Source organism: Hemibagrus wyckioides, linkage group LG09, assembly GCF_019097595.1.
Source record: "Hemibagrus wyckioides isolate EC202008001 linkage group LG09, SWU_Hwy_1.0, whole genome shotgun sequence".
Classification (NCBI taxonomy): domain Eukaryota; kingdom Metazoa; phylum Chordata; class Actinopteri; order Siluriformes; family Bagridae; genus Hemibagrus; species Hemibagrus wyckioides.
The window spans coordinates 8,589,555-8,650,656 of NC_080718.1; the positions used below are offsets into that span (position 1 = coordinate 8,589,555).

The following is a 61,102-nucleotide window of genomic DNA, read 5'->3' on the forward strand; positions in this document are numbered from 1 at the left end:
TTTGTCTATAATGTACTGTCCTTTGTTGTGGGGAAAAAAAAAGGAAGTCCATAATCCAACTATATATGGATGTGCAGATACCCAGGACACTGTGCTTAGTGATCAGTTTACTAGGGACGACTGTATTAAATGCAGAGCTGAAGTCAATGAACAACATCCTGAACAACATCCTGTATTTTTATTATCCAGGTGGGTGAGAGCTAGATGAAGAGCAGTGGAAATGGCATCCTCTGTTTGGACGGTAGGCAAACTGGTGAGGGTCGAGTGTAGGTGGGAGACTCGCTATGAGGTGACTTAGAACCAACTTCTCAAAGCACTTCATAACAATAGGGGTGAGTGCAACAGAGCAGAAATCGTTCAGACACTCTGCAGGTGAATGCTTGGACACTGGTATAATAGTTTAGTTATAGAGTAGTATTTAGTAGAGTAGAGGACAGCTAAAATCTATGACCTTAAAGCAAGAGTAAAAGAGAATTGGTTAGCCAGATTGCACGGAGCATGGAGTTCATATGGTTGCAAAATTCCGGGAATTTTCATGACCGGAAACTTTCCATAGGAATTAACAGGAATATATGGGAATTAATGGGAATTAACGGGAATATATGGGAATAAACTGGGAATTTGCAAAATTGCAGGTTAGCCTATTACAGGGAACGTAAATGTAGTTGAAAAAAAAATATCTTGCAGCATAATCTTGGTTAAAGCAACCAGATAAAACAACCCTGTATATTCCTCAATCCACATGTACTGTGCATACCTCCATAATATACACTGATCATTTCTTAAATCCTGCACACAAATCATTTAAAAAATGTCCATCTTGGTGAGTAGTCATGTAATTTACAAAAAAAATGTAAATATGGTCTAAAAAAGACCATCCTACAAACACACACACACACAATCCCCCTCAGTCACTTAAGGGGGAAATTCCTCCCTATTCTCCAGGCTCTATCACAAGAATATCAAAGCCACAGTTCTGCATTTGAACCCGAAGGTTACAGTTTTTAATGGGACTTTTTTGGAAGGGGAAGGGTGGGGTGTCCTTTCGTTTTATAGCAAACAGAAGGAAATATGTTTTTTTGTTTTTTTTACATTGTTGTTCATGAAAAAATTAAAGTTTTACTTACAATTAAATCAAAGGCAAAAGTTTTATTTATGCATTAGTTTGCTTGCATGTCAGCTTATGACCAAACTAAATGTTTATATTTATGTTTCTATATACAGTTTATATAAATTTCCCCAAATCTCTAAATAATTTCAATAAATTCCCATTAATTACCATAAATTCCCGTAAATTCTCGAAAATTACCATAAATTCCTGTTAAGTTTCCAACTTGGAATATTTCCAAAATTCCCGAGATGAAGTTTCCGTGGAAATTTTCTGCCCCTTTGCAACCCTAATTGTGAGCATAGAGTAGGTCATTACGATTGAACTAGGTTTGATCAACTAACAATTTGAACTGTCCTTTTTTATCAAATTTCGAATTTAGCTCCTGGCACAATTATTTTATCTGATAGTAAATTTGAAGTGGAATTACTTCATATTTCCACAGTAAAATTGATTGAACCTTATTAAAATTGAGGGAGAATAGAGTAGTCAGAGGTCAATTTGAACTGATCCAAGTTAGTTTGATAAGCTAAAAAGTTGAGAGGTCCATTTTGAATGAATTTTGAGTGCATCAAAATCAGATCCTGGCTCATTTATTTTCACAGAATTTGACATTGAGGAGGAATTACATCTAAAAAATTCCACACTAAGATCGATTGCTCTTATTGCTTGAACATATAGTAGGTTATTATGAATTGATCCATTTTAGAATGGCTCCTGGCTCTATTATATTAACAGATTTAGTGATTTTGAAGAGCAATTATTGCTCTACTGCCCCCTGACATAATTATACTGTCACACATAAAATGGCTTTGAAGTATACTTTGTGTGTATTTTACAATTCTACAAGTAAAAAGAATTTTTATTATAATCTTTATTATAATTTGGCTTAATACATAATAATGTAGTGTCTTTAAACCCTACCCCCCCCCCTTTTTTTTTTTTACAAATGTAAGGATAATAAAAACATTTTTAATATATTAATATTAATATTTTTAATATATTTAATATTAATAAAAACTGAATTGTTGTGTGGTAGTTTTGTTACGCAATTTATTTGTTTGATCTGAAGCTAGGATATAAAGCATTTATTGTTAATGAAAATATTACTGATCAATTCCACTGATTATTTACAAACCCCCAGGTCTGAATTCCTCTGTGAATTTGCAGATTTTGTTTTAAACCTAGTTGTTTCTTTAGACAAAGCATTGATTTTTGGAGATTTTAATATTCATTTTGATCATTCAGAAAGTCCTTTACAAACAGCATGCGTGTCTATCCAAGATTCAGTAGGTAAATTCAGTAGATTCATTTTGGTGGTCACACTCTTTATCTCATTCTAACATTCAGATAAAATATAGAAAATACAGTCACATTACCACGAGTGGTGGTAAAAACGATTCTTTTTAAAGACTCGGGTTTCGTTGAGTCACTCACAGAAATGAATCGAGTCAGTGACTCCTTTTGAGTCAGTGATTCTTTAATAGCCCTCGTTTCCTGTACAAACTCTAATCACGCTGGGAAATAGTGGTTGATTTCTTTTCACCCTATTCTGCCCTCCCTGAATGTGGGTGTCCAGTTTGGCAGATAGCTAAACAAATTCCCAATCAGAGACAAACGTAGCTGGTTCAAGCTGTTTATTTGCCTCCAAAAGAAAACACTGTAAAACTGAAACATACAGAAGAAAAGGATACATGAATCAAACATATCATTCACTGAGGTAACAAAGTACTTCTTTAGCACAGCCGACCTCTGACCGAAAACTACAGCAAGTCCAACAGAACAAAACTCAAAATCAGCACATTGTCTATACAGCCACATTATGTGGTATTACTGCGCCATTTAGTGGGCAGCACTATAGTAATTGGATGGTGGGATTAATGCAGGTGATTATACGCTAGAATAATTTAATGAGTATAGTTATGTACTATTATGTTATGGCGTGTATGTAATAGTAATTACAAGTTTTTAGAAAATGGTTGACTATTGCATGATAAGTAACCAAACGAACGTTCATGTTTGCCCCAGGACGCAATGCGCGCTTGTTCCGCCACTGACAGGGACGATAAACATGTCCCTGTGTAAATTAAAAAGAATCAAGACTTACGATACCAGTGCAACAAAAATGTACTTTAAAGTGCCACACAAACATACACACACAAACTTTAACACAAATATAAAAATGAAAAATGTGCAAATCAGTTATTTTAACCAAAAATTAAATATGTTAAATGTAAAAGTATCCAAATGGAATAAAAATAAATATCTTAAATAAGGAATAAAACAAGCAAACTGAACAAAATGAAAATGTGCAAAAAAGTACAGTAATACCTTGACTTACGAGTTTAATTCGTTCTGTGACCGTATATCAAATTCAATTTCTCCATTAAAATGAATTGAAATGCTATTAATCCGTTCCAGCCCCAAAACCACACTCATTTTTTTTGTTTTTAAATAAGAAAAATGTACTAAATATAAATGTTGTATAAATAACAAATAATGTATAAAAAATTATACATAATAAAAAAGAATGTAAAGAAATAAACTGGTTTTATTAAGTGTATTTACCTTGAAGATCAGACGAAGATGCTGGCGGAGGTGGGAGGAGACTGGTGGAGGAGATTGGTGGAGGAGATTGGTGGAGTTTTTCATTTCGTGCTCTATCGCTTAACTTAACTTCCTCGCTACACACTTAATGCTACAATTAATTGCTAAATTTAACTTGCACACTATGCTACACTTTATCGCTAAACGTAATTGCTACTTTTTATTTTTTTTATATATTTTTTTTTCACTTCACTTAATCTTCTTCTTCACTGACTTTTGCCTTTTTCGCCACACTTTCCTCGCTTTCACTTGCAGGGCGTTTCAATTAAAACCTGTCCAGGGAGGTTTGTTTCTTCCTCCCTTTCAAAATGTTTGGAAAATGATTGAGGAAGTGTCGTTACACAGCGCCAACGCACGACCTGGAGAGATAACCACGTGAACTGACCACTCGCTGGGCGACCGAGTGGCGGGTGGCGTAAGCTCGCTCGCTCGTAACTCAGATCTCGGCTCGTATCTTAAAGCAAAAAAATCGACCGAGCAACGGCTCGTATCTCGAAAAACTCGTAAGTCAAGGTTTCACTGTATAACTATATACATAGGACAATATATACTATATACAGGACAAATAAGAATCGGGTTAATTTAGACCTCGGACTCATGAAACATGAGTTAATATGCGGAATCGGATCATTTAACTGAGTCAGTTGAATCGGTGAGTCAGTCAGGGCCAGTACTAATTACCACAGTCTGAAGCCTTCCCAGACCATTATTTCATCTATTTAATAATATGTCTTAGACATGATATATATGTACTTTGTCACGTTACTGTGTTAAACATATTTAGGGGCAGTGGTGGCTCAAGTGGTTAAAGAGCTGGGTTGTTGATCAAAAAGTTGGGGTTTAAACGTCAGCACCACCAAGCTGCTGCTATTAGGTCCCTGACCCAAACCATCTCTGCCCCAGCGGTGCTGAATCATAGCTGGCCCTGCACCCTGACCCCAACCTTCAAAACTGGAATATATTAAGATAAGAATTCCACTGTGCTGTAATGTATGTATGTGCAGTAATAAAAGCTTCTAATTCTACTTAATTTGTCTGCTACTGCTGAAAGGTTTATCAATAGTCTCCCAGAATATTTCAATTAGCATGGAAGAAATGCCTCCTGAGCTACAAAAACTTTTAGTACTGCTAGATCAGCATATCTTTCAACCCTAATTGAATCTAACAAAAATAACCTAAATTTTTTATTTAATACTATAGCAAAATTAACTACGAACATACCAGAATCACTTAGATCCTTACATTACTCGCACTTTCACTTGCTGTCTAATACAGTGGCAAGAAAAAGTATGTAAACTTGGATGAAGATCAAACCAGCATTATATGAATATATATATACATAAATAAAGTAAGGAACAAAAAATAGTTTTAATAATAGTAATGAACAAAAAATAGTTTTAAAGATTAATCCACAAATTGGTAAAATTCTTCTGGTACATACTGAATATATCATTTAAATATTCATAGTATATACGTTGGAAACCTTAGGCCTTATCAAAAGCTAATCAGGAGTTGGAAATGAGCAAACCTGGCATCCAATTAATGAAACAAGATTGGAGGTATGGGTTAGAGCTACTAAAGCAATAAAATATTTTGAGTTTGCATTCACAAGAAGCATCTTCTAATGTGGACAATGCCTTGCAGGAAAAGAGCTCTCAGAAGTTCTCAAAGAGCTGTCTTTAAGAAAAGCTAAAGACTTTAAGAAATCATAGGAACTGGTTAAAATCTCTGTAAGACATTAAACAGGCATTGGTATCCATGGCTGTGGAATGCCTGAAGATTGCCAGAGACCACCTTAACACTCCAGAACACTACTGGGGAAAAGGTTTTGTGAATTGATAAAACATACTCTTATTTGTAAGCAACCTGGCCCAGTCTTTCAATTATTTTATAATAATTTTATGGCCATGAAAATAAGGACCTTTCATTTTTATTATTAGACGGTCAATTACAGCAAAATAGAAATAGAGACACCCACACTCTTAACAGCAGATAATACACGTATGCATCTGTAAGAAAACAAATTTTGAGGTCACTCAAGAATGTACTGTAACATACATTTCTCTTTGAATAACCATTTATATATCCTAGCTCTCACCACCAAGTGAAATGCAAAGCCAATGGTTATCAGGAACTGTGAACCAGCTCACAGTTGGGGGTCGACTCTGAGGATTTCAATGTTTTGTTTAAGAGTATTACCTCAAGGCGTTTGTATTGTCACACCTTCAAGGCCTGCCCCCTAAAGGCCTTTAAAACTGTAACATATGTTCCTTTTTACTGGACTCAATGACTACAGTACCACCACAGTGTGTTCTGATCTCCAATAAAAAAATAAAACCTGCTGAACCCTGCTTCCGAGTCCCCTGGTCTGCTTCGGTAAATTCACAACACATCCAAGTGGTTTGCATGTAAATTTTACTGTATGCTTTGTGGCAAAAAACAATTTGCAATTATGTTAATTATAGTGGTTTATAGTGCTATAATGAATGCTAACATGTCCATCCAACCAGTCAATGCAATATTTACCAATCTAGTCACAAGCAAATACACTATCAGACATTACATTTATTTTACATTCTATATAAAACAACCTTACATAAATCAGCACATGGTTCAGTATCAAAGTCCTTGCAATTTGCTGCATAAGAAAAACAAATACGAAGAAAACTATTAAGCATTGTGTTCCAAAGAATGAAATAATTGTAATAATTAAAAGTATTATTAAAGAATAATGAAAGTTTGATACCTGTCCTCCACTGTTCTGTTTGATGGATAGTACACCTTGAAAGAGAATTCACTTCTTAGAAAAGAACCCTGCAAAGGTGGAGGATGGTAAATATTTATTGATTTACTGATTTTATTAATCATGATTAAAAAACATCACACCTTTGATTTTTCCAGTGATGCAACAATATTTGCTATTACATCACATTATTATTTTTTAAATTTTTAATCTTAATAAATTTAAACACAATACCGGGTTGATGCAGAGGCAGTCTGAGTTGGAGATACTGAAGGGGTCATATTTATCAGCAATGATAACAACATCAGGAACAGGATAGACACGTAAGGCATAATCATATGCCCAGTAAACTGGACTGACATACAGGGGAAGTGGAGTCAGATGGCCCTGAGATAAGATAGTCTTCACAAACTGCAGGAAAATGGGGCAATAAGATGACAGAAAGCATATGAACAAAAAAGCACATGTACTATACTGATTCATTCTGTTTTGTTCTTTTAAAAATGAAATGTTATAAACATTCAGCTCAAATACAGCGATTAATTAATATGTGTAATTTCACTTAACATAAACAGAAAGAATTAAGTTAGTTGTCAGTGGATTAGTCATTAGGTATGTTAATTTATGTTTGTAAACTATGCTAGCTAACAAAACCTAAGGTTAACTCTAAGAGCCAATTTTAACAACTCTGCAGACATCTTGGTTTGGTATGATAGAGTCTCTTTATAGCTTTTAAGTCTAAAATATGCTTCCTTCTAAAGAAGGAAGTGAATTATGACTTATGCCTCCTCACTGGCAAAATGTAAATGAACAACCACAATTTTTTTTTACATGTTTTTGCCTAAATGTCATTTTGTCATTTAAAGTTTGTTGATATAGATTCTAAGATACTTAGCAGAACAGACTTACATGGTTTGGGATGTCGAGGTTAGAGCTGGGGAGTCTCAAGCAGTTCCTACACATCTTGTTGACCAGGTCTTCTCGGATGACCACTATCTCCTGACTGCAGTACTGTATCCTGGCATAAGAAAGAACCTCTATTTAGCATTGCTGGAAATCAAAATAAACATTCTATCCAACATGTAAAAGACCTGCATGGGCTTGATACCTGCATGGGTTTGTGGTGAAGACAGAAAAAGGGACTCGCTGTCTAAATTCTTCAGTGATGTGTTCAGCCAAGGGAGGCCTTAAAATGAAAATAACAGATACATTTTAGCTAGTTCATTCATTTTCTTTGGAGCAACACTTAAGGTTGCCAGCTAAATTTCTAGTAACAGCATGTTAAAAGTAAAACCCCTTGCCTGGGCAAGATGGCGCTGGGTCCAGGGTCCTCAGGACCAGGAACAAACACAAAGCGACTGCTGTTGTGGCAGAAACAAAATTTCATCACATGAATATCCATGGTATCCATCAGTGGCTGTCGGTCAATAGGGGGAGCTGGGGTGGCACCCCCTTAAAGTTGGCCAGAGAAGAATGCTACTTTAACACATTAAAAATAATTATATATTTTAATAACGAATTAAAATCATTTAGTTCTACTATTCCACTGTTAGTCATATTATCATTTATTTAAAATAAAATGAAAAAAATCAAAACCGTATTTCATTCATGTTTGTGTGGGGCGCTGGACAAACGAGTGTGTACGTAGGTCCGTAAACCTTTGAAAAGCATGTGATTTAAGGCTGATTTCAAATTGTCCTTGGGGCACAGCACGGTCCCCCACTTTTGTTGTTAGCGAATTAATATATTTTTTTTTATATATTTGGCCTCATGTGATTGGACCATTCTTAACGAGTCTCATTACTGCTCAGTAGATTGTCAGTTAATGGAGTGGTACTGATTAATGTGGAAGCAAGTGAAATATCTCAAGATGAACGAAAATTCAGTTATATCTTTACAAAAATACCCTTTCACAGGAGAATTAAGACTTTCCTGAGAAATAGCAAGACACAGGAGAGGCTGAATGCATTAGTCATGCTGTCAATGGAAAAGAGTCTGGTGACTGAGATAAGCGATTTTAAACAGAAGGTCATTGAGAAATTTGCAAGCCAGAAAGAAAGGAGACCAAAACGTCCCTCCCCTTCCTTCCTTCCTTGCTTCAAGCCATGCCAGCTTCTATGGCTATATTCATGGCGAGAGTCAGTTTTTGTTATTCAATATTTAAACTATACAAGATGTTTAATATTAAGTTTTTTAGGAACTTTAAAACCGAAGATGGGTTTACTTGTTTAAAAACTTTTTCAAAAGTGTCAACAGAATAAAACAGTTTCCCATATCTTACAATTTTTTGTTTTGAATGTGCCTTCGCTGGTCAATTGTTGTTGCTGTATTTTAGATAGTAATGCACTTTGACACTTTGTATTCATTTTTTCCAGCATTCATTTTCATGAGGATAGAAAATCTGGTACTTAAATATGTAGGATGAAATACATGGAACACGTCGCTCTTAAATGTATAAATGCATTTGGAATAAATGCAAATTAGCCTGTGGGTGTTTTCTCTTGTTGGATACAGGTAAAAATCTTACTTCCACGATTGACAAAAGACACACAAAGAGAGAAAGTAACCAGCCACACTTTCCTGCTCTGAGCCATTTCCACTTGTTAAACTATACATATAAAACTCTCAAAGGAAATACACAAATAATATAACAAACAGAAATAACAGACAAATGACCCTTGGGTCATTTGTATGTTATTTCTGTTTGTTATATTATTTGAAAATCTGTGGCAAAAAAAGATAGTGAGTGACCAAAGAGCATCTTACCTGTGGTGGATGCTGGGATGCTCACAAATTAAATCAGCCAGCGCTTTCAAAGACTCTGAAACAAAACGTCTATATCAATGGCATCAAGTAAGAATAAATAAATAATTAAAGCGAATGAATGGAGTGAGAAAAGGCGAGTTCCTATGCCTCGGAGCTTCGCACCTTTAAGTGACTTGATCTGACTTTTGCCATATGGGGCAGAGGAGAAGTTCCCACAGAAAATAAAGCAGGTGGGAGGCATTGTTGAATAGCCTGTAACAAACACAAAAGATCTTTAGATTAATATTGAACAAAAATTAATCTAATTTAAAAATTATTGTACAATCAGAAACATTAGAAAAATGATTAAACCTGAAAACATGGTCTGGATCTTCTCCAGGACCTCCACACTGTCTAGCCACAAGTCGGAAATAATAACAAACATAGCATCCACATTCTCCTCTTCAAGCTGCTTCAGCTTGGTGGAGGCTTTCACAGCAATGGTAGATGGACCCCCAAAGAAATTCATATTACCAAAATATGCCCTGAAATAGAAATGTTTAAATGTTTCTATTAAGTGAGAAGTAAGGTATTTGTAAAAAGTGGATCAGAGAAGCATCAGAGAAGAAAAAAAACCAAATATTTAATTAATTGAAAAATAAATAATGTGAACACAAACATTTAACATTCTAACAATATCTGCTCATTCTAATTAATTTATTAACTAGGGCTAATCTAATGAATATTTCCTGTTGCAAAAACAATAAGGTATTTACACTGCAAGTAAGGAACCTAATCAGGAATTTGTTTTATATAAAAGAACTTGCCTGAAATTTATAGACTTACAGATCCACCCCTGTATCTAAGCCCACAAATCATAACGTTCTCCCTCCCCCATAAATCTCAAACTGTTTCATCAAAAACATATCAAGCCCCTTAAATAAAACTTATATAAAATAACTATATAAAAGTTATAAAGTCAAAGGTTTAGTTTGCCACTCACCAAGTAGGAGATTTTGGATGCTTTAAAATTTTTATGAAAGGTTTCTCCACTTTTCGTTTCATTATACCATGAAAATTCTTTATCAGCATGTATAATAACTATCAACGCTTAAGTTATACTTTTTAAAAAAAATACTTTCATTCAAATCTGCGCACTTACATTATTGCACATCATCTGTTGTTGAAAATAAAAACAGATTTCACAAATGACATTTTTGATTTTTCTAACCAATCACTGCAGTCCTAGTTTGCATGTACAGGACAATATGCCCATGGTTATTTGTTCACCTGGTAGTGGAGGAGGGCTCAATTGGTGGAAACCCAAAGGCACTGACATGGAAGACTGAGTCTTCATACCACCCTGTAGGAACCATAAAATAACATGAAAAGTAAATGGATCCAGTTGTCAAACATTCCCTTATTGGTTAGGTATATGTACGATAAGAACTTAAAACTAAATACTTAGTTTAGGACCCTAGAACTAGCTAAACATGTGTGTGTTGACAAGTCAGTGGTCACCTTCAGCCAAGACAAAGCAAGACTCTGTGTACAGCCCACTGTGGAACTGGTGATGAACAGAGTTAAGAAATTAAGTAGAGGTTTTTAATAGAGTTAATGAAAAAACTGGTCAACTGCTTGTAGTATTTGCAAGGCACCTTAGGTTTTAGTGTAAACCTGAAGTTTTTCCACTCATGCAATGTGTTTCATCAGATCATTTAATTAGTGCAAAGCCTGTCTCTTTTCAACTCTACAATCTAAGTAATGCTGGTCTCAAGTGAATAAAGAATGTCATCAAACTGAAAGTAACAATGCCATTGGAGGAACGATATGCATTAAACTGTGACTCTTGCAAACAAGGCTGATGACAAAGGGTTAATCTAAAAATAAAATCTAGCTGACAGGTTTTGCAGAGTAGTCCTTGTACATGGCCTACGGTATATTGGGTGTTACAGGTGAGATGAGGAGAAAAGCAGTCAGGATCACAGCTAAGGCAGCTAAGACAACTTCAAGATGGGTTTTGATGATGAGAGCTTGTCTGTGGACATTGGTGTAATAATGCCATTTTAACACTAGTGCTGGTCAACTAGCTAGTCACCTAGGCAAGGAAATAGCTAGCTCTGAAATATCCAATCAATTCATTAACGATTATCACAAAATGTGCAGTAATGATGGTCTTTGCAGATTATAGGTAAAACCTATACACAGATATTTTCATGGAATTGGTCAGTCCATTCACTATGACTACTTCTACACCAATTAACTTTAATGACCTAAATCAGTAATAGCAGCAAAAGGATATTGCCATGGAAAGGTTCAACTGCACAGAGCCCGTCAAGTCTTCAAGAAAAAACTTCCCCTGAAAGGAAGAACAGAATTAACACATTGGCTCCAAAACAGAGATGACCTGTTGAATTTCTCATAATTCTCTGTTGTATACGACATGATTATTCTATACCTTAGTAAGTATTTTAGATCTAAAGATTTGAAATCAGGCTGTTTTTTTTGTTTCTAGAGACACCATCACTGGAGAACACATACCTCTTTAAGCTGTGTGATCATGCCAAGAACAATAACTTCACCCAGTTTTGTAGTGCTTCCTAAAAGAGCCTCCACAGTCTTTAACTACACATGAAACCATTTACATTGTAAGAAAAAAAAAAAAGAAGTGAATAATATGGATATAAAACATCTTCTAGTGCAGTTTAATCAGTTTTTATCTATTTCAGTCATTGATGTTACTTTACCTGGAATTTATTTCTCCCTTCATCTGCAGCCAAACCAATCACTGGTGGAGTAAAAAGTTCATGTCTATGTATCCGCTAGACATTAGAAACAAATAAAGAGGACTTGGCCATAAATTTAAAAAAGGAATTATATTCAGAAAATGATTTAGTTAAAACCATAGTGAAAAAGGAGCTTGATTAAATGTACCAACTAGGCTTGTGCAATATTGATTTTTCCTTGATCACTATTTTGAAAAAAAAGAAAGGAAAAAAGTAACATCAAAAAATTAACAATTGAATTTTCCAGAACAATTAGCCTAAAAAAGACAGGAAAACAAGCATCTCCACCATGTCAGGTTTAAGGAGAGTACAAGACGGCATAATTATATTATCTGCTCTGCAGTCACAAACTGGGATAATCATGAAAACTCAGCTTGAATCTGCATTTTGAAGCAATCCTGCAGTAATGCAAAGTTCATCTTGATATAATCATTTTAAAATCAGTTTAATAACCTGCACATGGGCAACATTTTCGCTATTGCAATGTTTGCACTGCAATGCCACTATAATTCCACTCTAGTCTGCTTCTCATATCTACAATTATTAAGCCCCACTTCACTACCACACATTTATAACAGCAAAAAAAGAACATGCCAAAAAAAAAAAAAACACATGCAGAAAAAGGGGAGGCCAGGAGACATAAATTCTTAAATAAGCTTGAGTGTTCCCCAAATGTCTTTGAGTGAAACTGGAATGAAATATATAAATGCAACTTTCTCCCTTTTCACGTTCACATAAACAGAAATTAATATGAAAACTTCAATTGTAATTGAGATATTTGTAAATAAGACACTAATTTCAGTTGCAGTTGCTCTCACACTGAAAAAAAGTAACTTACCTGATGTAGGATGATATAGCGTTCCCTAAAGAGCTCAGCCTTGTCTCTAGCTTGGCCACACACACTAGGGACTGAATGGCTGGTCATATTAATACTGTGAGAGAGAAAAAAAATCAGTCAGTATGATACTTTACCATAATTAACATCTTGTTGTGGAAAAAAACAGAATCTATTAACAATAAATTGATGCCTTAATGTAATTACTGAACAATAACAAAATAATAAGTAGTTTAAAAGAAAAATAGGTATGAAAGAAAATAATTTGTGTAGTTGCTTACGGGACAAATTTCTTCCTTTCTGTGCTGTATATAAATTTAGGCACATCAAAAGCTCCAATGATGTTAAAAACGTTGTCTCTAGAAACAAAAGACCAATGTTTGGGTTGATGTACTCAGTGCTGGAGGTAAAAATGCAACAGATGACATCAGAAATCTTACATAGTTTCATCACATGACTGACTGCAATCCTGCACAGCAGTCTCAGCTACGGAGAGCTCAACCATGCTAGAGGACACTGTCAAATGAATAAGCAGTGGTAGGTATTATTAGTTTGTTCACTGATATGTACAGTTAGCTGTGAATTTTATGAGCTGGTTATTACAGGGTTGTTTTTCCACTGCATCCAGGATCCGCTCAATGACATCCTCCAGTTCCACTTCTTCACTAATAGCCTCCAACACCTCCACCAGATATTTGCTTGCTTCACTGCGAACAACATGGGATTTGCCATTCAATGGCTAGTGTACACTATTTTACGTACTTATTTGGTAAAGTTGAAATGCTAAACTGGGTTATTTAGCAGAGAGCCTCCAATGATGTGTGCAGATCATACATTGTGATGTAATTAACGTAACAAATAACAAATGCGGTAGATCGCTAGAAAACAATTCTACATACACCTTACATCAGCTTAATATATCCTAAAATACAAGTGGGTAGTGGATAAACTACATAGATAAAAAGTCGTCCTAACTAAACTCAGATATTATACAATCAGCTTGCTATGTTCTTAGCATTGCACACTGTTTTATAGTAATTTTGCTTCATGTCGAACGCGATAAATTAGCTTTGATTAACTGCGTGACCTTACAAATATAATAGCAGTATACCAGTTAAAATTAAAACATACGGTCGCAACATTAAGCCTCGCATCTTGAAGGCGGCTGTTACTTTTGTTTTTAGTCTCCGTGCATCCATTTTTCATCGGTTGGCGCTAAATTTCAACTTCCGCATCTGTGTTGGCCAACTTCCTGTAATAAAAAAAATCCGTCATAATATGCTTCAAAATAAAATGCCAGTTAACGGTACAAGAGAACCGAGTTTGTTTTATTGAAAATATTGCCGTTATAAAATGCTATTCATATTAATTAAATTTATTTTATTTTATTTACATCCATTTATTTATAACCATAAAGAACAAGACTAAAATAACTCTTATCATTGCTATCTTGTTCTTTCTACCCCTTTCTGCTGGTGTCATCAGTTGCAGTGTAAACATTACCAGTTTCGCAGATTAAAGACAGGGTTTATTTATTTACTTATTTGTTTGTTTAAAAAAAAATCTCCGAAAACAATGGCAGCGTCAAATGTCGAATTTCTGGCGCGAGAAAGAAGCGGACACACGGCCGTGGTTTCAGAAAACACTTTATTTGTGTGGGGAGGTTATGTGGTAAGACAGCTGCCTGTACACAAGCCTAATGCGAATAAATACCCAAATTACGAATACTAATGTTCGCAATTAATAAGTCTTGTTGCTGCCTCTCATTTCATTGAGGGAAGACACTGCAGGTGGAAACGACATTTTTAAATAAATCCCCAAGTTGTGGAAACAAATCAAACCACGTTTTAATCAATACGAAACATCTCTAGTTTATCTGCATTCAAGAAATGTACATGATCATTCTTGCCCCTGACTGAAAGGATATAGCACAAAATGTTGATTTATTTTAACTGCCGTACTGAAAAAAGGCATAAAAAATCTTTATAAGGGTGAATTAACTTGCAAAGACTGCTTCCCAAACAAATACCCCATTACTGTATACTGCACTCCTGTGTTTCGTTAAGACAAAGGCCTCTTCAAAATTCACTTTCAAACTATATCATCTCTCTAGCCTATGTGCAGTCTGCCTGTAATACTTCCACTTCGATGGTATTAACAATTTTATTAGTCGAAAATGTCTTTTTCCCATGGTGTGGATCAATGTTGAATGAGGAAATCGGTAACATACATTTGTTCCAATTTGTCTGTATTTTTAAGTCAGTAGCTGATCTTGAAGTCTTCCTCCCAAACAATGAGATCTGGTTGTATGACCTGGACATCGGGTTATGGTATTATTTATAATATTGTTTATAATATCAAGTTATGATATTATACTTTGAAGCTTTAATATGCCCATAATGTAATGAGTATAATACTTTTAAAATAATTGTTAGGATTAAAATACATACACAGAACAACTGATTATAGACATTTATAGAGTAAACATGGCTTAATGTAAATATATTTTAATGCATTTATTTGTCTACAGGAAAAAGTGTGACATGAGTGGGGATGTTCCTCCATCCATGTCAGGTACCTGTGGTTGCAATCTAAAAGGAATCATGTATATATTTGGTGGTTGCAGTGATGATGGTCAGACCAATGAGGTAATCCTAGTGTCAGTCATCTCTTAGGATTAAACTATAAACACTATGTGGACATCTTACAATCACACCCTTATGTTGGCCTTCCCCAAAATGTTGCACGCAAAAGGCATGCAATTGTCATACAATTTGATATCCCTTCACTGATATTAAGAGATCTAGCTCAACCTGTTCCAGCATAACAAATCTAGCTGTTATTGCTGCAAAAAGGGGGCCATTTTAATGGCCTTGGATTTGGAATGGGATGTTCAAAAAGCACATGTGGGTGTGATACGCAGGTGTCCACAAACTTTTGGCCAAACACTATACCTGTATAGCTCTGAATGATGTGTGATTTGTTCTAGCACTATTCTGTCAATCTCCACAATGGGAAATATGCATGGAAGAAGTTAAGATATTGTGCAGGGTTACAGCCCTCACCCCGTGACAAGCTTTCCTGTTGGGTTCACAAAGGAAGGTAGGAGCACATACTTAATAGGTCTACGTGATATGGCAAAACATGCACTCACAGAGCACTTTATTATGACCACTATACTAACACTGGGTAGAACCTCGCTTTGCTCTCAAAATAGCTTCAGTTGTTCGTGACATGGATTCCATAAGATTTTGGAAACATTCCTTTAAGATTCTGATCCATGTTGCATCACACAGTTTATGCAGATTTTTTCAGTTGCACTTTCTTGCTGCAAATCTTCCATTCCACCGCATCCCAAAGGTGTTGCATTGAATTTTAGTTCCAGTGATTGGGAAGGCCACTAAAGAACATTAAACTCATTGTCATGTTCAACTTCTGTTTTTTGACATGGTGTGTTATCATGCAGGAAGGAAATATTAGAAGATGAGCAAACTGTGACCATGAAGGGAGGCACATGCTCACAATACTCAAATAGGCTTATACATTCAAGTGAAAATTGGTAGTAACAGGCTTGTCAGTGTGTCAGTTAAACACTCCCCACACCAATACACCACCTCCACCAGCCTAAGCCATTGACACAGTGGAGGTTAAGTCCATGGATTCTTGCTGTTGGTGCCAATTTCTGACCATACTATCTGTGTGCTTCATTAGAAATCAAGATTCATCAGACAAGGTTTTTTCAGTCTTTAGCTTTCCAGTTTTGGTTAGCCTGCTGACACAGGTGGAGGTGTGTCAGAACTGTGGAGTGCCCACCAGCTCTTAGCCTGTTCCTGCACTAAAGCTTTGAAGGCCCATTGCTGCTCATGGCACAGGTTAGGAAGTACATGGTGTTGGGTTTGGTGGAGAATGGTGAGGGACTTGACAAACTTGCTGAGTGGGGAGGCTTCTGTTGTGGTGTTTGAGTCTTCCCAGTACCGGTTTTCAGTAGCACTGAAGAACTGCAGTGTGGGCTCATGTTTAGTCAGTCTTGGCTTTTCAACACCATTAGAAAAACTAAAGCACAAATCAGCAGAAGAGGACCGGTCATGGACTTTCATGTCATGGACATTTTGCTCCAGCAAGTCCAGTTCAAGTTCACATTCCATGCCCAAAACACATAGAACAAAGACACAGTACACTGGCAGTTATAAGTCACAGATGAGAATCATCATGCGGTGTATATCAACACACTTCGTCTACATCCACAGCAAATGTTCGACAATGCCTTTACTGCCAAAATCTCATGTTACCACTACATGTGAGAGTACACCTAATATCCACAGAAAACTTAATTTTTTCATGAAAATCATGATAGCATGCCTATCATGCCTACCTAGGTATTCCACATAAGCCCTAACTGTTTCCCAGTGTATCAGTGTCATCTCCATTTGTTGTGTCTTTGACAGGATTATTTACTTTGGTGGATATGGTCATAAGCTTCGCAGTGAAATCCGTAACCATGGCACTTTTGTTGTGGATGAAGCTTCTTGGGTAATTTATCAGCACATTTAATTTATACAAATTAATATTTTGTTGTTAGCACTTCATTTCCTTTGTTCAAGGCTGAAGACATCTTATGGGGTTGGAACAGTGAAGTTCATGTGTTTGACCCAGGATCAAAATGTTGGACAGAACCACAAACATTTGTAAGATATTTATATACTTCTAAATGCTAATAACATTTATATGTATACATTTATTTCATTTTATATATTTCATTCATTTGTTTACAGTGCCCAAGCAATATATTGTAATAGGAGTAATCAATGCTTTCTTAATCTTAGCTATACATCGGCAGTCAATTTAAACCTGACTAATGATTCTTACTTGATGTAGGGGCATGCTCCTGCCCCGAGGGCTGCCCATGCCAGTGCCACCATAGGTAATAAAGGGTATGTCTGTGGCGGACGTATAATGGTATGTCCCCTTACAGTTACAGTTTCATATTAAACAATTTTTTTTTTCTCCTTGAATACCTATATATCGACCTATATATGCTATATATATATATATATATATATATACACACACAGTAATACCTTGACTTACGAGTTTAATTCGTTCTGTGACCGAGCTCGTAACTCAATTTGCTCGTATATCAAATCAAATTTCTCCATTAAAATGCTATTAATCCGTTCCAGCCCCCCAAAACCACTTTTTTTTGTTACGTGTTTTTTTAAATAAGAAAAATGTACTTTATAAATAACAAGTAATGTATAAAACAATAATAATACATAATAAAAGAGAATGTAAAGAAATAAACTGGTTTTATTAAGTGTATTTACCTTGAAGATCAGACGAAGATGCTGGCGGAGGTGGGAGGAGACTGGTGGAGGAGACTGGTGGAGGAGGTTGGCGGAGTTTTTCATTTCGTGCTCTATCGCTTAACTTAACTTCCTCGCTACACACTTAATGCTACAATTAATTGCTAAATTTAACTTGCACACTATGCTACACTTTATCGCTAAACGTAATTGCTACTTTTTATTTTTTTATATATTTTTTTTCACTTAATCTTCTTCTTCACTGACTTTTGCCTTTTTCGCCACACTTTCCTCGCTTTCACTTGCAGGGCGTTTCAATTAAAACCTGTCCAGGGAGGTTTGTTTCTTCCTCCCTTTCAAAATGTTTGGAAAATGATTGAGGAAGTGTCGTTACACAGCGCCAACGCACGACCTGGAGAGATAACCACGTGAACTGACCACTCGCTGGGCGACCGAGTGGCGGGTGGCGTAAGCTCGCTCGCTCGTAACTCAGATCTCGGCTCGTATCTTAAAGCAAAAAAATCGACCGAGCAACGGCTCGTATCTCGGAAAACTCGTAAGTCAAGGTTTCACTGTATAACTATATAACTATATATATATATATTATATATATATATATATATATATATATATATATATATATATATATATATATATATATATATATATATATATATATATATATATATATATATATATTTCTCTCTAGTTCTTCTAAATTTTATTTAATTTATTTACTACTTTATGAGGACTCAAAAAAAATAAGGAAAGATGCTAAACTTATGTTTTTTTACAGAATGTTATGAATTTTCATTTTGACAGGAGACAAGAAAATGTGACCTTCATTGTCTGGATTTAAATACATGGATGTGGTCTGAAATGTAAGAAATCATACAACCTTCATGTAGGAATGTAAGAAATTGTTATTTGAAATCTTCACAGACTTCTATAGCTGTGATTTCTATAACTATGATTCCTTGCTATGTCCTGTTGTCTGTATTATGACCATCTGTTATAATGATATGCACTATATGGCCAAAAGTATGTGGAAACCAGACCATCACACCCATATGTGCTTGCTGAGTGTCCCATTCCAAAACCATAGGCACTAATAATTGGTTCCCCTTTTCTGCTATAACAGCCTTCACTCTTCTGGGATAACTATAAACAAGATTTTGGAAGTTGTCTGTGGACATTTGCTCATTCAGCCACAACTGAGCTCAGCTGACATCAGATAAGAAGTCCTGGCATGCAGTCAGTGTTGCAATTCTTCTCCAAGGTTTTTAGTGGAGTCAAGGTCAGGGCTTTGTGCTGGCCACTTGTACATCCACTCCAACCTTGCTTTGTGCACTATGCTTTAGCATACAAATACATCTTGGGAAGGGTCCACATACAGGTGTGATGTTCCATGTAGTTTTGGCCATATATTGTACTTTCTTTTGTTTTTCCCATTGTTTTAGTGTTCCAACCAGCACACTTCCTTTGGGCCGTTCATGGCATACTCTAAATGCAGTTTCAGACACAACACTCTTTCTCTTTGGTGGACTTAGCGTGGATTGCAGACCCATGAGTGAGTTGGCCCTCTAATATGTCATCACTAGTTCAGTTCTATCCTACTTCACTGTTGTTACCAGTATGCACACTTCAACCAAATTTATGTCAGAGCACATAATTGATTAATAGGAGCAAACAATTAACAATAATCAGCTGAAATGATCAGATAGTTAATGCAATGTTAGTAATGCAACCTTCAACTATTGTATGTATACTAGATAATATAATACAGTAAAATAATAATTTAATCAATTAAATCATTTTAATCATTATTAATAATTTAATTTATAGTAAAGTATCTTGACTATATTAAAATACATAAAAATGTACTTATTCAGTAGATGAGTTGTGAATATCCTTGTATATGGCTATCCTAGTAGTTCCAGAATCTATCTGCCATATATTGTCATGTCACCCGTTTTAGAATTTATATCCATATATTCTGGTCAGGAAATGTAAGTGTAACTGTTTATTGTTTTGATCTAGGCACCAAAATTAAGTTTGTTTAAATATTCAGTTTTCAAGGGTTTGAGGTTGTTTATACTCTTTTTGGATCTAGATGAACATTTTTATTCTTTTACCACTGATCATAGAAGGACATGATATCAGACAATATCAAGCATTTATAATTAATACAATTAAAGCAATTTATGTCTTCTACCAGTTGTCTTCTACAAATTTAGATATAGATAGAAAGAGGGTTAAAAAGGCAAAATAAAAACAAATAAATAAATCTCAACAAAATAAAAGTGTGTGATGGTGGGGAGGGGGCAATAAGGGAGAAAACACTGCAGAGAGAGAAATGGCATTAATCTACTGTATATTTTTCACAATTTCCTCTAATGGAGTATCTTTTTTTTTTTTTTAATTGACAGTGTCTTTAAGCAATACATTTGGTGGTCTGTAGGATTTCTAAAAGACACAACAGTTGTGCATTTAAGATCTAAAGGCCAGATTATTCAATTGCTTTGTGCTGATGTACCGAGCTAAATCCAGTGGCATAGAAAACACGTGGCTTACATATTGGGCACATATTAAGCTTTTCCTTTCTGTTGCACCCATCACCACAATTTTACCATTGCAATACCATTTACATAATTCTTATAATTCTTATAAGCAAGTATTTATCTACAGGGAGATGCTAATTATAAATGTTAGGTACTAAAGATTTAAAAGTAACATGTCCTTCCTTAGCTTCTTTTCTGTTAAAAGTAGAAACCATGGAAACAGACAAGGTACTTATTTGAAAATATCAAAATACTGTATAGTATTTTCATATATTCAAGTACCTTGTCTATATATTATTAGAAGATTAATAAAATCTACAAATTCACAAAAAGTTTCATTTTTATAGAGATCTTGGCAGGCCTTAACACTTTATCCTGCCATTGTATAGAAGTAGGCTAGTAGAAGTAGAAAGTAAGTACTTTATCCTGCCAGTGCACAGGAATAGTATAGTTGAAGTAGGAAGTAAGATGTGGAAATAAACGGTTATTAACTATTGGGATTAAAAATATAAGCTGATGTAAACTTAAAATGAGCTCTAAATTGGAGCTACTGGAGAACTCAAACCATCTCCCAACTCCCCAGTTATTATGTCTACAACTTTAACCTGCCACTGCTCTCTAACTTAACACACAATATCCAAACAGTCTAAATAATAGTGCAGCCCCACCACAATTTCTCATGTTTGCTCCACAGTCTTGGGTTTGATCTCGTTTGCATTTAGAGCCATTTTGAACAGATATTGTAATAACCTACAACATAGGTAACCTACCCATAAAGTACCCAGAAATAACACTGCTTTTAAAAGTAAAGGTCCATAAATATACGGAATAATTATATTATACTAACTACTACCCCATAGTAAACCAAGCTGGGCCTCCACCTTATTTTAACATTGGTTTGTTTTTTTTGTTTTTTTAGGTATTATTGTATTATTAGTATTTAGTAATAATGTTTATTTACAACTCAGACGTTTAGGAAAATATTATGGATAGTTAGCCAAATAGATTACAGTGTTTGTACAAAATAATCCACACTTCTTTGTAGGTGATGGTTGGTTGTTTGATCTGAAGACAAATGAATGGGCAGAAATTAAGCATCCAAACATGGATAAACCACGGTAGGAAAAACTGACTGTTGAAATTAGCTCCTACAACTACATTTCATTTCCCATTTGCAAAGTATTGCTACAAAGTCTTATTGCTATTCTTGCTTCAGGAACAATTCTTTTATGTTTTTTTGTATTTAGGCTGTGGCACACTGCTTGTGTGGGAGGGAACTCGGATGTTATTGTTTTTGGTGGAAGCCATGATTATATCCTTTTAGTGGACTCTGTAAGTGCATCACCTGATATAGCATATATTTCAACATTATTTAATATTCATGCTCCTAAATGTGTAAAAGACAAGGCTTGAAATCCCAAATCAGCATCATATTTGCTGTTAGATCTGACTAGTGAAAGAATTTTATACATTTGAACTTTCTCTGTAGGGTCATTGCAATGACATTCTTGTGTTCCAAACCCAGCCTTACTCACTAATACGGTAAGAAATTTTATGCCCTGATAATGTTGAAGTTAGCTTTGAGAAAGATTAAATACTTTATATTTTATAATATGGCATTAAATATTTTCACTGCTAACTTAAATAATGGAGTACTGTACTGTAATTTGTGCTTTAATACTATATGTAGTGTACAAGCTCATTACCAAGTAATGAGCAAGGCTTTGATTTAATTTTATTTACAATTTATAAAGTTTTTGTCTTTTCCTTGCACAGAGTTGCTGAGATTGGCCCTGAATCATTCTTAAGATAAGATTCCAAGTTAGAAATTTTCAAGCTAAATTAGGAACTCTCTGAAAAGCTTTAAGAATATGGGCCCTGATGTTAAAGCTAATGTGACTGTTGCTTTATTTAAAATGTTGTGTGTTACATGTGACTAATTAAATGTAACTAAAAATGTAATGGTCTTATGTTGTTACAGGTTATGTGAGGACTTTATTGCAAGCAGTGCCAAAATGTTTCAGACCCAGCTTGCAGGTTTACCACCCAAATTAATATACAGTATGCAGAAGAGAATAACCTTTTTCAGATCAACAAAAAAATCACAGAAAGCCATCAAAACACTGGAGTGATTTTTTTCTGGAAACAGGAGAAATTGTGTGATGTCACTGTATTTGCATTTGAAGTATTTTTCAATTATTTGTAATAACATTGTGTTTGAGTTGATATTTGGACAATTTAAATTCTCTTTTGAGGAAGTTTAACATATTGAGCACTACTTTATTGCACTGTGCTGTTTATCACAAGGATAGGAAAATGAAATTACAAAGGGCTATTTTTAGCTGATATGATCATGTAATACACCATTAACAATGTCTGTATGACATTCTTATTTTGTGTGAAATTTACCTGATACAGGAGAACATATAGGGCAAATTAAGAAAAAATTGATTACTTACTTGCTTGGTTCAAACCAGTACATTTTGCATTAGTGTAACTTAAATGTTAATTAAATTGTTATATATGTGAGTAAGTTATTGACTTACTGACAGAGAGGGCAAGGTATCCTCTGTTCTCTGTACACTGTCTCTTTTTTACATAGCATTAAATGGGCCTTTATGATATTCTAGAAAAGAATGAAGGCTATGTATTTGTTGGGAGGTCAAAGGGTCAGTCAGTATAGTAATGTAAATCTATACATGTCCTTTTTTTATTGGATGCTCATTGCTCAGAATTAACCAATCACATTCAAACTCATGTTTACAAATAATTATTATACACCCATCATCAATGAAGTGATCTGTTCTATAGTTCTATTCTTTATATCTATTTTTTTATCCAACTCTTGAAGCCCTGGTCTGCAGAGAGCTTACAAAGTATGTATGGGATTTCATTTTGTGCACTGAGCATTCCAATTCATCCCTATTCTTGAAGGTTGAGTTCAGGGCTTTGTGCATGCACTCTGTGCACAGGGGCATGGTCATGATGAAATATGTTTATGCCATTTAGTTCTAGTTTAGGGAAATTGGAATGCAACAGAATCCCAAGATATTTTAGAGAATTGTGAGATTCCAACTTCTTTGGGCGTGATGAGTCCAAAATAAATTTGATCATACAAAATGTAGATGTTTAAAACCTCATTTGGTTTGTAAAGTGTTGTGTAGACTGTGAAATGTGTCAGGTGGTATTGCTTACATATGTTATGGGTGGAAGGGGGGACATTATCACATCACCACAGAAAGTGCTGGCAAGTGATAAACAAAAGCATGTGACGGGACAACAGATAAAGAGCGATGTTACTTCGTATGTGCATCATTTGTTCTCTAACTTTTTTTAGATATTTAATTTTTTTTATACAGCGGAAGCACTATCAGTCATGGGAGTTGCACACAACAGCAGGACAAGCTCACATCACTGTCAGTGCTGTGGATGTATATGCATGCCAACCTCCACAAAAATTTTAATATACATTAAAGTAGATGGCAAATACAAAGCTATGTGTTTACACACAAAAACCCACATTTACGCAGTTTATTTAATTAAGATGTCTTTTGGTATACTCACTCAAGTACATTGCTCACAAGCAATGTTATGGGAGGTGGCTTTCCGAAGTTGGACCACCTCAGGGTAACAAGTGGCATAGTTAATGTGTACTTGTGACCCCAGGCTGACCTCGGCAGTGGTCCAACGAGATCCATGCCGATTCACTAATGATGGGGATCGGAATGAGCAGCGTTGGAGCCAGCTTTATTGTCTCCCCCTCAGTTGAGGTCTGGGTGACCTTACCAAGCCATGTCACCATACCCAATTCCTGGATATGGTGCCACTGGCCAGTCTTGACCCAGGAGCAGCAGGACGGGGAGGTCAGGGATTAACCCGACAAGCAGTGACCATTCGCTTCCCTGGTTCCAGTTCCTTACATTTCTTCTGGATGAAGCCACAATTTAGCAATCCTCATGAAAGTGTCCATTTGAGCCCAGGGCTTAATCCCAGGCCAGTAGATCCAGCGGTGGTAGTCTGCCGCTGTGCTGAGGGAGGGGCGAGCGTGCATAGCGCCCAATTATAAGCAAAATTCTGCAATAGTTGTGTCTGGGCAGAGGATGGATCAGCTATCAGATGGATCTTGATAGCGAAATGGTAAGCAAAAGTGATTTATAATTGAATGATAAATTTTGCATAACAAAAACTGAATGATGTCAGGTGTGTGTATGATAGAAACAGCCCCTGCAGGGTTTGTGTATGATTGAAAGTCCTGTAAAAGACATTGTTCTGAAATGAGCAGAGTTAAGTAGCAGGTGAGAGAAAATACAAAAAACAAACAAAAAAAAGAGTAACGTAGAAAAACTCTGGATCAGTGTGATAATGAAAGGAATCTATGAAGAGAAATAGAGAAAATAAGTGACATGAGAAAAGTAAGAGACATAAAATAAGAGACAAGGAAAATGTAAAATAAAAACCCGGGTCCATCTAATAGTGACAGAGAAAAAGGGCCCTTGTAAATAAGTGGTGTTTGACATTGTTATGGCACATCTGAAATGTTGATAGTGTGTAGTTTCTGTTATAAATTGAGTTTGTGTTTGTGGATATTCATCTCTGCTATACTTCTGCTTGTTAACTGAAATTTGAGTTTGTGTGGTGCTTGTTTCTGTTATTGTGCTGCATTTGAAAACACTGGGCTGAGGTTATGTAGAAATTGTTTTTGATGTGTATTTTTGTAAATATAGAATTGTGGTGATGTGAAGAATTTGAAAGTGTCGTTACAATGGCAAAGATCTGAAATAAATGTTTGTGTGCTGCTGGATAAAGTTAAATTTAAAGGGGTAATTTAAGCAGTGTTGATAAACAAAAAAAAACAACTTTTAGAGATGAGCAGGTAGAAAACACCTACAAGCCAGTTTCTCAATCACTGGGCAGTAGATACAAATGACATGAGATGAATTAATAAGACTAAAGTAATCCCCCATTTATTACATTACATTCCAAAATCACCTGCTATAGACAAAAATCTGCGATACACATTATTTAAGCCATAAATTACCCTCCCACGCTCTTTAAACACACAGAAAACATTTGCAAGCATATAGCGAGATGGAATTTGGGTAAATTCGTAGAAATCTCACATTTATAGTGAGTACTGTATGAATGTGTGTATGTTCCTTGCCAGAAGCCTTAGAAGGTGCAGAGCATTTGGGCGACATAATATGGCTTGCAGAAAAACCGTAAAAATACAGCGTATAGACAGTGACACGCGAAGAACTGGGATGCTGGAGAATTCTGCTTCCCTTTCCCCAACTGCACACATAGCCAGAAGCCATTAAATGAATGGGGAATTCCGATTGGCCAGACTCATTCCTCCAGCCGTACTGTATTTTGATTTTCTAAATACCGCTACTTGTTCTTTGTCTCTTGAGTAAATTAGTTTTAGTTAAGATGATGGCATCTAAGAGATCGGAAATCAGGCCATGATGCGTGATAGGTTTGCCTGACGATGTTAGAAACCCTCTGTGTTTCCAAAATGTGCCAAAATCATGTACTACTCCAAATGCATACATGCTATCTGTGAAGATGTTTACCGTTTTATCCTGTGCCAATTTGCATCCTTCAGTGAGAGCTATCAGCTCTCAGTGATATCAGTCTGAGCGGACAAGTGTGATGGGAGTGGTCACGCCTGTAATGTGTCATGTTGAGTTACTACTGCATAACCCATGCAGTTCTGGCCTGTGTCTGGGTGTCTGGATGCTGATCCATCAACAAACAGTTCAAAGTCTGGATTTTGCAAAGGTGTTTCCTCCAGGTGTTCTACTGCACAGCGGTATTCATCCCAAAACAACCTTTTTAGTAGCAACAATTCTGGCTTGTCTAACTTTCTAAACCATTCTTTCTCATACTTGTGATCAGGTCCCTCTATATGTAAGGGCACAATACAATATAAATCTTCTAGACACATATACTTTGTCTTTACCATGTTAGTTAGTGGTTGAGCTTTTTCAGTGAGCTTCTGGTTTACTGCATTCACTGCGGAGACGATCAGTTTCCATTCATATACATAATTCAGGAGTCTGGGATCATACAGTATATAACACATTGAAATTCACAAGGATCATTGAGTTTAACAGCCAAGCCTTCATGTCCACTTATCAGTGTAATGCTAGAGATTACAAATGAGAATTTGAAAGAGAACCACTTCAGTGGCACAGAGAACTGCTCTGTGACTGAGATCCTGGATGCTCCTATTGAATGCAGGAACCTTCCACTCATTTTTGGTGGTTTAAGAAACTCATCTGCTTTAATTACTGACCTCCCTGCACCTGAATCTACTAGAAACATCATAGGTGACTCATTTACACTGTAAGAGTTGCCATTTTACTATTGTAACAGCACGCTCAGATCCAGAACACCAGACAGAGCCCTCACCCGAGTATTGACTCACATGAACTCACTTCCAGGTCTGCTTGGGCATTTAAGCAGCGTTCACCTTTTGTTAGATGCGAAGCATTGTTTTCTCTACACGTGCCAAGCCTTTGTTATACCTCAGTCTTGAGCCTGCATCTCTGAGGAGGAACGCCACTGCCGCACACTACAGCAGCTATGCTTCTACTGCGGGAAGCCAGGCCATTGAGTGTCCCACTGCCCAGAGAAACCTACTACTTCTCAGGTAGAGAAAACTAAAATGGTGTCCAAAATTACACTCCCTGCTCTCATTCTTCACACTAATGTTCCTGATCAACAGTAACCTGGTGCGAGAACTCAACCTACCCACCATCCCATGCACTCCACCTCTACGAGTAACCGCTATCAATGATCAGCCCATCGGAAAGGGAATTCTCACTCATCAAACAGCAGAAACTGGCTTTTTTCATCATCCCTTCACCATCCAACGCCATCGTCCTAGGCCTCCCATGGTTGCAGCTACATGATCCGTGTATTTCGTCGAAAGAGGGAGAGTTAAAAAGCTGGTCTGAGTTTTGCTTGAGAAACTGTTTTTTCGATCGCACGCCACACCCATGCCTCTCTACCTCTATTGAAAGCCCTGAATCCTCATCCACTATGTCGCTCCCAAGTGAATACAGTGATCTGCAGGAGATTTTCAGCAAGGAGAAGGCCACTAAGCTGCCGCCACACAGGCCTTGGGACTGCGCCATCAACCTCCTCCCTAACACCATGCCCCCCAAGAGTTGTATCTACCCACTCTCACTTCCCGGAGAAAAAGGCAATGGATGACTATATTGAAGAAGCCCTGGCAGCAGGGTACATCCGCCCATCGACATCTCCCGCTGCAGCAGGGTTTTTCTTTGTGGAAAAGAGGGTTGGAGGCCTTTGACCTTGCATAGATTATTGTGGTTTTTACTCCATCAACGTCCCATACCCCTATCCACTTCCACTAGTCCCTGCCGCTCTTGAACAGTTACAGGTATTCACCAATCTTGACTTCCACAGTGCTTATAACCTGATCAGGATAAGAGAGGACAATGAGTGGAAAACTGCATTCCATACTACGCACGGACATTATGAGTATCTGGTCATGCCTTATGGACTTACCAATGCCCCAGCTGTTTTTCAATCCCTCATCAATGAAGTTTTCAGAGATATGCTTCACAAGTACGTCATTGCATATATAGATGATATATTGATTTACTCTACCGATCTCGCTAAGCACGTCAGACATGTTCGATTCGTCCTCAACCACCTCGCTGAACACAACCTTTACGTCAAGCTCAAGAAATGTGAGTTTAATTGTACATTTATAACCTTCCTGAGATATGTGCTCTCGCAAGAAGGAGTGGAGATGGATCAGTCTAACCTGGCCCGAACCCACTAGCATTAAAGAGCTACAATGCTTCCTGGGTTTCGCTAATTTCTACGGCCGCTTTATCTGCCATTACAGTACCATTGCCAGCCCGCTCACCTCCTTACTGAAGGGCAAACCTAAGAGATTAACATGGACAGTCCAAGCCAGAGCAACTTTCAAAAAACTAAAACAGAGTTTTACCTTGGCTCCCATACTCACCCAGATCCCAATCTGCCATTCATCATGGAAGTGGACGCCTCCAACACCGGGTATTGGGGCGGTGCTTTCTCAACGCCAGCCAGAGTCTGGAAGGTTACACCCCTGTGCATACTTTTCCCGTAAAATCACACCAACTGAGAGTTATTACGATGTGGGAAATCGAGAACTACTCTCCATGAAGGCCACCCTGGAGGAGTGGAGACACTGGTTGGAGGGGTCCCACCATCCTTTCATAGTGATAACCGATCATCGAAATCTTGCATACCTACGAGAAGCCAAGCGCCTTAATCCACAATAAGCTAGATGGGCCCTGTTTTTTACCTGATTCAAGTTTTCTGTCACGTATCGACCTGGCTCCAAGAACGGGAAGGCTGATGCCCTATCCAGGATCCATGAAGTCCATGAACCACCAACACACCCTGAAACCATTCTTCCGCCTTCAGTCATAGTAGCTCCTGTACAATGGAGCCTCCTGGAGGAAATAGAACGGGCGCACGCCACTGAAGATCCGCCTCCAGCCTGTCCACCATCCAAGCTGTTCGTGCCCTCCACACTACGTCAAAGTAGTGCAGTGGACCCATGAAAGCCTGAGTTCAGGACATTCGGGCATCCACCACACCTCCCAGCTCTTACATCAAAGATTCTGGTGGGCTTCACTCCACGCTGACGTGGAGAGATGTCAAATCTTTCTCCACTCATGCTCAATCTTGAATAAGCCACCGGCTCCCTGAAGGCCTGCTAGAACCGCTACCCAATTCTACGGCGGCCATGGTCTCACCTCTAAACCAAGAGTTGGGGAGGTTCCTGAGGTCATACTGTTGGAGAGAGCAACATCATTGGAGTGAGTTCCTTCCCTGGGCTGAGAATGCGCAGAACTCACTAACCCACTCATCCACAGGATTAACCCCATTCCAGTGTGTTCTTGGCTATCAACCTCCTTTGTTCCCCTGGTCTGGAGAGCCCTCTGATGTTCCCACGGTGGAGGACTGGTCCAGGCAGAGTCAAGAGGTCTGGGAGCGAGCCCATGTGTGCCTCCAAAGGGCAATCCGCAGACAGGAGATACAAGCTAACCGCCATCAGCATCCACACCCTTCCTACCGGATAGGCCAGAAGGTCTAGCTCCTCCCCTGGACATTGACGAGTCCCTTGCTTACCGGGTCCTAGTCTGCTTGGGCATTTAAGCAGCACTCACCTTTTGTTAGACACGAAGCATCGTTTTCTCTACATGTGCCGAACCCTTGTTATACCTCAGTCTTGATATTATGGCGTTTGATCCTTGCCTGTTATATTCTGACCATGACTTTCAGTTTTGGTTTTCTAGTGTTTGTTTTCCGGTTTGTGACTTCTGCCTCGTCCTACGGTTTCGATTTCTGCCTGATTGGATTTAGAAATAAAGATCTGCACATGAATTCTAACACTCCTGTTCCTGACGAGTCCTTACAACTATAAACCTTAGCAGAATATGTAGCATATATGCCTTCATGAAAATACTTGCATTCTAAGAAATGAAATTGCTCAATTGACCTTTCTATGTCAGAGAAAGTGTCAGAATCATGTGTTAGCTTAAGCGTGTCTTCATTGCAAAGCACAGTAAATTGTGACTCACCCAACCCTTCTGGCCCGCTCCACTCTCCCCCGCCACTCCATCAATCTCCTCCTGTAGAGCTATCAGTTTGCTGTGCGTTCTGGGGACAGTCTCTCAACCAGTGATCCGTTTTCTCCGCAGTTAAAACATCCATCATTTCTGCCTCTGCCTCCTCTTTCAGGCCATTCCATTCTGTGTAGAGTGAGTAACAGTGTTAGTAATATCAGTCTGACAGGCTTTCTTGGTAGTGGATGGAACTTGGACAGAAGCATCAATCCTAGAACTGTTTGATGTAAACAAGCTGGAAAAGTCCTACTGATAAGGGTAAAGACACCTATTGTTTTTTTATGACTGACCTTGAAAGTCTAACTATAATGGAATGTGAAAAAGTTAAAAAGTAAAAGATGATGGTGTCCAAAAAGAACCTGATATTCCAGAATGAAAATGGGAGGGACTTTCCCAGCAAAGAAGGGTTGGTTTGAGAAGATAAGAGAAAAGAATAGAGGACTATAGTTTGGGATGTTATTTGTGAGGTTGTTGGGATGTTCATTAGTGAGCAGCTCAATTCTTCTAATCAGCACTGATTGCAAATAAAACCTTGTCTCTGCCTTCATCCAGTCTGCACAGTTTGGCTTTCTTTAGTTAGAGTCTTGCTCAACTGAGCTGTCGGGTCAATGTAGAGTTGGAGTCAGATAATAGCAAAGTATTAATTAAGCAGTTCAAAATATTTTCCACAATTTCCAACTGTCTCTCTGAAAAGCCACACTCATTCACCCACATCACATACTGTTTTGAAGCAACTGATCCATAATTAACATCCAAGAATTTTACATTAGGCTGCGTCATGTATTTTGAAAAATTCATCATGTTTATTTTTGCTGTTTCGTGTACTCATATCTCCCCTTAAATTACTTCAAGTTGACTGAGGAAGATGTCTGTGAATTCACTTTTATTACCCTGTGGCTTGATTTACCTCCAGAGGTTCCCTATGATCGGTTCATCAACCGCAACCGCAGATTTTATCCAAACAGCTAGCTAAAAATGCATCCCAATATGAGGAGCTCCAAGCATCTACTCTTGCGAATGCATTTGCATGCAGTCCTAGACCTGCGTTCGACACAATCCAAGCCTACATTATGCCCCTTTTACGTGCAGTTCAAAGACACCCTCTTTTCCAACTACTTACTGAAATGAATTTAGATCTGGACATCAGTAAAGTCTTCAAGGCGCTGTGTGTTACACCTCCCTGGATTCTGAGCAAGAGCAACATTTTATTCTCTGCAGAGAGACGTCTGTCACATGCACATTCAGGGATGAGCACGGAGAGAGGCACTTCCCCTTTTCTGTGCTCACTTCTTGTACAGAGCTTCTCATGTACTGCCCAGTAACAGGGGCAAAAACTAATTAAAAACTAATCTCAACCGGTTTCTTATCAGACAAAGGGCCTTGGCCAAGGTCAGAGCATAGCTGCAGAAGAAAGACACCAGTTAGATCTTTCTGTACAAACACGATAAGTAACATAACAGCACATTCCACATCTTAATGCTGGGTTATAAGCAATAAAGCTCTTTAGTGTGAATACATGTCTGTGTTCATGATTTGTAAAAAAGTTTAAAAGATTCATTTTCCATTACACGAATCAATGGAAAACTTTGTTAAGAGATTATTTGGGAGAATGGGGTATGGGTTCTGATTTTCTGAGAGCCATGTGCGGTCAGTTGTACACGTGTGATTGCAATCTGTAATGACAGAATGTATATAACCACAATATCAAAAAGCCAACATCCATGGAAGACTTGCAATTGCTAAACCATTTATCACAGACATTAATGGAAAAATGTGAAAAGGATCATAGGTGATGTATCATTTACATTATCCCCAAAAGCAGGTGGAGTTTATGTATTGAGAACCCCCACTTGGTTCCAACCATCAAACATGGGGGCAGCTATATCTCGGTATTCTGCTGGCCCCATCATTGGCCTACATGGTTGTTTTACTACCAGCAAGTATTTGAAAACTAAGTGATCAGGTGCATACCATGGTCCAAATGTTGTTTCCAAACAATGATGCCATTTTTCAAGATGATAATGCACCCATACAGACAGCCAAAACAGTTCAGTCTAGGTTGGAGGAGCATGAGTATGAACTTCAAACTCTGCCCTGGCTAGCCACATCACCTGACTTGAATATCATCAAACCAATGTGGGGAATTTTAGAGATAAGGGTGACAAACCCTCTGAAGCAACTAGAAGATATTCTGCTAGATGAATGGTACAAAATTCTACTAGAAAATTTAGAAGTTGTATGAATCTATTCCAAGAAAGCTGTATTAAATGCAAACGGTGGTCCAACACCTTATTTATAAAGAGATATTACATATCTATTACATATCATATTTACATAATTTTGTCCAACCCCTGTATATATCCTGTTGGAAAGTAATTTCAGATTTGTGTACAATAAGTATTAATCCTATAAATTCAGTTCAGTTCAATCAAATTCCTCCCTCAGTAAAAAAGCAATAATCTGGACTATATAACTTCACTGATAACAGTATATACAAACATTTTTGTGTCTATACATTTCTCAAAAGGTATTTTATTTCTTTTTTATTTCGTTGTTTTTTTTTGTTTTTTTTTTATTTTAGAACCTCTTCCTACTTTGAGCAAAATGTTTCTTAGCACACAATAAAAACATTGTTTTCCTTTCCAATTTTTATAACCCATTTATTAGAGCTACAAAAATTATACCCGTTATCATTATGACGGTTAATTAAGTCATTATATTGGTAGCTTCAAATACTGCTTTCCCGGAAAAAAACGGCCTCTTATAATTAATGGCTAACTAATATTTCACATACATAATGATTCAAAAGCCTTCCGAATTAAAAAAAAAAGAAAAAAAGACATTCCTGACATTCCAACATCTTCCTCTGTTCAACAGCTTTTAAAACAAAGCTTAGATCTTCAAATGTTTTCCAGTTTCCAAATCAATGTTTCCAACACAAAGACATCATCCCTTTCCTATGTACTTATGACTATTGATACTGGCATTACACCATTGTGCAGCTTCTCCTGAGCTTCGTAATGCTCAGGTGTAGAAAAACCCTGTGCATTAAAATCGAGACAGATAAGTACAAAATAAACAGGTTTAATTCCCAAATATACAAGAAAAAGCAGACTTTCTTTGAACATTATCATGTCATCAAACCTGGAGTACTTTTCTGTTTCTGAGGTGGAATCATCATTTTTGTCAGTTCAGCCATCTGTAAGAGCAACAAAATACCCTGCGTCAGAGGATCTAAGCTACGTGATTTAGGTAATGTATCCAAACATGACATGAGTAATATAATAAACGTTTGTGATCTACCTAAACAACTGAGACATAGACAAGATGCCCAAATTTTTGTGATGTACATAACCTACCCAAATATATATGATGTTGATAATCTGCCTAAACATTTGCGATGCAGATTTGCTGCGCAAGTTAAACTAAAATCTTTCCCCATAAAAATCCATCTTTTAATCAAATGTGGAAAAAGACAAATGAAAATATCAAAGTAAAAAAGTTTTGATATGATTCTGTCTGGCTCCAGACATGATTTAGCAGAGTAATTTCATAAAGAAGAGGATCCATAAACTGCTCTGATAATATAAAAGATGTTGGAGGCAACGTGCAGGCAGGGAAAGAAATGCAGATTAAAAGATTCCAAGTGGCATTTTGGTAAAATTTTATCATTTGTTATTTTTGTTTATTAGTTGGTATAAATAACATTTATTTTTTATCCTGCATCAGTGCACGATTTTGCACTCCAAAATGAAAATCAAGAAGAAAATGTTATTTTGGAGGTTTAGAAATATTTGATGCCTATGAGACAGTCTGGTAAAACATCAGCTCTTCTAACCTCTTTCTGACTGCCTCTACTTTTTTCTCTCTCTTCTCCTCTACCAGCTAAATGAAAAGAATTACAGCATTCATTTATACTACCAGTCAAATGTTTGGACACATCTAATTCCATGGTCTTCTTTCTTCATTGTAAAACAATGCTGAAGGCGGCCGAAATACACAATAATCTCGTTTGAACAGTTGATATTGAGATATGTCTGCTCCTGATGCTCTGTAAATCCTTCATAAGGTGCTAATCTGAGGTGCTGTTAATTGGTGATTTCTGAGGCTGGTAACTCTAAATGAACTTCTCCTCTGCAGCAGTGGTAAGTTTTGGTCTTGCTTTACTGGGATGGTCTTCATGTGAGCCAGTTTCCTCATGGTGCTTGATGGGTTTTGCAAATGCACTTGACAATACTGTTCTTGCAAGAACTATTCCAGAACACCTGACCTTCGTGTCTTAAAATAACAACTGACTGTTTTTTGTCGTCATTACATATGGATTACTTAAGTCCATGTGTGTTATTTGATAGTTTTGAAATCTCCAGTATTGTTCTAGAATGTAGAAAATAAATCCCTAAACAAAAAACATTGAATTAAAAGGTGTGTCCAAACTTTTGACTGGTAGTGTACATTGCACTATAATTGTGTATACATACAAAAACATACATTTTACAATTTAAGCCTAACATAGCAAAAAGTTTGAGACCTGTAGTCATCCACACTCATGTCAACAGTCGTTCATGAACCAGCATTTTTTCTTTCTCTTTCTAGGATTATCAGCTACATAATATGGTTCAATGTAAATACCAAGTTTAAAAACACAAAACTGTTTAAATAACATATACAATAATAATAATAATATTATATTAGGAATACAAAAGCAGAGACATAGAAGACCAAAAAATGTCAAGTGCCTTCTTCTTCTCCTTCTCCTTGAGTAGAATCTCTCTGCCCGCTAACTTCACCACACTGTGGAATCCTTCACAAATCAGTTCAAACAAACAAACAAACAAACAAACCAACCACCAGGAAAGACCTTAGAAATACACATCTGTAAAATCTTCTACGCAGGGGGGTTGTATGGTGCATGCTCCACAGATAATGGATATTATTATTAAATTATTTATATATATATATATATATATATATATATATATATATATATATATATATATATATATATATATATATATATATATATATATATATATATATATACACATACATACATACATACATACATACACACATACATACACACACATACATACATATATATATATATATGTGTATAAATGTTGATAAGTCAACACTCTTTATGAGCATATTTAGAATTTTTTGAAAGTCTACAGGACGTACACTTTGTAACAATAAGTTAAACTGGTTTCTCCAAAACTTGACTGATAACTCATTATGTATTATTAAATGGTAGAAATAACTTGAATTTGTGTTTGCATTATACCACCGTTTTTGAATTTATTTCTACAATGCCAAAACAAACAAGGAAACACCAAAACAATACCAAATACCAAAACAAACATATAAGTTACTACACTCACTGCACTCCAAAAAGGTAGTACAGTGAAACCAAGGGGAAAACATACCTTTTTGTTCCCTTGCAATTTTTCTTCCCTGAAGTCTGAGAGCACCTTTATACAGGGCATGACTGTACTCTCCAGCTAGTAGGCACAAGAAAGCCACATGTATGTTATATTAAAATATTGCCAAGATAATCTATATCATGTAATTACTATACTGCAAGCTGAAATGGTAACTTCTTTTTACAAACAAATCAAAACTCTTTAGTGGAGCAAGCTGCTTTTACTTACATCAACATTTGTCATTTCTTCCAGCAGGAAATTCAGTAGGTTCTGTTCCCTCAATTGCGCCTAGTCTAGATAGAAAAATCTTCAGTACTATCCAGATTTGTATATTTTTCACCATCGTCTCTTTGTGTTATTTGTGTAATTGTGCAATAATTAATATAATACTGCCAGGAAGGGGAGTATTGTGTATTGTGAAACTTGTATTTGATAATTAGAAAGAATTATCATTTAAATTGTGGTTATTCAAATACTGATTTCTTAATGTTATTTAGCCAAAGCATTAACAATTTGTTTACAAATTATTTGCATTTTGTTTTATTTGAGTTATTAAAGCTCTGCAAATACTGCATGATCTTGGGTTATTTTGATGTGGTCATTTCCTTTAAATATACACTCTAAATAATAGTTATATTATGAATTTAGGAGAAATATTGTCAACAGTTCACAAAAAATTAAACAAAACTGTTCATCACACTAATACATGCACCTGTAAGAAAAAAACATAAGAAACTGATTTTGCAGTCATCTCTTATTTTTTTCCAGAGCTGTACATATATATTTAAACAACATATATAATACTAATATTAATATATTAGGAATACAAAAGCAGAGACCTAGAAGACCAAACAGTGTCAATTACCTTCTCCTTCTCCTTGAGTAGTATCTCTCTGTCCGCTAACTTAACCACACTGTGGAATCCGTCACAAATCAGTTAAAACAAACAAACAAACCATCAGGAAAGACCTTAGAAATACACATCTGTAAAATCTTAATAGTACTACATTTGTAGTTCTTTGTACTACTCATTTGTAGAGGCATTGTCTGTGCTGAAAATAGTAATACATTTGTAATGTGATGAGAGCATCACTACAAGTTTATTAAGTGTCTAAGTAGTTTTATTAAAATATTTTATTATTAAGGCACATACTATATCAGAGTATCTCTTCCTGAACATACACATCCAAAATATTCCCAATAATGGTGCACACTGTTGGAAAATTAATGATAGGGGTGATATTCAATGCAAAGCTAGGTTAATGTTACAACTGTTACAACTGCCCCAGGTCTTTTATACCTTTGACTACTACTACTGCAATGATTACACCCTTTTTATTGATACACTATAACATGCCATGCTTTTTATCACTTTATAGATACATTTAATGCTATGGAATATGTGAAATAAATTATTATATGATTATTAGTGTGCATGTCAACAGTCCAGCATGCTACTTCCTATCTGCAGTGCTGATGACAGTGAAATGACAGTGAACTTCTCGTACTGAATGGCAGACTATCATGTTACAGGAGTAATCCAGTGTGTCCTTCCATGAATGCATGAGAAATGGAAACCATGAACGCAGCTGCCTTGCTGTGGACAATTCAGCAAAACACAGTTTTCCCAAGAAGCTTATTTCTTCAGTACTTCTATAAAAAGCTTAAAATAGCCCTGGGATGTTGCTCTGTGTGACTCATTTGTGACCCACAATAATGTTATTAAGAACAAATACATGTGTTTTGCAAGGGCATCTTTAATGGTGATAGAATTCATCAGAGATCTGGACATCTTGCAGCTGGTGATGGTAAGGTGGCCTGTGTGCAAGAAATATCGTACCCAGTGCTCACTGTCAAAATAGGCCTGAACAGACACCAGTTAAATCCAGCAAATCAGAAAATGGTGAGGAATTTATGCCCATTAAATGCTTAGTAAAATATGAATTTGAAGATAAGTACATCTGCACCATGGACCACTGGTGCACAGTTCATTGTCATGATGAGGGAAACGCAGGTCAAAGCTGCCTCCGTGCATGTAAGTAGATTATCCTAACATGGAGCCAGCCATGGCTGAACACTCGATGTGCCAACCTGGGTATCCCTTGAAAAAACGTGACACTCAAAGAGAAACTAATGGTTTCCAGGTCAAACTGATTTCCTATCAACTTGTGAGAAACAGAAAACAAGAGAAGTGACATTTAAGTGAACAATGGAGACATTGTTAAGGACATTCTTGTCTTTCATGGTTGACAATATTACTGGCTTGTCAACAAAGGGGTTTTAAATTTCTGTAATGTTAACAAGCCAAAAATCTGCACTGTAGCCAAATCAAAATGAGTTTAACTTCAAATATTTGTTGACAAAAATATTACAAAATTTATCAACGTTATCAACTAAATTAAAAATAGCTAAACTAGCATCAGAAAAGCATAATTTTTTTTCTGGTAACCATTCATCTTCAGTAAATCCTTTGAATGAAGGAAACCCATTATGAGACACTGAAATTATACAAAGCACCACACAGTCAATAATCTGAGCTCAGGGTGCCCATGCTGACCCCTGTAACCACCAAAAGGCAACAATGAGTATGTGAGCATTAGAACTGGACCACAGAGCAATGAAAGAAAGTGAACTGGTCTGATGAATCATGTTTTCTTTCACATCATGTGGATGGGTGGTGTGTATGCGTCACTTACCTGGGGAACACATGGGAACAGGATGCACTGTGAAGAATGCAAGCCGGCAGAGTCAGTGTCATGCTTTGGGCAATGTTCTGCTGGGAAACCTTGGGTCCTGCCATTCATGTGGATGTTACTTTAACATGTACCACCTACCTAGGCATTGTTGCAGACTATGTACACCCTTTCATTGAAACAGTACTCTCTGATGGCTGTGGTCTCTTTCAGCAAGATAAGTGCTGGACAAACAAATCTGATCCATGAAGGCCCCACTTTGCAACTTACAGGACTTAAACGATCTGCTACTAACATTTTGGTGCCAGATACCACAGCACACCTTCAAAGGCCATGCATCGATGGGTCAGGGCTGTTTTGGCAGCAAAAGCAGGACCAACACAATATTAGGAAGATGGTCATAATGTTATGCCTGATCAGTGTATTTCTCAGCATCGGGGCCACCATTAATCCTTATCAAATTTCCAACTCCATTTGTAGAAATGTAGCCCCAAACTTGCAAGGAACCTCCACTATGCTTCACTGTTGCCTGCAGATGCTCATTATTGCACCACTCTCCAGCCCTTCAGGAAACAACCTGCCTCAAGCTAGAGCTAAATATTTCAATGAGTCAGTACATTTTGACTTACCAGTCCTAAGCTGCCATTTTTCTGCACCCCAGTTCATATGTTTTTGTGCATAGTTGAATTGCTTAGCCTTGTTTCCAAGTTGGCGGTATGGATTTTTGCTCCCAATTCTTCCATTAAGACTACATCTAGCCAGACTTCTCCAGACAGTAGATGGGTGTACCTGAGTCCCACTGGTTTCCACCAGTTCTTTGCTGATGGCACTGCTGGGCATCTTCCGACGTTGAAACGAACCTGAGCAATCTTTTAATTATTTATGATCTGCCACGCCTACTTCGATCAAAGGGTGCAGGTTATTTGGTAGTACTTCATGTAGCGAAGGCTACAGCAGGGGGTAGAGCTTTTTCTTACAAAGCCCCACAGTTATGGAACAGCTTTCCAATTAGTGTTCGGGATTCAGACACAGTCTCAATGTTTAAGTCTTGGCTGAAGACATTTGTTTAGTCAAGCTTTCAATGTATAGTTTTTCGTAGGAAAATAAGCAGATTTGGAAGGTTCATGGGCATAGAGTGTTTGGTGTACTGGGATGTTTGGATGCCGTCATCTTACCACCCTCGCAAGTCGCTGAGGTTTGCTGACTGAAGTGGATAGACGCTTTATGTCCCGGGAAGCCGTCATGTCTGTCAATTTCCGGCTCTCCCTTTTAGTTATGCTGTCATAGCTTGTCTTGCCGGAGTCCCTGCCTGCACTTTACACAAACTACATTGGAGTTTTTCATTGCCACTGTTGTACTCATGGCACTCATTAACCTTAAATAAAAGGATTTTTTTTCATTTAAGCTGTGCAGTTGATAGTCAGTTAAATTTTATAATTTTCAGATATGTTTTAACTCATCTGACTAATCTTTTTATAAAACAAAACTCACATGGCATTTAATTCCATGACATGAAGAAATGTGTAGAAATTAGCTCCAGGTCTTGCATTAAGCTACGTTAAGCGTTTTAGAATGTCCCCTTTTTCGGTCTTATTCTCGCACTTCACGGAAAATAAAGAGAACGAAAACAATATGGAAAAAACAAACCAGATACACAAAGTTACCTGAGCTACATCGACAGTTGAAAGCGTTTTGAAGAGGTATTCCTCCTATATGCATTAACCTTAACATCGTTTATATTCAAAATCAAATTAAAGTAAAGACCTTTCCTGTATATGCGGTAAACAAGCCGCGGTTCAGCTGTTCTCTTTCACTATTACACACCAACGAACTCATGATTCAAGTATGGACGCATTTTATGTTCATAAAATATAATACGTCAGAATATTGTATAGTTACACAATATATTAAAATATTTCCTCTAAATTTCTGATGGAGACATTTTTCTGATAAGATCACAGCTACAAAGGAGACAAAATCTAGGGTAGGGCAGTTTGATAAGGTAAGGTAGGACACATCGGTAGAATACCGCCTCTGTGCAGGAGTGGAATATTTTGTCATGGTTTTGAGTGATTTGGAAGTTAAGTAATGTATTGAAATACAACAAATGTGATGAAGCAAGCACGTTTTTAAGTGTTTTCTCCTAAAAATCCGCCCGTTTTAATAATAGCCCTGTACAAACGTGGCCCAGACAGGCGGATTTATTTCCATTCAGGCAAGCACAGACACGCTCTCGTGCGCAAAGCTTCCGTCTCTCTAGCAGGAATCCAAGAACAGGTTTCCAAGGCAACGTAAACACTCGGCTGCTGAGTAAACCCCGCACGCGGAAATAATTTTTGCTTTCTGCAAATAACACCGGATACCGCTATATTTTAACCCTTCGACGTCTGCATTTTATTTTATACAGTTGTTGCCATCTCAGGTAGCTATTAATGTGCGATACATTTATCATGGATTTTGGCAACAAACTAGAAGAACTTAATATGACGACAGATGAAATAACCCGTTTCAGTAAAGCCATGAAGGAGGAGAAGTTTCGTGAGCTGCTCCAGGAATACGCAGAGGAAATATCAAACCCAGAGAACAAGAAGAAGTATGAGGAGGAAATCACAAAGCTGGAGCAAGACAGGGGCATAGAGGTAAAATTTATACATCCAAATCCCCACCATGTGCTGAAGACCAGTATGAATAGGAAAGAGAAGTGTTTTATTAATATCTGCTCAAATAACCTAATCAACATGCCCACATGTGAAGCCAAAAGAACTGAAAATGGCCAGCTTGGGCAGTGCTGGTCACTGCCATACAGTCTTACTCCTGGCAAGCCTGAAAGAGACAGCAGGGGCAATAAATACACAATATATGATGTTGTTTTTCATCCACACACGCTCTACATGGCAGGCAAGAACCAAAGATTCATGAAACTTGTGAACAGCACTGCCATACAAGGGGTGGAGAATGCCTTTCATGTCACACTGGACAGAACCAATGTGTTACTGAAAAAAATCCAATACAAAGGTGTGCCTCAGCCAGCTGTAATACGTAACCAAATCCCTGGTGAGCCCAAGAAGGAAGAATCCTCTTCTCATGACAAAGCTTTCCATATACTTTACCCAGACACTATGCCAATCAAAAATCCCAAGTCCCAGTCGTCTTTGCTTACCCAAAGTCCTATCAAACAAAGTTCTTTAGTGCATATACAACCACATTACACTATCAAATATAGATCTTTTGTGGATCTGCAAGACTATAGATGCTCCAGAGACTCAGCTCCAGGTCCACGCCCAAAAGAGATTGTCATTACCATAGATTTACCACTTCTCAAATCAGCAGCAGATGTTGACCTTAACGTGACTGACAGAAAACTGGCTTTAGAGTCTCAAAAGTCAGATTACAAACTAGAGCTACAGTTATCCTATCCTGTGGATGCTGACAAAGGAGATGCCAAATTCAACAAGGCTAAAAAACAGCTTACCATAACTTTAGCTGTACAGCCAGCTAAGAACCATGCTGTGGCTCATGTTGAGGGGAATCAGCCTGAAAATGACTATAGTGTTGTGATGGAGACAGCAGATAAAGCGATATATGAAGCAGAACTGGTCAAAAAGGTACAGAGTGAGCTGATGATCTCAGATGAAATTTGCAAAGCACACCCTCAAGAAAACAGACCTGTGCAAGCAGATGAAGAAATTGTGCAATTCTCCTTTGTTGAGGTAGAAAGTTATAAAATGAACTTTTTGGAATCCAAATCTACACCATTACAGTTGTCCAGGGCAGATGCAACACTCACTTGTGAAATAAACAACACTAAGGCTTCAAGATCATCGGAGAATGCTATGAATGGGCCAAAAAAGGTAAGAGATATCAGGTTTACCAAGTCCCTCTTCAGCTTCATGTATGCTAGTACAAATTAAAAGCCAAGTTTATATGAAATTTCTAAAGCATGAAAGTACCTTTTTTCAGTTGATCTTTGGGAAAGTCTAGTCTTATCCACAGAGGACTGGTATGGCTACAGCTTTTCATCCAATCAAGAGAAGACACACCTGATTCTACTTGTGTAATTAGTTGAGTTTGGACTTTAGTCAACTTTCAGGTGTAGCTCTTATTTGATTAGAATGAAAACTTGCTGCCACACGTTTGTGGATGAAGATTGGATGTCCCTGTCATAATCAGTATAAAACTTAAATTGATCTTGTTTTACAGGAAACGTTTCCTGTAGTTGAGTCCCAAATGAAACAGACTGCATCCCATTTAAAAGACGCATTAATCAATGTTCAAAATGTTCCTGCCAACTCATCCATTTGGGTAACAGGAAAATCTGCGGTGGAGTCATCACCCATCAGTGATGGACTGAACCAAGTGAATTCTCCATCAGACTCAATAAATATTTTGTGCAGACTTGAACAGACTGGGGCATTATCTGAAGATCAAAACAGCTCTACCAAACAAAGTCCCTCCCTAGTGCCACTGAACGAGCAAGTAGATGTTGATTCTTCCAAACAGAGCAAAACAGATTTCAGTTTTCCCATTCCTACTATCATTAAAGAGAAAAACCCTGAAGATGGCAGTGAGGTTATTAATATTGACCATACCACATCTGCTGCCCTCTCCTTTCAGAACACTCTATGGTTTGAGCTTGACTAAAAACATGGCCCACTTATGTTAATTTATGGCTAACATATTTGACACATGTGTGCTATTTGTTAGCGAGGTTGTAGTAATGAATAACATCACTATTACTTGAAATATGTAACCATCCAAAGAATTAAAATTAAAAATGACTATTTGATCATTGCCAGTTAATAAGTAAAAGCCATTTTCTCTACATTATTTTTTACTTCTCTTTTTTGGGGGGCGGGGGTGGGGGGTGGATTAGAGTCATGTGTGTGATTAACCAATTATACCAAGCAGGTGATAATGATCAACAATTTCATATGTAGTTTGAAACACAGTCATTAACTGAAACAGAAATAGTTGGGTATGAGGCTTTAAACTGAGAGAACAGCCAAACTCTGCTACTAAGATGAGGTTGTGGAAGACAATTTCATGTCACAGGACATACACCATGGCAAGACTGAACCCAGCAACAAGAAACAAGGTATTTATACTGCATCAGCAAGGTCTCTCCCAGGCAAAGATTTCAAAGTAAACTGGGATGTCAAGATGTACTGCTCAAACTATTTTGAAGAAGCACAAGAAACAGGTAGGCAGACTGTAGATGAAGTGGTCAGCCAAAGAAACTTCATGCAGCAGATGAAAGGCATCATGCATACTTTCCTTCAACATCGGAAGATGTCAAGCAATGCAATCAGAAATAACTGGTGGAAACCAGTGGGACTGAGGTGCACCCATGTTTGTTTGTTTTTTTTTTTCTTTTCATGCTGTTTAGCATGCTTATAAGCCATCTAGTATTCAATTCAATTCAATTTATTTTGTATAGCGCCTTTTACAATGAACATTATCTCTAAGCAGCTTTACAAAAGAAGAAAACAGAGAAAGGGGAGGGGAAAATGAAAAATAATTAAAAAAAATAAAAATAACTAATTAACTAGAAATAATAATAAATTATTAAATTCTATAATTAGACTATTTTATCCCTAATGAGCAAGCCTGTGGCAATGGTGGCAAGGAAAAACTCCCTGGGATGGAAAGGAAGAAACCTTGAGAGGAACCAGGCTCAGAAGGGAACCCATCCTCATTTGGGTGACACTAAACAGAAAATAATGTAACTGTAGCTGATTAATGTCCTTTCTACAACAGCAATCAATGACCCATGAGGAACTATTAGGTCATTGTAGTTTCTAAGGTCATTATAAACACTAGTTCTTTGCTGTCACGGGCTGACAGATGAAATGGCATATCTGTGATGGTGTGAAAGTCCCCAAGTGGCTCTGTCCATGGCTGTCTCCTGGTCCACACAGATCCATCCACAGCATCAGTGGGCACCATCAAGCGGCGAGACTCCGACCAGGGGTAGGGCAGCGGTCGCACTGGAAACTGGCAAACACTGGGAGCTCAGGAGTGGGGTGTATAGCTCGACAGAGAAGGTAGAGGGAGAAAGAGAAAGATATTAAGTTTGTGATCATGTGATGCTTAAAGACAGTGTAGAATTATGTGTAAAATGCAGGCAGGGACTCCGGCAAGACTAGCTATGACAGCATAACTAAAAGGGAGAGCCAGAAGATCACAGACATGAAGGTTTCCCGGGACATAAAGCATCCAACCACTTCACAGTCAGCAAACCTGAGCGACTTGCGAGGGTGGTAAGATGACAGCATCCAACACATCCCAGTACACCAAACACTCTATGACCATGAACCTTCCAGATCTGCTCCTTTACCTAAGAAAACTATACATTAAAAGCTTGACTAAACAAATGTGTCTTCAGCCTAGACTTAAACATTGAGATTGTGTCTGAATCCCGAACACTAATTGAAAGGCTGTTCCATAACTTTGGGGCTTTGAAAGAGAAAGCTCTGCCCCCTGCTGTAGCCTTTGCTACTTGAGGTACTACCAAGTAACCAGCACCCTTTGATCGGAGTAGGCGTGGCGGATCATAAAAGACTAAAAGATCGCTCAGGTACTGTGGCCCGAGACCATTTAGTGCTTTATAGGTTAGTAACAGTATTTTATAATCAATGCGAAATTTGACTGGGAGCCAATGTAGTGTGCCTAAAATAGGAGTGATGTGCTCATATCTTCTGGTTCTGGTGAGGACTCTAGCTGCTGCATTCTGGACTAACTGGAGCTTGTGTATGCACCTACTGGAACATCCAGATAGTAAGACATTACAATAATCCAACCTAGAGGTAACAAAAGCATGAACTAATTTTTCTGCATCATGAAGCAACAACATATTTCTTATCTTAGCAATATTCCTAAGATGGAAGAAGGTTACCCTAGTGATATTATCTACATGAGCTTCGAATGAAAGACCAGAATCAATAATCAAACCAAGATCTTTTACTGCTGGACAAGATGAAACCAAAAGACCATCCACCATTACTCTGTAATCAGAAAGCTCACTTCTAACTGCCTGTGGTCCTAGTACAAGCACCTCTGTCTTGTCCGAATTAAGCAGGAGGAAGTTAGTGGCCATCCAATGTCTAATGTCCTTTACACATTCTTCTGTCTTAATAAGCTGGTGTCTCTCATCTGATTTAGCTGAAACATATAGCTGTGCTTCATCTGCATAACATTGGAAGCTAATACCATGTTTACAAATAATTGCACCAAGGGGTAACATATAGGGAGAAAAGCAGTGGGCCTAAGACAGAACCTTGTGGAACACCGAACATAACCTTGGTATGCATGGAGAAGTCACCATCTAGATCTACAAACTGATAACGGTCAGTCAAATAAGACCTGAGCCAGGAGAGGGCTGTTCCTTTAACACCAACAACATGTTCTAGTGTATCAAGTAGAACAGTGTGGTCAGTGGTGTCAAAAGCTGCACTAAGATCCAGTAACACCAGTAGGGAGACACAACCCTGATCAGAAGCCAGTAACAGGTCATTTACCACTTTAACCAGTGCTGTCTCTGTGCTATGATGAGGCCTAAATCCTGACTGATACATTTCATAAATGTTATTTATATGCAGGTACGAACATAACTACAGCCTTTTCTATGATCTTGGAGATAAAGGGCAGGTTTGATATCAGTCTATAGTTAGACAGCTGACAGGGGTCGAGTTCCGTTTTTTTAATCAAGGGTTTGATAACTGCTAGCTTAAAAGATTTAGGCACATAGCCAATGCTTAGAGAAGAATTAATTACTTTTAGAAGGGGTTCAGTAGCTACTGGTAATATCTGTTTAAGGAAAGATGTGGGTAAAGGATCTAGGATGCAGGTAGAAGATTTTGAAGAAGAAATTAGTGAAATTAGATCAGGCTCTTGAAGTGGAGTGAAGCACTCTAAGCTCTGATCAGAAATAGCTATATTATCTAAAGGATTATCTATCAAATAATATGGTTTTAAATTAATAGTCTGAATTTTTTGCCTGATATTGTCAATTTTTTCATTGAAAAAATTCATGAAGTCATTGCTGCTAAATGTAGATGGTGTGCGCTTTTCTACAGTGGCTTTACTCCTAGTTAGTTTTGCTACAGTGCTAAATAAAAATTTTGGATTGTTTTTGTTATCTTCAATTAGGGCTTAGAGAGATACGCTGATCTAGCAGTACTAAGAGAATTTTTGTATCTCAGAAGGCTTTCCTTCCACGCAATCTGGAATACTGCTAATTTAGTTTGACGCCATTTACGCTCTAGTTTCCTAGCTGATTGTTTTAAAGCTCGTGTGTGGTTGTTGTACCAGGGTGCTAGTTTCTTGTCTTTAATTTTTTTCCTTTTAAGTGGAGCTACAGTGTCTAGGGTGTTCCGAAATAATGACTCCAAGTAATCAGTCGCCTGGTCAAGTTCTGTAGGGTCAGACAGTGAACCAATCGTGTGATAATTTTGGGAGACTATCGGTAAATCTCTCTGCAGTAGCAGACGTAAATATACGCTTCATACGGTAATGTGGCAAGTTGCGCATCTCGTGACTAAGACGCATTCTAAATGAAACTAGATAATGATCTGAGATAGCTTCCGACTGTGGAAGAGTGACTGTTTTCTATATTTAATCCAAATGTAAAAATGAGATCCAGAGTGTGACCTCCATTATAAGTGGGTCCTATTACATTTTGATTAACACCTAATGAATCTAAGATGGACACAACTGCTGTTCTCAGAGGGTCTTCTGGCTTATCAAAATGAATGTTGAAGTCTCCTACTATTAGTGCTTTGTCTAAAGAAACAACAAGGTTTGAAGTAAAATCTCCAAATTCATTAAGGAATTCAGAGTATGGCCCTGGGGGTCTGTAAATAACAATTAGTGGAATTGACTCTGTAAACTTATTATTAGTACTTGCATACGTTAGGTTAGTATAAAGAGCTTCGAATGTGTTGAACTGATGTCTGGGTTTTTGTGTGGCGCTTAGCTTATCATGAATAACTGTGACACCTCCTCCCCTGCCTGTTAGACGCGGTTGATGTATATAGCTATAGCCAGGCGGACAAGCTTCATTTAATGCTACATACTCGTTTTGTTTAATCCATGTTTCTGTTAAACAAAGAACGCTGAACTCCTGATCAGTAATCAGTTCATTAATTATAAGTGTTTTAGTTGACAGAGATCTTATATTTAACAGTCCTAGCTTCAGATCAAAGGTGCTGGCTGTGCATTCACTATCATCTAGTTTTATGTTAATCAGGTTACTAAAACAAATTTTCTGATTGTTAAAACATTTTCGTTTGGTTCGGGGAACAGACACAGTCGCAATGTTATGTAGTATCTTCAGCTGTATAGCAGGAGGCAGGATGTTTGTAGAAGGGCTGGAGGGCAGTACAATAATTACAATCCAGAGAGTCTCCTGATAACATCATCAAGTCTGTTTGAGATTACATGAAAAGACAGAAGGACTTGAGGCAGCCTACATCCACAGAATATCTTTGGTTAGCTCTCCAAGATGTTTAGAACAACCTGCCTGCCTAGGTAATTCAATGTGATTATCATTTATTTATTTTTCATTGCTATGTATTGTTTAGGTTACTTGCCAGTATAAAACAAGTTGTGCTCAGCAATTTAAGACATTGTTCAAATGGGTGACTTGTCAGACTTTCAAAGGGAACAGAATGTGGGAGCCTGTTTAGCAGGAGCATCTGAAACCTATACAGCCCAACTCTTTGGTGTTTCAAGAGCAACATTCTTATGACTGCATATACAAAGCATGGCAGGGCTTCATCAGCCAAGAAGAAAAGTGGATAAATCAAAACTTAATGATAGGGCCTATCGAACCCTTGGATGTACCCTTGGATGTTGTGTCCAAACCACACAGAACTCCTGCAGCAAAAGTGATAGCAGAACTTAATATCCACCTTATAAACCCAGTTTCCACAAAAACAGTCCACAGAGAACTTTAAAAAGCCAACATGCAAGGAAGAGCTGCAATTACTAAACCATTAATCACAGACACCAATGCAAAAAAAGATACAATGTTACCAGTCTAAATATTGTGTTGGTCCCCCTTAGATGGGTCAGAGCTGTTTTGGTGGCACAAGAAGGACCAACAAAATATTAGGCAGTTTTCCTGTTATGGATGATCAGTGTATATTCTCCATCCTCTTTTTTAGAAACCCCTGCACACCTATACATTCATGTTAATTTTAAGTTCAATCAGGTAGCAGCAGTGAACTTCAAAGAATCATGTGGATACAGGAGAAGATATTTAACATTAAACATCAGAATGAACAAAAAGTGTCAACTATGCAACTTTATTCATGGAAAGTATGTTGGTACCAGAAGGGCTTATGATTTCATAATCTGTTGATCTGGGAATTTCCCACATAACAGTCTCACGTCTAACTCAAAGTTGTCCTTAACATTTGGGGGAGTAATATATCCTTTATTTTCACTTAGTTGTAGTATACTGTTCATGTTCATAACAAGGCATGTAAAAAAAAAACAACTAATAAGACTTAATAAAAACAAAAGTTGATTTACTCAATTTCTGTAATATTTGGGTTTTGAATAAAAAACGGTAAAATAATTACCTGTTATTTATAATATATAAATAAATATATATAAATAATTAACTGTTTGGTTTCACTCCACTCCAAGGGGGTCTTGATATGGTCTGGTAAATTGCTCAACATAACAATTTAACAACAAAACAATACTGTTTAGTACTCAAATTTTAAGTTAAAAAGTTACTTTATTGATGATATACCAAAAATATTAAGAACAGAACCATGACATGCACAAAATCATTTCAATTCATAACACAACCTTGTTTTACTAATCATAAATCTGCCTTTAAAACATAGGCTGTACATTTGGATGAACTGATACTATTACTGAAACTATCTGATATTAATTTGGTTGAACGCTGAGGAATAAATCTTGTTCCAACGGTCTACCTGTAAAGTGTCAATTTGAAATAAAAATAATTATAAATAGTGACCATGAGACCACAAGCCATGTGATGTTTCATGATTGGCTAACAGTAACCTGTAGCTAATTCATTACTAATGTGGCAATATCACACAATTCTGTCGTTTGCTACCACACATAAGGGTAGCAAACAACAGAAACACCAAGTGCTGATTATAACAGAGGTTACTGTGTGAGCATGGAAACTATTAACAGGACTGCAAGAAAGAGGTTCTTCTTTAATGTTAAATTCTTCTCAGCTCAGTCCTCTCTGTACACAGCCATCCAGGAATTGGCAGTAGCATGTTAGTGAGCAAAAATGTCGCTGAATGGGAGCCTCTGTGCCTCCCATGTCATCCACAAGCACCACAGTGTGAGACACTAGATGCAGGTTCATGCCAACAGCTGTCTGTATGTAAGAGTTTACACAGATGCAGCCGCAGTTACACACCTTTGCCAGTTCCATGTCGCCACAAAGGTGAAAGGGAATGAGATGAGGCCCGTAAGGGATTCTATTGCAAAAAAAATAAAAACACCCAGGACATTAGTGTTTGCACATGACTAAAATAAAATACATTAGAAATACCTAAAATGTAACAAATTGCTTGAAAGTCCAGTGTCTAAAATTTAATTTCATCTTACAGTGAAGCTGAAGCTAATGTACCAAAGAAAGTGTGCACCTGTCAGTTTTTAATCACACAGGCTGCATATTTTTTATCATCTCACAGTAGTCTTAGTCTGAACTCTTAAATAATAAATAAACCAAAAACCTTAAGGAATATCAAATAGTCTTGCTCTGGTTTTAAAAAGCAGCTATCTTTGAGTCATCTGTCAAGCAATGCATTAAAAAAATACCTATATTTTAGCACAGCTCTAGAGGCCAGCTCCTCCAAAGTGAGAGGTAACGTGAGTTGAATGCTGTGATCAAGAGGATTCGGCTGAGCAAAGGGGTTCCCGAACAGATCCAGGTTCTCCAGTGACAACTTGCAGAAGTCACCAGGCAGCACGGTAAACTTATTGTGGGCAGCAGACAGGAAACGCATTTTTGTGAGTTGGCCAATATGAAAAGGCAGCTGTTCCAGCTCATTGTCATCCATTTTAAGGCTAACAAGCTCACGTAACTTGCAAAAGCAAGCAGGCAGCAGCTTTATGCAGTTCTGGCTTAGGTCTAGATGTTGAAGTGATTTCTGGAGGCTGGAGAGGCATAGTGCTTCACTGAAGCTCTCTAAGTGGTTGTTATGGAGAATCAGTTCTGTTAGGAGTTGAAGGTCACCGATGGTATCTGGAAGTTTCTTGATGTGGTTATTGCTGAGGTCAAGTGTTCGCAGTGATTTTAGAGACAGCATGCGCATGTCCACCCTGGCTAGCTTGCAGTAAGACACTTGCAGCTGCTCGAGAGAGTAGGGGAAGCTAGATGTGAGGGGATAGTCCTTCTTGGACATGATGGTGAGCTTCTTTTTGGGTTTCTCCACATCTCTGGCACGAACAGGGGTAAGTGTGGAGAGGGGAATGCTCTCCCTAACGGTTCCTCTGTGTGCAAGTTGAGCAGCCGAGAGGAAGGTTTTCAAGCTGGTGGTATCCGCCTAAAATAGATGCATTAAGAAAAGTGAAACTCAATAAAGTCACTATCATTTTATGTACCTATGATGTGAAATGATCTAAAATGTGTACGTGTGTGTATATACGAGACAGAGAGATACACCGATCAGGCATAACATTATAACCACTGACAGGAAGTGCATAATGCTGATTATCTCCTCATCATGCCACCTGATGCTGGGTGGGAAGCAGGAAAAATGGGCAAGCGTTAGGATTTGAGAGGGTTAGGGTTAGATGACTGGATCAGAGCATCTCCAAAACTGCAGCTCTTGTGGGGTGTTCCCAGTCTGCAGTGGTCAGTATCTACCAAAAGTGGTGGAAGGAACAGTGGTGAACCAGCGACAGGGTCATGGGCGGCCAAGGCTCACTGATGCACGTGGAGAAGGAAGGCTTGCCCGTGTGATCCGATCCAACTGACGAGCTACTGTTGCTCAAATTGCTGGTTCTGATAGAAAGGTGTCAGAATACACAGTGCATCACAGTTTATTGTGTACAGCTGAAAGCACCAACAATGGGCACATGAGCATCAGATCTGGACCAAGCAGCAATGGAAGAAGGTGACCTAGTATGATGAATCACGTTTTCTTTTATATCACGTGGATGGATGGGTGCGTCTCTTACCAGGGGAACACGTGGCAGCAGGATGCACTATGGGAAAAAGGCAAGTAGGTACCACCTACCTACACATTGTTGCAGACCATGTACATCCTTTCATGGAAACAGTATTCCCTGATGGCTGTGGCCTTTTTCAGCAGGATAATGCGCCGGGCCACAAAGCAAGCGTGGTTCAGGAATGGTTTGATGAACACAACAATGAGACTGAGGTGTTGACTTGGCCTCCAATCTCAATCCAATTGAGCATCTGTGAGATGTGCTGAACAAATACGTTCGATCCATGGAGGCCCCACTTTGCAACTTGAAGGACTTGCTGCTAACATCTTGGTGCCAGATACCATAGCACACCTTCAGAGATCTAGTGGAGTCCAAGCCTTGATTGGTCAGGGCTGTTTTAGCAGCAAAAGAGGGAACCAACACAATATTAGGCAGGTGGTCATAAAGTTATGCCTGATCAGTGTAGACACACATACATACACATTTTATATACAGTGGTACCTCGGTCCACGACCACACATGTTCGAATTTTCAGTACTCAATTTGAATTTTCGAGTCAATTTGACCTTGGTGTACGATTCACCCTTCAGATACACTGGTTCTTGTTTCATACAGGATTGCAACGAATATCAAATAATGAATTTTCATTTAAGGGAGGCTCAGCCCCCAATGAGGGTATAAGAGTAAAAAAATAAAAAAATAAACGTTTGACTAACAGGGTAGGATGGTAAACTTATTGCAGCATTCCACTGTATTGCATAGCACTCTTGTCCTCGCTCTGCGAATTGAAGAACACGCTGAAAGACTGGGAGGAGCTGAAGTCTGCCACCGTTTTCATATGAAATTTAACGGGGACTGAGGCAATCACGAATTTGTGTACAGTTTATGGAGAATCACAGAATTTTTAGAGGGGCTGAGTAGAATTGTTAAAACCCCCCTAAAAATGGCCTAGCGACGCCCATGCTGCACACACTTTCCATGCAGCGTAACCTGGCGTAGACAATAGAGGTGAAGCAGTTTATGCGGATCATCTGTTCTGAAAGCGTCATCTGTGAGTGCTTGTGTTATAACCCCACGCTATCTTTTGTGGTATAATTTCAGTAGTCATGTCTCCAAAAAAGGGTAAATCAGGCATCAATGTTGCCAAGCTGTGAGATCAACTATTGAGTCGAAACAGATTAATTCGTTTTACATTATTTCCTATGGGGAAAAATAATTTGGTTTTCGACCAAACCGGTATTCGTCCAGACTTTTGGAATGAATTGAGGTCAAACACTGATATCTTTGGAATTTGCAAATTCTGAAATAATGAATCATATGTATCAATTAGTTACTATCATCAATGGAGAAAAAAACATTACCTTGCTCATGCAGATGTCCACCATGGGCTCTTTAAGTCGTACTGTAGCTTTCCCCTCTTCTACAAAGCATGTGAAAAACTTCTCTATATTCTCCTTTAGCTTTACATGTAGAAAGTAACAAAAGGCAGTGGCATCAGGTGCGTAAAATCAACAACATCTAGCCAATCAGAATGAGCATTCAAGAGCACAGTGTTAAAAAAATAGGGAATTTGGCAATATAATTCTTTGTAACAGCAGTTATAACAGTAGTGCCAACTGTAGTGCCCTAGCGTTATAGTTTGTATAGAAAGAACTTGCACAACACTGGATGCGACACATTATCAAAGGCTTATAACAATAAAATAAAATGAATATTATACAATTTATCACTGGTATGGTGACATTTTCTGTAAGGAAACGTTGATGCAAGGAGACTTCACTGTCAGTGTTATATCTCTGCTACTGGAAAGAGGACTTTAAATTCAAAAGGCTGAGTAAGGGATGACTGCTTATACAGTATTTGCTATAACCTACATGATAACGGCAACTAAAACGTCTAGCATACGTTCCACAACACAAACAGATTTACGTATGGTTCTTGAATAAACGAAATACTGCAACTGTTGGCAAATTGCTGTGAAATAAAACACTTCACATCGTGCTGTTATTGTAAAATAATCTTCCTGGTGGTATCAGTAACTCAGCTACATATCAGACCCCATCGTTGAAAAGTTTTTTTTATTATTATTTATTTAGCAATTTATCGGTGTATCAGATATAGGTGATAAACTGTCATAATGCCTAAGCTTCAGTAACGGCTATTCAAAACCCAAATCCAAAAGGAGGACACTTGCCTTGTACTTGGATCCAGCTTTGTCTTTTGCTGTGCATATCAATAAATAGACGTTAGCCCGCTGTGTATTTTTATCGACATGTTTCCCGATAGACAGCACGGCCCTGGAGCCTCTGCCTTTGTTTTTAACACCAAATGTAGGCAGCATTCGGTTTACAACCTCAACGTCGCACTGCAACTTCATCGCGGCGAAACAAGACAACACCAATTGCTTCACCCGCTGGACATCATAACGGTAATTTGAACGGGGAATGTAAACTGTTAACTTTAACTAGTTAACAAGCTAACCAGTGCTAAAAAGTTCTAGTAGAATAGTAATGCTAACATGTCTGGGTGCGTGTATTTGTCACTGAATAGCCTGAGAGTTAGAAAGAGAGTTGGCTAGCATGGAATATAACACAAATTAGCTACATACAAAATAATGTCCCAAAATGAAGCAAATGAAACAACATAACAGCAAGATATGGATAAAACCCGACCACTACACTCGGTCGCTAATCTTCAAAGTATTTAAAGTTTAGCATTGCAATTAATTAGCTTACGTTAGTTTACAACGCCACAAAACCTCGGACTGTACTTTTAAAATGAATGTGAATGTTATATTTCTAGTAACCTAAAGGGCTTAGTCATATTATCAGTACATTTTTTGCTAACGATCTATAAATTAAACCGAAGTAACTAGCTGCTACAGGGTTTATTTGAAAGACGACTCTCCCGCGCCGAGCTGTTTATTTGCACATGCGCAAAACGCTTTCTCTACGTCATCACACTAAACAGTACGGAGAAATAGTACAGCAGCAGTATACCGCTATACTATTTAGTAGGTTAGTGTTCGTTTTTAGCCGTAACCCTATCTCAAGTTGACTCTATCATTATGGCGGCTCAACGGTGCCTGAAGTCACTTCCTCTAAAAGGCCCGAAATAACTGGTCTTGCTAGTACATTAGCAAAGTTTCGTTTAATCGCGTGAGTACTACCATATTAAACGCATTTCTGAGCAATAACGCTTATAGAGCTTAGCTTTTGTACAAGTTTTTACCTATTAAACAACAGGTCATACGTAGTTCTGAAGTGTTTCATGTTTATGCACGTTTAGTTGTTTATGCATGGTTTCTACGTTTTATTTGGGATGATGAAATCGCGATATGAATATTAACTTTATGTTAACAATAAAGATGTCAAGATAGTGGCACCAACATAAACAACTCTCTACAGGTTCTCAGCTTTGGTCCTGGAGTACCACCTATCCTAAATATATTAATATTTTCCTCGCTCTTAAACGCCCGATGTAACTAATCAGCTAATGAAGAATCCTTCCTGAGCAGAAGTGCGTGTTTTGGAGCAGGGAAATCTAAAATGTACAGGGAGGTGGTACCCCAGGAAACTGGCGTCCAGTTATTAGTAGTGACACGTAACATAGGAAAGCAAAAACAAGGATACAGTCTTTGCTCGTTCTTGTTGCTAGGTAAGGATGGCGAACCAGGAGGATGGCAATCTTCAGGATGTCCAAGAACAGTTGAATGATTCTGAGGATGAAGAAGTGAGTGATGAAGAGAGGGATTTGGGGTGGCATGAGCAGGGAGAGCTGGAATGGTCTGAGGATGATGGGGCTGACTTAGAGTCCATCTCAGACATTCCAGCAGAACGCAGTGGTCACATTGCAGTGATTGATGGAAACTGTATGTATGTCTGGGGAGGATATAAGGTGAGTGGAGGAAATCATCATGCCAATTATTTATATTAAGTTTATGAAAAAAGTAAAAAATGTCTCTCTTTTTTTTAAATCAGAATGCTGAAGCACCTGGGTTCTTTGATTTGTATTTACCAAGGCACGAAATATGGATATACAACATGGAAACTGGAAGATGGTACATTTTTGATACCTTTTGTGCAGTACAATTTGGAGCACAGATTTACATGCTGAAACAAATCAAAAACATGTATATTTGCAGGAGAAGGCAGCTGTCAGGAGGAGATCTCCCTAACCCAATGTCAGGCAGCTGTGGCGTATGTGTGGAAGGCATTCTGTATCTCTTTGGAGGCCATCATGCTAGAGGAAATACTAATTTGGTAAGGTAATTTCCCCAGAGATATCATGTCAAAAATGGCTGGAAGATTTTCACCACATGAACGTTTATTCAGGAACTCGGAACACAGTTAAAAAGCACTAAAAAGGTAGATCTTTGTTAGCATCATATACAGGTGCATCTGAAAAAATTAGAATATAAAGAAAAACATTCATATTTTCCCTCAATTTCACTGAAACATTGAAACTTTGATATATTTTAGATTTATTACACATGAACATTTTTTTTTTAATTTAGATAATTATGGCTCACAACTCATGAAAATAAAAAATCTAGCATCTCAAAATTGTTGCATATTTTATAAGATAATCAAATAAATGATTTATAATGCAGAAAGTCAAATGTAAAATATGTTTATTTATGCACTTACTATTTGGTTGGAGCACAAATTACTGCGTCAATGCAGCTGTGAATGGAGGCGATCAGCCTGTGGCACTGCTGTGTAATGGAAGTCCATAAGTGTTAAAAGTGTAATGGAAGCCCAGGTTGCTTTGATAGCGGCCTTCAGCTCATCTGTAATGCGGGGTCTGGTGTCTCTCATCTTCCTCTTGACAATACACCCATAAATTCTCTATAGGGTTCAGGTCAGGTGAGTTGGCTGGCCAGTCAAGCACAGTAATACCACGGTCAGCAAACCAGTTCCAAATAGTTTTGGCACTGTGGGCAGGGGCCAAATCCTGCTGGAAAAGGAAATCATCTCCATAAAGCTTGTCAGCAGATGGAAGCATGAAGTGCTCTAAAATCTCTTGGTAGATGGCTGCATTGACTTTGGACTTAATAAAACACAGTGGACCAACAGCAGCAGATGACATTGCACCCCAAATCATCACTGACTGTGAACACTTCACACTGAACTTCAAGCAGCTTGGATTCTGTGCCTCTCTTTCGGCAGACTCTGGGACCTTGATTTCCAAATGAACTGCAAATTTAACTTTCACCTGAAAAGCAGACTTTGGAACTACTACTTCTAGTTAGTCCAGGTAAGATGCTTCTGATGTTGTCTCTGGTTTAGGAATGTGACACTAGCCCATTTCCTGGACACGTGTCTGTGGTGGCTTTCAATGCACTGACTCCAGCCTCATTCCACTCCTTATGAACCCCCCCATGTTCTTGAACCAGCTTTTTCTTCACAATCTTCTCAAGGCTACAGTCATCCCTATTACCTATTACCTTTGTGCACCTTTTCCTATCCTTTGCCCTTCCAATCAACTTTCCATGAATATGCTTTTATTCAGCACTCTGCTGAAAGGGCTGGCTGTTCACAATGATCTTCTGTGGCTTACCATCCTTATGGAGTGTGTCACTGAGTGTCTTCTGGACAACTGTCAAGTCAGCAGTCGTTCCTATGAGATTTGTGGTATTTATACTGCATAAAACTACTTACAAAAAATACTTGCAAAAAATATTGAACTTTTCCATAATATTGTAACTTTTTGAGATGCACCTGTATGTGCACACCAGATCAGCAAAGAACAACATGATTTAACAACATGATATTATAGTATATAGAAAGGTGGCATGAGCTAAGATGTTGCATGTGAACGATAGTAAGAGTCTTTCAAGTCTTGTTTGAAAGTCTATTTTTTAGTTTTCAAGTCTATTCAAGAAGCTTTGTTTTATATAAAGCAAAAATATGTGTTTATTTCAAAAATTGTACCACAGCACAGTTAAATTCTCAAATTAGAAGTTATTTTATATAGCATCTGTTTTATGATCATCTGTGAGCTCATGCATATGAAAGGGGAATAGTGTTTTCTTCAGAGTGGGTTACATCTCCTTGTGACACAGCAAGAGCATTTGTTATTAAAAAGGATATGCCAACATGAAGTGCAGAGAGCTGTCTTTGGGAGAAAAGCAAGCCAATTTGATTCTGAGAAAAGAGGAAAAATCAGAGGCATTACACAGACATTGGGCTAAGCCAATAGAACAACGTGGAATGTTCTAAAAAAAAAAAAAGAAATCACTGGTGTAGTGAGCAACAGATACCGATACAGGTTGGCCAAGATAAACAACAGTTAATGAGAGAAACATTCTGAAGACCCAAAACAACAGTCAATGACCTAACCGACAGCTTACACAGGGCAGGGGTGAAGGTATCACAATCCACCGTTTGAAGAGAACTTTAAGAGCAGGAATATAGAGGCCATAACAAGATGCAAACTTATGAGTATTAAGAAGGCCAGACTGGAGTTCACAAAGGAGTGAAATAGTTTTGTAAAATGTAATAGCATTTGCAGTGTATTTTACCATGTACTTCTAGTATATCCAAGAGGAAATGTAAACACCTGCTTTTTGTAATGGCCATAATAAATATTATGTCTAATACAACTAGTAGTGAGATTAAGTATTGTAAAGTACAGAACAGCATAACCCAAATTTTACTAAATAATCTTCTGCATGTAGCTTGCAGTAGAACAACCACCTAGCATTTTATCAGTTAAGAATGCTACAATATTAAGTAAGTTTTAATTACTACTGGCAGAAATTTAGTAGGAGTTAAAAAAATACTTTTTACAATTAGCTGCATGTGTTGTACCTAAATATGTGAAAAAAATTTTGATTGTGACGCATTTCTTTTCAGTGCATGCTGTGGTCTAATGATGTTTAATTATTATCTTCCACTTTTGTTATATTTTTCAGGTTTATCGTCTGTCTCTGAGGGCCTCTGACTTACATTGGGAGAGAATGAAAGACCTCAAGGGTTTGCCCCCCACAAGTAAAGACAAATTAGGCTGTTGGGTGTACATGAACAGGTTAGCATTCATCATGGTTCTACATGGTGGGAATGGAATCGTCTTTGAGCAGCAGTGGCTCATGAATAGAACTCTTGGTGGGGCCGTATAACATTTAATAATGGCTCAAAACAAATTTAAGTTGGGAGATTATTATTATTTATGCTATCATGCCTTATCTCCTGAAATTCAGTAGGCAGTTCAGAGTCAACAACATAAGAACATATACTGATCAGCCATAACATTAAAATCACTGGCAGGTGCCATAAATAATGTTGAGTTTCTTGTTACAGTGTCAAGGGGCTCTAGTAATCAGCAAGTTCTTGAATCTGATGTGATCGAAGCAGGAAATATGAGCAAATGTAAGGATTTGCACAGCCTTAATAAGGGCCAGGTTGTGATGGCTAGACCAGTGGGTCGGAGCATCTCCAAAACGTCTGGTCTTTAAAGTTCGACTCATGGAGCCATATCTCATAATTTGCAGAACTTAAAGAACTACAGCACATCTTCAAAAGAGTGAACTCTGATCTTCTGATCAAAAACCCAGAGCCCTAACCACTTGAGCTACCATCGCCCCTAATATTCAGCTGCATAGTTGGATAAAAAATGAGAGAAAAGTTGCTATGGATAAGGATGTCTGCCCAGTGCCAGAAATGTAAATGTAGATATGTATTTTGCAAATAGCAACCTTAAAGGTGTTTAATGCCTTGTAATTAATAAACATATATACCAGAAAAAGAACGGAGCTTTCATTTAATATTCTAATTCCTTGGAGAAAATGAGAGCACCAGGTCACTTTGTCTAAAAACACTGGAGACAATTGAAGAGGATCTTGGTCCATTCCTTCATACAGAACACTCCTTCATACATTTTTAGCTTCATGACACCTTTATTTATCACACATACATTATGGTGTAGAAAAATTCTTATTTCCCAGAGGATTAGGGATCAGAGTACACAGTGAAAGGTGCCCCTGCAACAGAGAGGGTTAAAGGCCTTGCAGTAAAGTTTGGCGGTACTATAGCTTGAACCCCCAGCCTTCTGATCAGTAGTGCTCTCTTAATCAGGAGACTTAAGTGACCACTAAACAGCAACAATTTTTCTGTTTCTTTAACCATTATTGTGTTGAAATTGGCTGTATGTTGTGGGTCAGCATTTTATTGAAAGTTCCATCTCGGGGGCAATCAAGTCCCTGGCAGAGGCAGGTTTTGGGTTAAAATGTTTAGCTAAAATATTTGGGTTACAAATTTTTATCAGAATTAATAATGCTGTCAATTAATATTTAAATTTACAGTCAGTGTGATTTTTTAATTTAAAAAAAAAAGCTTTTTGTGAAAGATTATTATATGTACATAACGGAAATCATTAAACACTGGGATCCATATGAGTAACAAGAATTTGCAGCTGCATACAAATTTGTATCCTCTAAAGTTTATTTGAACTATTTCTTGCAATCATAGGCTGGTGTATTTTGGGGGTTATGGCTACGAGGCAGAAGCATACCATCGAGGAACGTTTGAATTAGATGAAAATTCGCTTGTGGTAGGCAACCAAACTGTTTTTAAGTGTTACTTAAAAATAAGAACAAATAGTGAAAGGCTTAAATGTGATGCTCTTCCAGGGTAACCACCAAGGACGGGGCTGGAACAATCACATTCACATTCTTAACCTTGAAATGTCAGATTGGAGTCAACCTATTACTAAGGTAGTTATTTATTTTTGACTGGCTGATGGTGTGCTTCCATTTTGATTGTTTTGCATGCTCTTGAAATGGGATTTTAATCCCAATTAATTGTTTGAAGAATTAATCCATTTAATCCATTAATCCTTTAAATGTCATCATCTTGAAGGAGGTTTATAAACCACTGTGAGACTTTGGTTTATTTGCTTGTGACACAGGGAAATGCTCCTACCCCACGTGCAGCCCATGCTTGTGCTACTATGGGAAACAGGGGTTATGTTTTTGGAGGCCGATATATGGTGGGTATCTAAAAACTAAAATCTGTGAGAATTATATTCGGTTTATTTTTGCATTAAGAAGGAGTATATATTTCTCAACAGGATCATCGGCTAAATGACCTGTACTATATTAACATGGATTCCTGGGAATGGACTGAAATGTGAGCTGCCACATAAAATAAATCTCTTTACTTCTCCTTACAGTCCGAATTTGTTCATGTACTTGTGCACGTATTTTAGGTTGGTACCTCAGCACGGTCCAGTTGGCCGATCATGGCACTCTTTCATACCCGTGTCATCAGATCACATCTTCCTGTTCGGTGGCTTCACTACTAATCGAGAAACACTTAGTGAGTAATAAACGACACAGACTCCAGATGTCAAGGTATAGATGTGTCTAATTTTATAGTGGTCTATTTGATGACTTGTGTCATGTAGGTGATGCATGGCTGTATTGCGTGACCACAAACGAGTGGAAGCAGTTTAAACACAA

General features: G+C 37.7%; 5 protein-coding genes across 12 annotated transcripts in view; 3 read left to right on the forward strand and 2 right to left on the reverse strand.

Annotated features, from left to right (window-relative positions):
* Nucleotides 1–3,903: 3,903 nt before the first annotated feature.
* Nucleotides 3,904–30,595, reverse strand: pole2 (polymerase (DNA directed), epsilon 2). Of its 5 annotated transcripts, XM_058398856.1 has the most exons (20): nt 18,149–18,621; nt 13,956–14,076; nt 13,428–13,531; nt 13,265–13,340; nt 13,106–13,183; nt 12,828–12,921; nt 11,951–12,025; nt 11,745–11,828; nt 11,506–11,562; nt 10,725–10,773; nt 10,494–10,566; nt 9,576–9,748; nt 9,387–9,476; nt 9,225–9,279; nt 7,760–7,819; nt 7,567–7,644; nt 7,368–7,476; nt 6,693–6,869; nt 6,462–6,529; nt 3,904–6,353 (listed from the first exon to the last, which is right to left on the reverse strand). In XM_058398856.1, exons 2-20 carry the CDS (start codon nt 14,021–14,023, stop codon nt 6,335–6,337), a joined length of 1,587 nt encoding a protein of 528 aa, XP_058254839.1. In that variant the 5' UTR covers nt 14,024–14,076; nt 18,149–18,621; the 3' UTR covers nt 3,904–6,334. The 5 variants fall into 5 exon arrangements, with proteins under 5 accessions (XP_058254839.1, XP_058254840.1, XP_058254842.1 ...); XM_058398857.1 differs by lacking the exons at nt 13,956–14,076; nt 18,149–18,621 and adding an exon at nt 30,303–30,595; XM_058398859.1 differs by lacking the exon at nt 13,956–14,076 and having other exon boundaries at nt 18,149–18,619.
* LOC131359208 (kelch domain-containing protein 1) lies at nt 14,143–23,449 on the forward strand. Of its 2 annotated transcripts, XM_058398862.1 has the most exons (13): nt 14,143–14,495; nt 15,084–15,154; nt 15,355–15,472; nt 15,814–15,926; nt 17,270–17,354; nt 17,426–17,509; nt 17,700–17,780; nt 18,950–19,008; nt 19,588–19,697; nt 21,734–21,806; nt 21,936–22,020; nt 22,178–22,230; nt 22,670–23,449. In XM_058398862.1, exons 1-13 carry the CDS (start codon nt 14,400–14,402, stop codon nt 22,818–22,820), a joined length of 1,179 nt encoding a protein of 392 aa, XP_058254845.1. In that variant the 5' UTR covers nt 14,143–14,399; the 3' UTR covers nt 22,821–23,449. The 2 variants fall into 2 exon arrangements, with proteins under 2 accessions (XP_058254845.1, XP_058254844.1); XM_058398861.1 differs by having other exon boundaries at nt 14,144–15,154.
* A 10,159-nt stretch (nt 30,596–40,754) lies between the features above and the next one.
* Nucleotides 40,755–43,253, forward strand: dnaaf2 (dynein axonemal assembly factor 2). Of its 2 annotated transcripts, XM_058399091.1 has the most exons (3): nt 40,755–40,885; nt 40,976–42,314; nt 42,664–43,253. In XM_058399091.1, exons 2-3 carry the CDS (start codon nt 40,983–40,985, stop codon nt 43,102–43,104), a joined length of 1,773 nt encoding a protein of 590 aa, XP_058255074.1. In that variant the 5' UTR covers nt 40,755–40,885; nt 40,976–40,982; the 3' UTR covers nt 43,105–43,253. The 2 variants fall into 2 exon arrangements, with proteins under 2 accessions (XP_058255074.1, XP_058255073.1); XM_058399090.1 differs by having other exon boundaries at nt 40,763–42,314.
* A 161-nt stretch (nt 43,254–43,414) lies between these two features.
* lrr1 (leucine rich repeat protein 1) lies at nt 43,415–52,994 on the reverse strand. The gene is made up of 2 exons (XM_058399095.1): nt 50,284–52,994; nt 43,415–49,940 (listed from the first exon to the last, which is right to left on the reverse strand). The coding sequence occupies exons 1-2, from the start codon at nt 50,868–50,870 to the stop codon at nt 49,685–49,687; spliced, it is 843 nt and encodes a 280-aa protein (XP_058255078.1). The 5' UTR covers nt 50,871–52,994; the 3' UTR covers nt 43,415–49,684.
* Nucleotides 52,995–53,822: 828 nt separating this feature from the next.
* klhdc2 (kelch domain containing 2) overlaps nt 53,823–61,102 on the forward strand; it is an 8,718-nt gene continuing 1,438 nt past the window's right edge. Inside the window, exons 1-11 of one of the 2 annotated variants that reach the window (XM_058399092.1) lie at nt 53,823–54,067; nt 55,297–55,536; nt 55,620–55,699; nt 55,784–55,901; nt 58,559–58,671; nt 60,111–60,192; nt 60,272–60,355; nt 60,550–60,630; nt 60,712–60,770; nt 60,850–60,959; nt 61,048–61,102. The exon at nt 61,048–61,102 is cut by the window's right edge and continues 18 nt beyond it. In XM_058399092.1, coding sequence (XP_058255075.1) covers nt 53,912–54,067; nt 55,297–55,536; nt 55,620–55,699; nt 55,784–55,901; nt 58,559–58,671; nt 60,111–60,192; nt 60,272–60,355; nt 60,550–60,630; nt 60,712–60,770; nt 60,850–60,959; nt 61,048–61,102 — 1,178 coding nt within the window. In that variant the 5' untranslated portion in view covers nt 53,823–53,911. Of the gene's footprint in view, nt 54,068–54,626; nt 54,798–55,296; nt 55,537–55,619; nt 55,700–55,783; nt 55,902–58,558; nt 58,672–60,110; nt 60,193–60,271; nt 60,356–60,549; nt 60,631–60,711; nt 60,771–60,849; nt 60,960–61,047 lie in introns of those variants that run through there. The other variant, XM_058399094.1, reaches the window with a different exon arrangement.

Coding starts and splice junctions, on each gene's coding strand:
- LOC131359208 (XM_058398861.1), top strand. CDS start 14,973: ATGGTATTAACAATTTTATTAGTCGAAAATGTCTTTTTCCCATGGTGT. Junction 15,473..15,813: donor ATGATGGTCAGACCAATGAG/GTAATCCTAGTG, acceptor GATTTGTTCTAG/CACTATTCTGTCAATCTCCA. Junction 17,510..17,699: donor GGACAGAACCACAAACATTT/GTAAGATATTTA, acceptor TACTTGATGTAG/GGGCATGCTCCTGCCCCGAG.
- pole2 (XM_058398856.1), bottom strand. CDS start 14,023: ATGGATGCACGGAGACTAAAAACAAAAGTAACAGCCGCCTTCAAGATG. Junction 13,184..13,264: donor CAGTCATGTGATGAAACTAT/GTAAGATTTCTG, acceptor TTTTGTTTCTAG/AGACAACGTTTTTAACATCA. Junction 9,477..9,575: donor GATCCAGACCATGTTTTCAG/GTTTAATCATTT, acceptor TGTTTGTTACAG/GCTATTCAACAATGCCTCCC.
- lrr1 (XM_058399095.1), bottom strand. CDS start 50,870: ATGTCCAAGAAGGACTATCCCCTCACATCTAGCTTCCCCTACTCTCTC. Junction 49,941..50,283: donor AGAGCTGTGCTAAAATATAG/GTATTTTTTTAA, acceptor TTTTTGCAATAG/AATCCCTTACGGGCCTCATC.
- dnaaf2 (XM_058399090.1), top strand. CDS start 40,896: ATGTGCGATACATTTATCATGGATTTTGGCAACAAACTAGAAGAACTT. Junction 42,315..42,663: donor CTATGAATGGGCCAAAAAAG/GTAAGAGATATC, acceptor CTTGTTTTACAG/GAAACGTTTCCTGTAGTTGA.